Source organism: Lotus japonicus, chromosome 4, assembly GCF_012489685.1.
Source record: "Lotus japonicus ecotype B-129 chromosome 4, LjGifu_v1.2".
Taxonomy (NCBI): Eukaryota; Viridiplantae; Streptophyta; class Magnoliopsida; order Fabales; family Fabaceae; genus Lotus; species Lotus japonicus.
Genome location: NC_080044.1, coordinates 12,114,730 through 12,175,677, shown reverse-complemented (window position 1 = coordinate 12,175,677; position 60,948 = coordinate 12,114,730). Strand labels below are relative to the sequence as shown.

The window sequence follows — 60,948 nt, the reverse complement described above, 5'->3', positions numbered from 1 at the left end:
TTTGATCCCTTCTTATTTTAAAGCTTTTGATTATGGTACCATGGAAATGGAATTAAGCTCCCTTTCTTTGTTTCCGGATCTGTTTCTGAACATCGAAGGATTTATAAAACAATTACAGCAAGGGTTAAAGGTGTCTCATTGGTCCTAGGTACCAACCAAATTGTCAATAATTGTTCAACAGTTGTGCAAATCCGATAATCATATACACACTCCATAAAACTATGTTTTTCATGCATTAAATCAATGAAATAAGCATACAAACGTGATTAGAAAGCCCAGAAACCTTTAAGTACGGAACTGGAAATTTTCTGCAGATTTCACCGACCTTGTCGCCGGAGAAGACCATTCAGACGGGGGCATATACGACGGCGATAGTCGCCGGAGGAAAGCTCATCACAGTTGTCGATTTGTCTCGTTTCCAGAAGCACGGTGGTTGTTTAATTATCAAGTTTCGAGCTTTGAGTAAGGAGAAAAACGTGTTCAAAGTGATTGATTTTCCGGCAGGTTCGCCGGAAAATGCTTAGGCTCGACGGGACGATGAATTTTTGCCCAGATTGGACGATTTCGTGCCCAGATCCTCCCCAAAAACCCCAGATTCACCCATATTGCACCCAGGGACGCGTTTGAATAGGTATCGGGAAGAATTGAAATGGTTTTTTGTGAAGAACAAAAAGATGAAAGAATAGTTGAGTTAAGAACATATATTTAAATCCTACTCGCGTACATAATGACCATATTTTCTTACTAATCGTTTTAATCCTTTAAATCAAGCACACACGATAATAATAATAATGATAATGATAATAATAATAATATTAGTTGAGAGAAAAATTAGAAAAATTAGATGTTACAATGATAATCACATATGACATAACCGCATATCATTAATTTAGGTACAAATGACTTCGACAAGCAATTAGAAAATACGGGAAAAATAGGTTACTCCAACAAAAGTCCATTTTTTCTAATAGGTTTAGTTACGAGCACTAACAGAGCTTGACCAAAATATATAGGAGGCCAAAGAAATGTTTCTTAACTAAACTAAATAAAAAAGGGTTTATGTTAGATATATAGAGCTGCACCTGCCCATTAAAATGAGGCTAGATCAAGATAATTGAAATTACAAATATTTGTAGAATATTTACTATACATTGGTTTATCCATTAAACACCCTTCTTTTTACTTTTAAGGGTTTCCACCCAATGTTCTATCTTTTGTGTCTAATAATTAAATGATGAATTAAACATTTACTCACTACAATGATGTGCTTGTTTGGTTTACAGTTTTTAAGTCCGTTTGAAGCCTTTCGAAAATCTGACCTTTTGAAATCCACCAGTTTGGTAGGCAAATGTGCTGTGGATATGAGGAGTACTTACACCAGCTCGTGACATGTTGTTCATATGCAGAATATCTGAATCATTCATTTTCCTGTGAGCTGCTATCATGCCACACATTTTATCCTCTTCCAAGACATGATTGTGCTCATCAGTAAATAGCTTTGCATACCACCGACCATTTGAAGTATCCACATGTACCCTAAATTTGGCCGTGCACCCGCACCTGAAATCTGCCCTTGATTCACGTTGACGTTTTTCCAAAGTCAAACCTCTATCTTCACGCAAGCCTTCTCTATGACAAACAAAATTGCGTTGTATAAGTAACCCTTCCTTGTTGTGAATCTTTCTGCTTTTCCTCACCGCAAACCCATTTACTCGTCCATACCAATGGTAGAAAAGATACGCCACCTCACTATCCAGAAACTCATAATTCATCAAGTCAAGTGGAACCAATTTTTTGAGATCTATGCCAAGTATATCTTGTAGGGTATCAATCTTCAGTACACCATGAACACCATTAGGCAACGGAACATTCATGTCCTCAACGTGGGCGTTCCCATCTTGTTCACCATCACTGTTCATCTCTTCTCCATAACCATAGTAATGGTCTGACTCGTCTGACGAATCTGAAGCAGTGTATGGTGACTCATACAAATCTGGATGGTCAAACTCTTCACTTCCAGCTGAAAAATTGGAGTATGCATCTTCTCCAATATAATCTGACCCATACTGTGTCCCATCATCATTCGTTGTACTCCCATCATTGACCTGTTCATTAATATCGTAGATTGGTTCAATAATCATCAAGTTTACATTCAGTCTTTATCACTCAATACACAACATCAACTTAACAAACCTGAATTGAACGTTCTTCATGACTCACTTCCATTCCTCCTTCAATGGCCTTTTCAATACCACTCCCTATTAGGCAACAAAATTAATGGCATCAGCAGAGTCCCAGAAAAATAAACAGCACCAGTTCACATGCAGTATGAGCTTCTTCTAATACCTAGTAAATCTAATGGGAATCTTTAATTGGACTACAACAGGGTTAATGTAAGAGGGGATTGTAATGCTATATATAAATTACGAACATGCACATAGATATTTAAAACACAAATATAACCCTAAACATGGAAACACATACTGAACAAGACAATAACTTATAATAATAAATGCAAAAAAATGTCATAAGGGACTCTTATACACTGGTACAGCATCAGCCCGATTCATTTCATTAACGTCTTAACAACATCTATAAATGTTCATCCCTATCAATTTCTAAACTCTGCTGCGATTGGGGATTTCAGATTGGGGGTTTTCATGGTTATGACTTTGATCATGAATAAGAGTTCAGGTTGCTTAATCTACAAAAAGATACAGCACAAAGACACAAAATCTTGCCTGGCCTGGGGTTTGGGGAATGAAATGAAAACTATGCAAATCAACATCATATTAGGGCTTTTGCTAAACATCATTAACTTCAAATTGCAATCAAAGTACCAGGCATAACTAAACAAGTACATACCCAGATTTATCCTTCCACGCGATTACAGGGTATTTCCTCCAGTTCGACGGCCGCACCCACCACGCCACCGAAGGTGTCTCTCGCCGACGAAGACTCCAACAACGCCGTCGTTAACCCCTGAGACAAACTTATCACGATGGAACTATGGAGCTTTTCCACGATCAACAACAAACACCTCCACGATCCACCTGGGATTTTTGTTTCGTCAGAGCTGAGAGGGTTTTGAACAATGTTTTATTGTTTTATGTCAGTACAGTTTTGAGAATGAATATGACCGAAAATTATAATAATGGGGATACATTCACACAAGGACACCTAATCAGACTAGGAGGGACTGATCTGCAAAATTAGTGCTTTATGACCGGTCAACCCACTTTCTAAACCTACAATAAGGGGTCAAGTCAAACTGCACCACCGTGGGTCAGTTATAAAACATCCCACGGTAGGCGCAGCCCTCTTTTACTCTTGTTTTTCACACTTTAAGATTGCGGTGGGCTATGTCCTTAACTATAGATTTGGTTTTAGAAAGGTGTGTTTTGAGACAAACTATTTGCAATTATTTAACTTTTCACAAATCCACGGCTAGTAAACCTTACCTCTATTTTGTTGTTCGAGATTGTTGTGACCTTACTTTTGGTTTTGGTTTTATTGATTTTTCTTTTGTTTGTAGGTGGTCAATTGTGTCATAAATGTTAGAAGTCTCGCATTGGTTAGAGATAGAGCATAGATAGCCTTTATAAGAGTAGTGCAAACCTCAACTCTTGAATTAGTTTTTGTGGTTGAGTATAGGCCTCCCAATTTTTAATAGTAAATTTACTAGTATGGAAGGCTTTCTCTTGATTTAATTTCAACTTTGGTTCACGGTAACGTATTTGGTACTTCGGATCAAACTATATACATTATAAGATAGTGAGTGTCAGTGTCACCAAATTAATAAACAAAAAGCTTCTGGAATTGCCCCTTGTTTCGTCGGGGTGTATTTGTCATGGCCTAGGCAGACTTGAAGTCTTCAATTAAGTCTCATTTTGTATTAATTTAACCCTCTACTATTGTCATAACATTGACAGCAGAGTCAGAAAATGGTGCCACTTAAATTCCTTTAAAAAAATGTCCACTATGTTTTGAATCTGTTTCCAAAATGGTTGCTCTTGTCAAGGGATTATTCTTCCAAGCCACTATACATAATTTCTTATTTATTTTCATGTAACTTCAATGTGTGGTTTGATAGGTGGTGATTTGGGGGTATATATGAAGGATGTTCAGTTCACACTACTTTCCCCTCCTTTCATCGTGTTGATGTCATGACTCACGACTTAGCCAATTTCGTTCCCATTTCTGAATTTTTGGTAGAGGCTTGTGTATGAGTTGGGTTCAGTGGTGACCTAATAGAGTTTCTTTGAAGCTCTTACTTGAGTTCCAATTGATGTTCCAATCACTTGCTTGGCAATTGCAATTTCCTTTTATCTTAAGTTCTTTAACTTTATGAATTAAAAATGATAATATGATATCCTTGTCTGTCTTGTCTTCTTCGCGTGCATCTTGTCTTATTCATTCCCGTTAGAACAACAACATGAATACATAACAGAGTAGAAAGAAACACACAAAAGCTTTGGTCACGCAGTTCGGCCAAATTGCCTACGTCGGCGACTATAGTGCAGTTATAGTTCCGTTTATTGATTTGTTTTGAATACAATAATTAGGATTTCCGTGTTACAAGCATATATAGGGATACTAATGATCCAGTTTACTATGTATGGGCAGCTCCACGGATCACGACCCATTGCCCACTTGACACTGCCTATGAGTCATACTCAACAATTCATGTTTGGATTCCCATTAAACTCTACATTGATTCATCTTGAGGTCAACGTGTCAAGTTCGAGCTTCTTCCTTAATGCTGTGAAATACATGAAATCAGAAATCATATTTATGTTTGCTCTAACATCATACTAATCATACTCTTCATATCCTCTTTCGGCACTTCTTTTTGCCCTACACATATACAGTTGACCAGACGTGTTTCTACTTTTTAATATTTTACTTTTTACTTCTGACTTTATTTCAGTTTTTTTTTTAATTTGTTGATAAAAGAACGTTCATTCAAGTTGCTAATATGGCCCGAAAGACTTCTAGAGATATCTCCCCGCATTTGGAAGTCTCCACCTTTATTGCTTAGTTATGTTTCTTTTAGTCTTCCACTAGTAATAAATTTTTTTTTTATAAAAATGGATGTGTTGCTATTATCAGCTAGATTCTATATGAGGAACACAATTGATGGACAATGAAACTTGAATGCTATGATATAGCAGCCATCAAGGAAAAGTTTAAAAGAATGCAGCCAGATTTTGATGCCCTGTTATGCTAAAGCCAAGGAAGTCAGGGCCAAAACATAAAAGCGCCCCTTTCCAACTTTCCACACGGTGTTAACTTTCTTGGGGTTTCATATGAACTTTGTGTGATAGACACAATTCTATCTCATGTATTTCATGGAAAATCTGCTCATGAACTTTCACCTTTTAATTAGATAATAATTAATTACAGCGTGTTCGAATGCTGGTTAAATCTCCTATATTCCACTTCTCTTATCTTTACCCTTAATCTTGTCAAGTTTGAACTTTGGAAGTCATAAAATGTATTTGTAGCAAAGAAATTCAAAACATAAGATTGTGTTCAATAAGTAAGCAAACTTTAGAAGTCATAAAATATTCAAATATATATTAACGAAAAACAACCACAACAAAGGGGAAAATCTAAGCAAAAATGAAATCTTTACAAAGAGTTGTTATTGCGTTTCCATCCCAAAGTTATTACTACCTAAGCTCTCCAAAAGTAACATCTTAAATTGAAGCAATCTCCATTAACAAGCTTGATAGTTAGAAACCAAAGGTGAATAAACCAAAGAGTTTATATCCTCCCAACCAGTGCTTTGATCAGTTGAAGTCATGCTAGAACTACCATTTGCCACATCCATAGACTAAATTCCACATAAAAACTGCATCATTGATCCATCTATTTCTGGCGAGTTTACACATCCCACCAAGTCATTACTCAAATCATTGGATAAATTCCCAAATTCTTGAAATGTGTTTGCAGGGAAATATGTGGTAATGGGACCACTGTTTATCATGTTCATTGTGGATGGAATGTCACATGATGAGGACTGTGAACTCATCATGTTAGTGTATGGTTGTTGAAGATCATAGGAAAATTTAACTCCTCCTAGTTTGGTTAACAAGCTTTTCAAGGATGATACTTGATTGTTGTTGAGATCATAGTCTTGAATATTCGAAACATTATTATAATTTGCCAAGGACTGCTCTCTAGGCCAATAGGGATTTTGGCTTATAACTTCCCAATTTTCACTTTCTCTCTTGATCTCTTGATTCATGCTGCAAACTTGGTGAGCTTGAGCCTGTAATTGCTCCTTCCTCTGATTGCCTAGGAGCTTCTTCTTCAACTTGGTGTTCCAATAGTTCTTTATATCATTATCCGTGCGACCGGGTAATTGCGCTGCCATAATAGACCACCTGCATATGTATTTATTTGGAGCTATATAATAAATTTTAAGCTTGAGCTCTTAAAATAAGAAGACAAGGGTTAAAGAAAATTACCTGCTTCCGATATTAACATAGAGGCTGCAAATTATGTTGTCTTCTTCTTCTGAGAAACCCCCATGTTTAAGGTTTGGGCGAAGATAATTCAGCCATCTAAGACGACAGCTTTTCCCACACCTTTTCAAGCCTACAAGTACCATAGTTAGCATATTTGGATCGACTTTTCTTTTCTCTGAATTAATTCAATACATAAATTACTCATAGAAGTTTGTCACTAAGTTGATATTAGTATTTATAATCAATTGGAGAAAATTTTCGCTAAGTGATGTGCACAACAAACAAATTGTTGATGAATATACATGGACCTTACCAATCCTACTTGTATAGATAACATGTTTGGATCAACTTCTTTTTTCTCATAATCAATTCTAACATGAATATGAACAGTACCTATTCTTTGAGGCAGGGCTATCCAATTGCCACCGGTGCCGTGGTGGTCGATATATGTTTTGAGTTTGGCATCTTCTTCAGGCGACCATGGACCTTTCTTGACGCTGGACTTGTCACAGCAAGGAGCCCTCCCCATGTTTGTGAAATGCCTGTCTATTGCTCTAATTTTCAACTTTTCAAGTAAATCCAATGTCTATCATAAGTTGATGAGAATATGATGCATGCCGATGATATTAATAGTGGTTAGGGGAGAGAGAGGGGGCAGAGAGAAGTAGATTGCCTTGAGAAGCAAAGGGAGAACACTTTGGGATGAGTAGGAAAAAGTTTGTCCAATTTTATTTTAAAAAATGTTCTATTCATACCAAAAGAGAGATAAATGAAAGATATGATTTTCTTTTATTTTTTTATAGGTAAATGTTAGTTGTTAGTAATGTTAGTAAATTAATTTCTCATGAGGGTTCGAACCCTGGATCCTGGACCCTTCATCCCACCCAACCCTTATGTCCCCTAACTCTTACCACTTGAGCTAACCTTCGGGGACAAATGAAAGATATAATGAGTTATGTGATAGAAGATCAAGAGAGAGATAAAAAAAGAAAATGGGTGGAAATAATATGGAAGAGAAAATAAAGTTTGAATGGATCATAATTACTACTCTTTTCTTTTATGTCTTTTTAATAGATTTTTTATATACTCACAAGCCTATTTTTCTCTTTAATTACTATTAGAATTAGGGAGGTCTAGCTCAACCTGAAAACAAGCACAAAAGTTGAAGTTGGATCTACCCTTTTTATAAACATTTGTTTGGTTAAATCTCTAGCCAATGTGGGACTTCTAACACACCCCTCACGCCCAAAGCTGGGCATCTGGAGCGTGAAATGAACATCAACGGGTGACCCAAATATGAGAGGTCTCTACAACAAATGGATGTTTTGATACATTCATTAAATGAATGAACCTAAAAAGTGTTTTTTGCTTATATATGTGACCGGAGGGTGTAGTTTCTAATGAAATCCTAGCACACTCATTATCTTTTTTTCAAGGACTGTTAACATGATTCTGTTAGGTGCCCACTAGGGTGGGTAAGTTATATATTGGTCCACCGGTGGACTAGGCTTAAAAACCGTTAGATTTAAGAATCTAAGAATATTCTTTATTTAAATGGCTAGGATATGATGGATGATAATAGGGTGAACGTGTAAATAGACCCCTCTTCTTCTTCCCCCTTCAAACATAGCATTTATAATAAAGCTCGAGGCTGTTTGAATTTTCACTATCATGGGCTTAAAAAGCAGACAGAGATTGTGTAACAAACAAAAGTTTCCTAATTTTTAATCTAGGGAAAGAAATGGGCATTGTGGTAGTCCATCATCTCTTTTCTCCTCGCCCGTAGTCTTTCTTAGAATACTAAATTAACAATTCACCTATTTTTCAAGGAGAAAAAAGTAGAAAGAAGAATTTAGGGATCCATTTTCTTCTTAATTTTTGCATGACCAATCGTAGATCCAGTCATCCAGGTATTGGTTTTGAAAGCAAGAGTCTTTTTGACATGCCTCTCCTATCTTCTAATATTCAAACAATTAAAGCAAAAAAGTTTCTAGAACATCTTGCATATGGTTAAAGCCTTTGAAGGCCTTAATTTCTGTGTAAATTGTAGACCATTATTATATCACTCTTAACTTTAATCAACAATCACGTACATCAACTCTAAATTAAAGAGACGACTTTGTCAACAATCTTAAAATGACGAAGATTGTTATGAAGGAGGACTAAGCAAAAGTGAAGGCTGGCTTCTATAGCAACAAAACTGGAAATGCTGATCCATATATGCCAACATGCATGACAACAGGCTAGTCAGTGTCAGCGACATAATGAGCAGAATAAGGTTTGCTTTTTCTTTTCTCAAAAAAAAAAGGTTTGCTTTAGTTGACTTCAACCTCTACAAGTATAGTCTTGGTTACTTTAGTAGTGGTGTGAAGCTTTGAAATGAACATGGAGGATACAAGTCAAAAAGTGAAGGATAGGACAAATTAAGTTCCCCATATCGCATTTTGGAGTACAAATGAAAACGTGAGCTAACCAAAATTCTATCCACATTGATGGTGGCATTCTCACAAACGCAATGAAAAAATATATTATGGCAAAATGATATTTATCTGTCTTTTTAATTCCCTTATTATAAAATCTCTTCACACCATTTTCTTTGGCACTGAAGTTATTTCTTGTCATAATTACTCTTCCTAAACTCATATTCTATACCAACAAAGTGTTGGTTTGTTGATAGACAAATTAGATTATCATCCTATGATTGATGACGCAAGTTAAATTGCAGCTGTTAAAAACAACTAATAACCCGTATGTCTATTAGTCGCCGAGTGAATCTTGAATAATAGAATTATTCTGGATACTTAGTTTTAATTAATGATTATAAGTTATAACTTCTGAATAGATCTCATTTTTCACAATAAGCAAGCATTCTTACCAAGTGCCATCCCTATTGTAAATAGGGGACACGTATGTAGGATAACCTTTTGTTTCCAAGAACAATAGAAATAAATCATCATATAAAATTTAATGATCATATAAATATTTAAATAAATCAAGTAACGATGTTATGTTTATAATTTTCAATATCTATAATCATTAATCAAAGATAAAGATTTACTACTCGCTCACAAGATAAAATGATTTAGTATGACTAAGAATATCTAAATCTCTAAGTAAAAAAAGACATGTTTAAGACTATGTAAAAAAAAGACATGTTTAAGATATTATTTCATTAAACTTGGTCGATTAATTTTTCATGACCTTAAAAGGTATAAACTCTTGTCAGCAACTTCTTAAAAAATTCAACCTTCATCAGCAAAGCATTGACACAATACAATGCAAAGTAAGAACCAGCCAGAACATTTACAAGAGCTTCAGACAATAAAATCACTAATAATGGCTACGCCATGACATTCCGCGCTCAATCAAAGACTCAAATCTGGAGAGTTTCAAAGCAACAAACAAAACCATGCCAGAAAAACTCGCTCAATCAGAAAAACCAACCTACTGTATTTAAAATTTTCTTCTTTTTTTTCTTAATTCTTTTTAGGAAGCCATAATATTCTGATTTTACGAACTATTGATATCAACAGTCTAACTCACCCTAATTATAGTTTGCAACTGCATCCATAAAGTGTGTGCAGCTACACACAGCTGAGACATCCCCAAGTTATGTATCTCTATCTCTACATACACACCCAGCTCCAAGTCACCAACAAATGAGGAGCCCTCCTTTTGCTTCCTGCATGGCAAGAAGATAATGAATCCAATTTCAAAATAAGATATAATCTGAAGTGAAGATAAAAGGAGATAGTTGAGAGGAAGTACAGCCAGGCATGTATTGGTAATTGAAGCAGAACATCACACACTCCTAATATATACTTAAGTCATAACCACACTAATTTCTCATCCAACATCAGCAGTTCCTGTAAGTCAAACAACGTGCATAAAAAAAAATAACTTAGCAAAATTTATGCAGACCAAGAAACAAAATGAAACAGTGTAAATTGAAAAGACTTGGCCTGCAGAAAAAACCACTGTAAATAGAACTAAAATTGATTGTGAATACCTATCAGTGTCCAGAAAAATGTTCATTGCTTTCTTTGCATATTTCCTCTGTCTTCTCCAATATACTGGAACCCGAAGGTAAAATATCTTCTGGTTTAGTTTTAGAATTTGATTGATCAATTTTTTTTCCATTAAGATTGTGACCCACACCCAATGCAGAACTCTGCAAATTATCTTTTGGTTCTTGACTGGGGATAATGTGAGTATCAACTCTCTCTGAAGTCACTTCTGATACATGAATAACCTTATCAACCATTACTACACGAGTTTCTTCAGTGTTCCCTTGCGTTTGATTTGACGACATTAACACCTGCTGGACTTCTGATACATCTGATTGGTTTGAAATAACACTGAAAAAAAAAAATCGATTAGTAACTTCATCAATACATACTGAATCTAGACTACCTATGAATATAGCTAACAATATGCTACAAAAATTAGTTCACACGAAAAAGGTTGTACCAGAAGGTAGTGCCCTGATCTAAAGGATTTTCGGCTTGTTTTTCAGCTCTTGGTTTCTTATTCTGTCCCAGATCTACAAGTGGGTTGTCAACTTTATTGGTCAAGTTCGCCCTGCCTCTTTTCCCCCTGCCCAAATGGCGTCCATCTGACAATGAGAGGGAAGTTTTCCCATTGACATCTTTAGTCGCAGACTCATACTCACTTGTTCTGATGGCATCTTCACCTCGAGATGGTACTTCAACTATCACTTTCGGTTCTCCGGAAGAATATCCCATTTGCTGTCCTTTGCTAAAGCTACTAAGTGGGTTGTCATTTTCCATGTGCTTTTTCCCACCATTGCTAACATTACCTGTATCAGACACTATAGGTGAATCCTCTTTCCTGATAAGTGGCTTCTCAGGAGAATTTCTGAAAATTAATTCACTGCATCGTTTTATCCAAGAGAATCGAACAGGACTAGGAGGTGAAAGACCTGATGACCTCTCCACATATGGAGTATTATCAACATCTATTTCCTTATGAGAATTTAGCCGACCACCTTGTGTAAGAGTCTGATGCTTCAGGTTTTTCCTTGCAGAGATTATTTGTTGCTTAGACTCCATATCAGATCTAACCATTTCAGCAATAGCAATGTCATCAGAGACAATTTTCAAATCCTCTAGCTTCTTCAATTCTTCGGTCTGAGCAAAAATTTGAATTCTATCAGCATGCAATAATTCTCTCTGTTTTTGAAGTTTATCCCTTTGAACCTCAAGTTCCTTAATACAATCAGTTAGTTCAGCCCATTCTCTATTTCTCCGTTCACGATCCAAATTGATCTCAGTCCTCTCAGTTTCAAGCCTTTTCATCTCAAAGGAAACATGTTCCAACTCTTGTGCTGCTTTCTCCTTAAGAGCATTAATATTCTGGAATTCCCTGTTCTTTTCTTCCTCGAAAGTCTTTTCTCTTTCCTTCAAATATCTTTCCACTTCTTCACGTCTCTTTTCAATAAGGTTATTAAGCTCTTGTTTTTGCATCTCAATATCCTGCAAAAAATCTGCACGCTCTTGCTGCATCTTGCCATACCACTCAGCATGTTCCTGTGCCATCTTGTTCATGAACTTTTCTCGTTCACTGGCAAGCAACCCCAAGTCATGGGTGTACTGATTACGCAAACTCTCTTTCTCTTCCCTTAGCTGGTCACGCTCATTCTTAATAAAAGTGGAAACTTCTTTCCTTTCCTTTGCTATGAATTCTGCTTCTTTCTGCAGCTCTTCTTTTTTTTCATCAAGAAGCTCCCACTCAGCTTCAAACTTTGCCTTCTCAGCTTTCAGTTTATCTGCCTCAGCCAAAAGCTCCAACTTCTGAGATCTTACAAGGTCAATCTCTTCCTTCAGTTTCACTTCAAAAATTGACAAGTCACCTGTTTCACTTTTCATTTCCTCCAATCTCTCTTTTGCATGATCAACTTGTCTTGTTTTATTTTCCAAAGATGCCATTGACATCTGTAGATCTTGCTTTGCTTGTTCTATATCATCTTTCTCCTTTTGCAAAATGGTTCTATTTAACTCAAACTCCTTCTCAGCAGCTCTCAGGTTTTGATCTTTTTCTTGAAGGGCACTAGATTGGTCCACCAGATCCTTCTCCTTCTCGCTCAGTGACCTTGTGAGAACTTCCAACTCATGCTCCCTTTCCTGGATTTGGTCCTCCCTCTGTTTAAGATCAACTTCCTTTAATTCCCATGTCCGTCTCTTTGTCTCAATTTCACTTTCAACCACTTTGCGCTTCATTTGCAGCTCAACTTCCAAATCATGTTTTCTAGCTCTCAATATAGCTTCTTGATCAGCTGTAACTTTCTGAGTTTCATCCTACAATTTCCACCAAACAAAATTAAGAGATTAATAACAGAGAAAAAAAACTTATTTAAAATGAAAAACAAACAATAGCGAGAGAACATACAGATTCTCTATTTGCAAGCTTCACTTGAAATTCAACCAACTCTTTCTCTTTCTTGTTGAGCTCCATTTGTAGTTTATTGAGTGCCTGTTTTCAGACAACACAAATCCACATGTGAACAAGGCAGAGATAGTAAATTCTTAATATGAGTTTCAGCTTGATCCAACTAAGAAATTTCAAATATGAACCTCTTCTCGTTGTAATAGGGTGGCCTCTAATAGTTTTAGGCTGGTTTTTTCGTCATGGAATGCTTCATGTTCCTTTTCAATTTTCACTTTCATGTCCTCCAACTCCTTTTGAAGACGATTTAGTTCCTGAGACTTACTAAAAAGGTGATCCTCTCTTTGGTTGAGCAAGGCTTGTGATTCAAGTAAGCTTTCTTGTTCCTTCTGCAAACTCTTTTGCCTTTCAGAGAGGGATTGCCTCTCAAGACTAATCTCCTTATCTTTTTCATCACAACTATGAGAGAGAGGAAAAAATAGAGAGATCAACAAACTTTCAGAAAAAAACTATGAAGCTATCAAATATTTATTATCATCGATTCATTACAGATAGATTTAGACCTCCTCCAGTTTATGGAACTTGAAAATAAGTACGAAAATTAAATGTTCAGCTAATGTGTTCCTAATTGCTAAGAGGAGGTATATTATTAACTGTTAGCCCCACCATGCATTTTCTAGCAAAATATACTTACATAAAAAAATGTCTAAGTATATTAAGTAGAAGAGTTCAGCCTGGAATCTGAATTTAAAAACTGGATGTTCAAATTTCTCTATCCAAAGGCTTTTCAGAACCTCATCTTTAACAATAACATCTTTGACTAAGAAATGCTTGGGACTCCCAATGCAAACATCTCTGAACAGCCTAATCTGTGCCTAGTGCCTACATGCTCAAGATCATATAAATTCACATTAACAATCATAGTAAAATTAGAGTAATGTTACTTACACACCTCTCTTTTGAGGTGGAAGAGGTGGAATGATGAGAGAGATAGAAAGAAAAAGAAAAGTAAGAGAGAGAAAGTATGAGATGTGATAGATGGTAAGAGGAGAGAGATAGAAACAAAAAGAGGTGGAAATGAAGTGTTTTAAAAATGAGGTGTGTATATATCATTACTCGTAAAATTAACATACTCAGACTTGAAAGATATCATTTGCCTCCTGAGGTTATCTTCACGTGCTTCAACATCATGAAGCTTCCTTTCTGCAATGTTGTTGTATCTGGTAGCCTCAGCTTGCAAAGATTCCGCAGCACGCAACTTGGCTTCAGCATCTGTAAATTTTTCCTGTGCTTCACCAATCAATCGGTGAGCTTCAGCAAACTTACTCTCAGCTGCAACTTTTGTTTCAGCACATTCAGTACGCATCTCATGCATGGCCTTCTCGAGCTGCAAAAGAAACAAAAAAAAATACCCTCTAAAAGTTTGAGTAAAACAAACATTTGCATGGAAAAAGCTAGCTTATATGGTTTTGCAAAGAGAGGGAGGATTATTAAACAAGCTTACACTTGCTATGCATGCATCTTTCACACCGATTGTCTTCTTTAAAGTTTCTTCCCGTTTCCTTGATTCAGTTAATGCAGATTTATTCATGGCAGAATTGTGTTTGTGCAGTAACTCAGATGAATCAGTCAAGGTCTTAACTTCATCATACTTGGAAGCCAATTCCTTTCTCTCCAAAATGAGAAGGCCCATGTGGTGCTGGAGATCATATATCTACGTAAATATAAAGGTCAGACACAAAGTGAAAAAAGACAGGAACAATGTTTTACAGGCAATAACAACAAAAAATGGCTATACAGTATCCTATAACAAGGAGACACCCCATAAATATTTTATAGAGTAATCACTTGAAAATGTAATTCAGTTTATGGGGGATAAGGGTTGGCATGAGTCATAAGTGATAACAAACTATTTTCGAGTACTAGGAAAGATAGCATGAACTCACTTTCCTCAATTGCATTTGTAAGTGAGTAGAAAAAATAATGGCAAAACTGTTCAAGTGACAAGGAATACATTGCAACTGAAAAGAAGAAAGCAATCAAAACAGAATAATTAACATTGTATCTTGTAAGATATGCACCAGGACGAACAACCACTGAAGGAAAAAATGGAAATATCAAGAGTAATATTAGTAGATGACCAAAACCAACTTCAATATATATAGGTACATGCAACGAGAGAAATCTCAATCTAGATATTACTAGTTCCCCAGATGAATTACTTGATTATACAAATACAAGTTAAAAAGTTACTTCATCACAAACCGTCCCCGAAGGTTAGCTTAAGTGGTAAGAGCTAGGGGACATAAGGGTTGGGTGGGATGAAGGGTCCAGGGTTCGAACCTTGAGGAGGACTAAATTACTAACAACTAACATTTGCCTATCAAAAAAAAAAAAACTGCATCACAAACCATCTCTAAGACCTTTGACATAATTACCGGCTCAAATAACTAGGAACCTTCCAAACTCTTACGCTACAAAGGACAAACTGTAAGTGTTCAAAATTTAAACTTGTTGGTCTTTTGATCGGGTATCCTTACAGACATACCAATGTGACTAATTCCTTGGACTGGAATTGGTTAGTATGTGAATTCCTTTTTCAACAACATTGAAGCTAAAGTTCACAGTCCACTACCACTCACAACCAACCACTGGTTGTCTGAAGTTTAAATTATCCCCGCAGCAACGTCAATTTATGATAATTAAATCGAAACATAAAACACACTAATTCAAAGCATTCTATAAAAGGCCAAAGGGCTCTCTACATTCATCCACAGGCTCCCATCAACACTCCAAATTCGAAAACAACGAATTCCGCCTCCTATCCAATCACCACACAACCAGGTCCTAATCCCTATAAGGAACGCGACACGCGATCTATCCAGTATCCACAAACACCTAAACCCATAATTAACAAACAAACAGGCAAGTTCAAGTTCAAGTTCAAGTTCAGTCCATATAAATCAATATCATACATTGATTGACAACAACCAATCTCAAAACCTTATTAATAAACATCAATCACTTCATCTATCAAAACAATGCCAAAATCAAAAACCAAGAAAATCGATTGATTCGAATTGAATTTCACTCGATCTTACCTCAGCTTCAAGCTTAGCGATGTAAGCAACAAGCGCAGCCTTATCTTTCTGCTTAATGGAAACCTCGTCGAAGCCAGCGTCTCTGAGACGCTTCCAGATCTGTTCGTCGGAGAGAGGGCTTTTCAAAACCCTAGAGCCGGGTGTAATGGATAGCGGCTTCGATGAAGAGCTTGGAGTCGAAATCTCCATCTCCGATTTCAAACCAGATTCACACTCAAACTCGCTTTCTCGTTCTCTCACTCTATATCAATCTGCTTCTCGGAATCGCTTCTTCTTCCACCGTGTTTGGATTTTCTGGTAAACTGTGGTAATGGTTTTTTGTTGTTCTTGTTTGACAGAGCTGAAAGAAAGAAAAGCACTTTACTTTTCTAATCACACACTGTATAAAGCTCACACTGCTTTTTTTCTTTCTCTCGAATCTTGGGGACCGACGTACCGGTCTATTGGATATTAGACGACGTCGTTTTCATTTCTTTGTAACAGAAAAAATTAAATAAAACGGCGTCGTTTTGACCTTTTCTTTTTGGAATTTGTGAGTGTTTGTTTTTTCAGCTTTGAAATCTTACTGGCGCGTCTGTTACTTTGAGACAACAAAGGAAAGACAGGATATATGTATTTAATTTGTTATCTTTTGGAGAATAAGTTTCTGATTGAATTAAATATCAATTCAATTGTGATTGCTATGGTGGACAAATTTTACATATGACAATTTAATATGATTGTCTTGTGAATTCAAAATCCTGTTGAATAGGTGCTTGTCGCAGTGGTAAGAAATGATCATTTGAGTTCCTATTTGACAGTTGATTTTTAGAAGATGTACTTAGTGAGATATTTGACTTTCACCACACTCAGGAAAATTAATTTAATAATAAAAAAATGCTAATTAGTTTTTTTGGTACATTGAAAAGAATTCATATATTTAATATCCTAAATAAATTATTATGCAATTATTGGGCTTTATATGGTGGACCAATTTTGGAATGGTCAACTAGTGATTCACCGTTAATAGTCGTTAATTTAGGATCGTCAGCCACGTTAAAAACAAAAAGGATCATCAGTTAACAAACTACTATATCTACGACTATTAATAGTTGATCACTTTAAAATTGGTTCACCGTATAATATTCCAATTTTCCAGTAATTATGCTTTTTAACTACTATGTGATAACATCTCAAATAAGCTGCAATGTGATAAGTGATAACATCTCAAATAAGTTGCAATGTGATAAGTGATAACATCTCAAATAAGTTACATTGTAATGTCCTTTTTTTTTCTTAACAAGATTTTCTTTCGGTGACAACATTGTAATTATAATGTCTTTTGGTAAACAAGAAGAAATATACATATTATTTAAATTTTGGTGATCGTCATGGGTCATCTTTTGACCATGGATAGTAAAACAATATAAATAAGCATATAAGTAGTCACTTAATTAAATTTATAAAAATAGGAGTCGCATGTCCATAATAGAGGCTCAGTGAATGCTTTCATCACCTTCTTTTTTGGTCACACCTTCCATCACCTTATCTTTCCAGCCCATTTAAAAACAAAAAACAAAAAATGTGGCCCTCTTTCCAACCCCCTCTTTTCGAAAGTTTCTCAGGATGAGTTACTTTTCTGTTTTAATTCTTTTTAATTGGTATCTATACAAATTATAGCTTAACTGTCAAACAAGGATATGGATTCTCTAAGTCTACGGTTAGAAAGATTACTGCAGGAGGAGCAGTTGCATTTTCCACCCGTGGATCACACTTGCTCATTTACTTTATCAACATTTTATTTAACTACAATTAATATTTAATGGCCAAGATTCATGCTGTTGAAAAAACAACCGTAGAGGATCTTATTCCATCAATCAAATGTTTGTACTTGTTACTTGATGTGTCAACTTGGTGGAATTACCACATTAATGTAAAAGAAAAATGTCCTATTTAATGTTGGAATCAACAGAAAATTTTGAAAAGGGCTTTTAAGAGTGACAGGAGGCCCCCTAATTGAGCTTTTGCTTCAACCAGCCACTTGAACATCTAACTGTCCTAACTGTGGAACTCTATGCAGGGCAACTGTGTCTTGAGTTCCTCACCTAACTCGCCTTGGAAGTCAGGGGGCTAATGTTCATGCACATGAATTAGGATTCTCTCATGTTACATGAAAATGATAACCTAAACATTGAGTTTATATATCACATGTTTATCTGCACTATCATGAACATTAGATAAAACGGTTCCTCTCGTACCAAACAAACAAGTTTTGTTGAGCTATACAAAGTTACAAACAGTGGGAAAGCATGTAGCAAGTCAAAAAAAAAGAAAATCTACATTATATATCGAATACAGCTTTACTTTTTCTGTAGTAGTCACTGATCCAACCTTGTATTAGCTTGATCTCAGTGGCTCTCTGCTCTACCAACCAATCAGGATCATTTCCCGTTGAAGCACGTAAATCTATGTGGTGAGCACCTAAGGAACGAATAAGAAAAGAACAAATTCACTTGAAAGTTTTATAAGGAAGTTAGAGGAAATTACATTCAATAAACCAAAGCAGATGTAGCTTATAGCAATGCAACGTATATGAATGGGCGAATAGTTGATTTAACATAGGATCCATACAGCAGCAGAACACTAACAAATTCAAAATAATCAAATGCATTACCTTCTTTAGTAACAAGAGAAACAATACTTTCAGATATATTCTGCAGAACACTGCAACGGAAACAATTTGAATATCAGAATCTGGCATCAACTGTCTAGAACTATCACTTGCTGTTAACATATAAAACATCATAGCAAAGATATTTGAAGAATAAGTAATATATCACCTGCCCCCACTCCATGGATCCAATAGACCATTTGAGAAGATTATATTGCTTCCGAATTTCTTCAAGGTGGCAAGGATGTTCTTCAAAACAAGAAGTCCAGACACAAAATAACAAGTTGAGAAAGCATATCAGAATACAACTTTTTTTGGGCACATGAATATATCCTTTAATTAAGCATCCTTCATTCAATCTATCTTCTTTTTTTTCATTTTTCATTTTCTGCAAGAGTAACTAGGAAAGACAAGATTATAGAGTAACAATGCTGCAGAAATTCCATATTATAGCATATTACTAGATAACTTCAACAGATGAAGCTAAACTATAGCAGTAATTTTTCTACATTTTTTACCCAATTTACTAGGTCACCCAAATCGAAACAGTCTATAGCATTATACTTGTTCCTAATTTATTCACTCTAATATTCCTTCAGGTCATATTGATTAACCAATCGCCAACCCCTTCACAACTAGAAAAATAAGTAGCCACCTTTGGAATTTTGCTTTTCCCTACACCCCTAATATAGATTATTCACATGTAAAAATAATGTCTCGCACTTTTACTAGAAGAATGGTACATTGATTGGGTTCATCAAACATGTAAAATTGACCAAAGTATGGAAATGGAAGTCAGGTTTAACTGTAATTGTTCCCTTACATGCCCGCCAAATTCTGTAGTAATCCATTTTGGCCTTGGCTCCACTCCAAAACTCTTGATGCAATCCTCTAGGTAGGAAGTGTAGTTGTACTCATATGGTGGAAACATGCTGGACTCCTGGCTGCTAGACATTGGCATAACCATTTCAGTGCAAGCCTACGCCATGGATAAGTTAAGATGGAAAAGATCATGATTAATATGGTAACATAATTTTCAGCATTTTTCACATTATTGGGCATCAATAGTAATCCATCAACTAAGGAAAATGAAAGGGAGAAACAACATTTAACTCAAGTCAACCTGCCAGTTCCAGCCACTCAAGCCGTGTGGATCATCATCCAGTTCAAAACATTTAGCTTCTCCTGTATAATTGTAGTAGACATTCACTCCTTCATATATGCGCTCCAGGATACTAGTCCCTGCAGGACCCTGATCAATCCTTCTGCAAACCTATAAAAGAATACATATAATCATATTGATTAGCATAGGAAAACAGGATCCTTCCTGGGAATAAACTAACTCCTTTGTCCTAGCTACAAGAACGAAAATGTTCCTTGAAACATACACTAGTTAGTAATTACCTGGTAGAATCACAAAATTCAGTTAAAGAAATTTGAAGATTGGAATCATATAGGATAGGCATCTGAAGGACTGAATTAGGAGAGGGGGGAAAAGTCACCACATAAACAAGTTTGTATACGCGATAAAATAGGATATCTCATTTAATATCATGAAATTAAACTAACCTCCTTGATGGGGTTACCAGGTAAAGTCATAAAAAAGTCAGAAGGACAAGTTTGTATGCGTGATAAAATAGGATATCTCATTTAATATCATGAAATAAAACTAACCTCCTTGATGGGGTGTCCTGGTAAAGTCATCAAAAATTCAGAAGGATAAGGGTAGTTCACCATTGCCAAATAACTATATGCAGACTCCAACCAGCCAAATAGATCGTCAGTGCTTTTTAATTTCCTTCAATTAGTTTAACTAAATCAACACAACAGAAAGAATAAAAATATCGGTACCACAGTTCAGAATCATGTAATGCAGAAATAGACACATATTTCTTTGAAAAACCTTACTGGCATTGCTTGAAAGTTTTAGTCAGATGCTCAAGGCCATCATTTGTTTGACCCTTGGATGATATCTCATCCCAAGACTGTTTTATATAGGTAAAGCAAGTGGAACTTTCACGCTATTGGACAAAGAGGAGAGTAAAATCATTAGTGCACTAATTATCGCATGGATAAATATCAGAACAATGAGCAAAGACAGTTCTACATTCTGACTGACTAACTTTGAAATCATTGGAAACAATGTCGTAGAAAGTTTCAGGGGGCACAATGTTTTCAAATTGAAGAATTGGAGCCGAAGAAGCTAGTGCCCCAATAGCAATGTGAGGATACTTGAGTCTCATCCATGCTGCTAACACTGTTTTAGATGAACCACATCATCATTTCATCAAAAGAAACAAACCCACATCAATATATCAATAACCGGGACTTTGATCACATAAGAGACAGACAACCTTATGAGTTGCAAATATTTTCTCCCTTGGCACCGACACCTAACGAGTTGTCGAACATTGATTTTTCGATGATAAATATTTGCGAGCAATGCTTTATCCTCCTACAAATCCTCCTACCACTACATAAAGAATATATTAAGTGAAAATTAAGTTCATTTAATACTTTCTCCATTCAGTATGGAGGAGAATTTGTAGGAAGACCTAACATTACTCAAAGTTTATAAAAGTCCAACAATCACTTGCAAGGAGAAATAATCTAAGATTGAACATTCATCAAGAAACTGTATACTCTCCTTATAAAATTCATCAGGCCCCCTCTAAAAACTTCTCACAGAAACAATTAGAAAATGTCAAAAACCACTATAGCATGTTTGGGTCTTTTCCCCCTGTATATTAAACTTCTTATAACATATTCAATAGTATAATACATCCTGAAAACAAAACAAAACAAAACAAAACAACTAGAGTTTGTTACTTACTTCCACCATATGATCCTCCAAACAACACAACTGGGCAATCAATGGCTGAAAAATTCTGCTTCAGATCAATGAGCAGAACAGAAAAATCAGCAAGCGCTTGCTCAGCCGTAAGATAAGACAAAGTAGAAGCATTCTTATACGCCTCCTCTCTGCTCCCATAAGGCACAGACTCACCATAATATCGATGCTGCCAAACCCACATGTAAAAACCAGTTATCATCACACACTCACAAATTCACAATCAAAATTGACACACAAAATGTTCGAACTCACTTCAGGAAAAACAACCATGGCACCGAACTGAGGCGCGATTTCCCATACAAACCCGGTGTTTTGGGCGAACCAAGTGATATCACCTTCGTTCCCGCAGTAGAAGAAAATGGGCCCCGATGATCGGTCCCAGTGGTCGGTGTTGATGAGGTATCTCTGAGGGAACGGTGGCAGCTCGGAGAAGCTGAAGTGGTCGAGGCGTTGTTGGAAGTATCTGGTTTCGTAGTGGAGATCGAGCTGAGAGTGGTGGGTTGAAGAAGCTGCGAATTTCTCGAAGAATCGTGGGGTAGTAGCGGCATGCTTCAGCGCTGATGGTTGCGGTGTAGAACAGAGGAGAATGACGGCGACGGTGGAGAGGACAAGGGTGGTGAACCGGTGGTGTTCTGCCATATTTGGCAACTGGTTGTGACACTGGCTTTGTCGGATTGGCTGTTACTGTTATTTCTGGTGGGGTGGTTTTTTGTTTTTCTTTTAAATTAAATGGTCAGCACAGGCTAATTGGACTTTGGTTTGGGCCTTTCTGCTACATTTGAGTCCAGTAAGGCCGAAAACTGTGTGACTTATGGTAAGGAAAGGTAAAAAATCAATACTCATTCATAATGACTTTATTCTGTAATGCTAGTGTTGAGGTAGTTCCCGCGGCGGCTCTCATTCCAAGCCACACGATAGTAGCGTCGATTACAGTATGTGGACGGGAGTCGGAATGCTAGTGTGGGACGTATGAGTTGCCCTTCGGTGGCTCGTGATAGGGTTGGTACCTGGATTGGCAGCGTGTCTGTTAACTTTGGCCTAGGGAACGCGTACGCGGCTGAGTTACATGCGGTTGAAATTGGATTGCAGTTAGTTTGGGACCTTGGTTACCGAGATATCTTGTGTCTGTAGGATTGTGCTAATGTGGTGAAGGTATTCCAGCTGGATGTGGAAGTTTTTAATTACTGGGTCAGGGATATTATTGCGAGAATTAAAGCAAGCTTTGATGGCAACAAGGTGGAGGGACTAAAACCAACTATTTTGCAAACACTAGTTAAATGACGTTGCAATGCCACATGAGCTTCTCGGAGCTCCGGCGTTGACCCAAACGACCGGAGGACTAAAACCAGGCGAGGAACTAAAGTCATATTTGGGTTAAAGGTTGGGGACCGAAAACTTAATGAAGCCAAAGAAAAATAGCTATAGGTCAACTTTTTATTTTTTTTGAAAGATATAGGTCAACCTATTATCACGTTTGCTTTATGTTTGGAATCAAGACATATGCCTATGCCGTTTGACATGCGAATTTACGGCCTCCCAAAATTATTCCCTTAATGAAATCCACGACTTCAGGATTCCCTTGGGAAGGGAATATATAAATATATTCTTTTGTACAATTTGCATGCGCTGCAACAAGGGCACACAAAAACCCTCCAATCATCATATAAAGGTCTTATGCGCCCTATAAACCCAAACAACCCCTAGTTTTACAAAAGGCTTAATTGCAGTTTTGCTCCCTTATCTTTCACCTAAGTGCGATTTGGCTCCCTCATGTTTAAAACGAGCGATTTTACTCCCTCAAATTCTAGTTTGTGAAAATTGGCTCCCTCCGTCTATTTGCCGTCAAATTTCAGACGGAATTTGCTTGTTGCACCACCAAGGATGACGTGGCTTTGCTAATTGCACCACACAAAATGACACATCAGTAAATGAATATTTTTTAAATACTAATCATTCTTTTATCATCTTCATCCCCATCGGGCTATCACCTGCATCCTCCTTCTTCCATCATCTTAAACAAAACCTAGAAAATCAAACCAATACCGAGAAAATCTTGGTTTAATCCTTTAAACAAAACTGAAACAAATTGAGTTTGCTAAACAAGTCATATTATATTATTATCCTTTGTGATTTAGTCACTAACTTCCAGTCGAAAAACACAATACCAAATTTTTTGTTATGCCACGAGCAAATTTGGGAAGTTGAAGCAGAGAAGTGAAGAGACGAAGAGCTTGGTTTTCAGATACGGGAAAAACTTGGGTTTTAAAACCTGAGAACAAAACCTTAATCTGACTCACTTCTCACCCAACCTCATCTTCAGATCCATCATCAGCCACCTCAATTCTCACCACCTCCACTCCCTTCTCAGCCCCAATTTTCTTCTCCTTCTTCTTACCTCTCCTTAAACCAGAACCCCAGCCACCATTAAATCCAACACCTAGACCTGAAATCCCCACCCCCTAAACGAAAACCACCACCCACAAATTCAATCGACCTGGAGATTAAAAAGATGAAGAGAAAGACCTCACACTCAAAGACCCATTCAACACACCACCACCTTTCTCATAGCCATCACCTTTCTCAATAAAGCCACCATCTTTCTTCTTTGATTTGAGTCACGGTGGGTTTGGGGCTTATGAAAATGAGTTTCACGACAGATGTGACAGTTACGGGAGGGCAACTACTGGTTTTTCAGATCTAGGTTTTCACAATTTTGGAAAAATCTGGGTTTTCAGATTTGGGTTGAATCTCTAGGTTGGAAGAAGTAGAAGAAAAGGAGGAATGTGACAGAGGAGGAAGAGAAAACAGAGTTGAAGATGAACGAAGGGGAGAGGAGATTTGGGTTTAATTATTATTATTATTTAATTGTTTGTTTTATTTATTTAGTGAAGTGGCATCCAAGTGTTCAATATGTGAGAACCATGTCATTTAATGAACGCCACGTCAACCAACTCCGTCAAACTTTAAACGGCTAACTAACAGAAAGAGTTGATTTTCACAAATTGTAAGATAAGGGAGCAAAATCGCTCGTTTTAAACATAAGGGAGCTAAATCACACATAGGTGAAAAATGAGGGAGTAAAACTGCAATTAAGCCTTTACAAAAATATTCTCATGTAATGTCAAAATCTTAAAAGCATTTCAAAATTAATTAAAAGAGAATAATTGGATGCTTTGATTCTATGTATGCATGGTAAGTGCAAAGTGCAAACGATGTATCCGGAAGAAAATTATTGAAGAAAAATGTGGAATCAGTTATGAAAGTTTTAGCTTAATTAGCTTTAAGATTAAATATTCTTTTCACTTATGGCGAACAAGTTCTCCACATCTGCACAGTCCAATTTAGTTTGAAAAATTCATAGATTCTAATATCCAATTAAATCACATGGTAACAATGCTTCAGAGTACTCTTGCATGTCGAGACATCAAAACATCACAAACTTAACATGTTTTGGCTTGGAAGAAGCTTTGAAAATTCATCGTGTTGCCTGGATGTAAAGAGCTCGCTATTGGAGGATATTATTGTCTCCTTAACAAGTGAATAGATTTGCCTAATAAAAGATATTGAACTACAAGTATTGTGAGTTTAATACCGGTTTGAATTAATGTCGCTACTGCTAAAACGATCAAATAATAATTTGTTGTTTAATTTCCAATAACTAGAAATAAGCGAAAGCGATAAAAACAAAGAGACTTATATGAGAAAGAAGTACTCAGGGTGTAACTTCATCAATTTATAATTATCCCTTTAATAATTCCAATTGACCTATGAAGTATGAACTCTTTCATTCATCTACAAACGATGGTTTTCCTAGATTTCTACTTGTTAATGTCTTAACTAAGCATAACATCAAATTCAACCGTTGGCATTAATGTCTTAGTTCAAATTCAATTGAAGAATAATCGTTCTTAACCCCAAGCCAACAAGACCAAGCGTTACCCTTATGTATAAAGCGTAGAAAAACTTGATCAATCCCTTCCCCAAATTCTTATTCCAAACCAATGAAGTCAGAATCTCACAATCGAATTGAGAATTTTCTCGAATCAATAATCCCGCCTCATATTTCTGTATGTATAGGAGATGGTGAGCAATTTGGGGTGAAGACAAACCTACTATCTCAGTGCCACAAGGGTTCCTTCCTTACTTTCCCTATTTGTCTGCACCTTTGACATTGATCCTCAATGATGGCAGTGTAGAAAATAGGGAGTCATCATGGTCACTGATGGCCATGTCGCGATCGACGTCATTGAAGGAGCAGAGGCCCCAACATTTAACATAAGCCTCTCTTTTGTCATTGTAATGTTTTTTGGTCTGTCAAAAAAAAAATTGCAATGTCTTTTGGTAAACAAGAAGAAATATACATAGAGAAAAATGATGATGCACCGACGGTTGACGGTGTAAAAAAACTTGAAATCCTTGAAATCTGATTGGTTGACGGTGTAAAACAACTTTACACCGTCGGTGCATAGAAATTAAACTCATATGCATATTATTTAAATTTTGGTGGTCGTCATGGGTCATCATCTTTTGACCATGGATAGTAAAATAATATAAATAAGCATATAAGTAGTCACTTAGTTAAATTTATAAAAATAGGAGTCGCATGTCCATAATAGAGGCTGAGTGGATGCTTTCATCACCTTCTTTTTTGGTCACACCTTCCATCACCTTATCTTTCCAACCCATCTCAACAAAAAAAAAAACAAAAACAAAAAATGTGGCCCTCTTTCCAACCCCCTCTTTTTGAATGTTTCTCAGGATGAGTTAGAATGGGGTAGGTCCAGGAATGCTACCCTTGAGTGGCTTAAGGTGAGGGTGTTAGAGAAGATTGAAGGGTGGAAAGAAAAACTTTTAAATCAAGCCGGGAAAGCGGTTCTTATCAAGGCATTTCTGCAAGCGATCCCCGGTTATGCTTTGTCCATTATAAGGCTCCCAAAAAACTTCTGCAGCCTCCTCTGCTCTAATATTGCAAGATTTTGGTGGAGGGGACCACTGAAAGAGAGGCATCCATTGGAGGGATTGGAATTACATTTCCAAAGCCAAGGGAAGAGGAGGGCTAGGGTTCAAAGATTTTAACTTAATGAATACTTCCCTTCTTGCTAAACAAGCTTGGAGGGCATACAAACAACCTGAGGCTTTCTGGGTCCAAATACTAAAGGGGCTTTACTTTCCCAATGCTGACTTTCTTCAGGCTACAAAGAAAAGAGGTGCTTCATGGGGCTGGCAGAGCCTTCTCCAAGGCAAGGACCTCCTAACTAAGGCAGGGCATTGGCAACTAGGAGATGGAAGTCGAGTTAAAGTTTGGAAAGACAGTTGGGCCCCAACTCATCCCCTTCAACCTCCACAGGAAGCTGACCCCAACTTGACAGTAAGGGATCTTATCCTTCCACATCAAAGAGAATAGGATTTGAGGAAAGTTTTCAGCATCCTGCCAATTACACATGCCCAACAAGTGGAGAAAGTCCCTCTCAGCTTATTCCAGGTTGATGATTCGCTTTGTTGGCCATATTCTAAAGAAGGAACATACCCGGTTAAAACATGCTACCAAGTGGCTCATGCTCTTGCCCATCCAATCAACGAAGCAGAGGAGCAGGATGCCTGCTGGAAGATCATTTGGAATTTAGATGTTCAGGAGAAAATCAAATTTTTCCTGTGGAAATGCTGCCAAGGTGCCCTCCCTGTCAAAGCTAATTTGTTTCATAAACGAATTGCCCATGACCCTATTTGCCCCCTATGCCTTCAGGACAGGGAAGACATCATACACACACTTCTGGAATGCTCCTAGGCCAGAGCAGTTTGGCTGGCATCTTCCCTTCAAGTAGATTTTTATGCTGCTAGACCTGAGTCTTTCATGGTGTGGTTCTCTCAAATGATTAACAGACTGAAGGCTCAACCAGAAGGCTTTGAGGAAGGAATGTTCACCTTGGCCCATTTCCTTTGGGGTATCTGGAAAGACAGGAACTTTTATCACTTTGAGTGAAAGCCACCAGACCCAACAAACACAATCATTAAAATCAAAGTGGCTTGTTCAGAGAGACACCACGAGGTACCTTGCCGTTATGGGAATGCAGCCCAGAGGAGCAACACGACACACAAATACCAGATAAAGTGGAATCTCCCTCCCCCGGGCACTGTTAAGCTTAATGTGGACGCTACCTTTTTTAAAGAATCAGGGAAAGGGGCTATAACAGTGGTTATCACAGACAACACCGGATCCTTACTCTTGACCCACTCGAGGAACATTGTTGCTCAATCGCCCCTGATGGCTGTGAGGGAAGCTCTTCTGATGGCGGGTAACCTGGAGATCCCCAGAATCCTTTGTGGTCTCTGATAACCAGACGTTGATCACCCTGATCCGAGAGCATCGTGAGGATTGGAACATAGTAGTTGTCCTCAGAGATATCCAGAGGATGCGATCCCAATTTCGTGTGTGTGGCTTCCTCTGGACAGCAAGACAAGGGAACCTTGATGCTCATAGTGCAGCCAGAAATCGCTACAATCAACCAAGCTAATTCGATTTCAGGAGTGGCACTTGTGATGCTATGTTTTTGCTTTCATGCCGTTACATTCGATGTTGCTTTGTGTTTGACGATTTCCATGTATGTTGTTTATTGGATAGTCTTGGTTGCCCTCTTGATCGGCCCGCTTGGTGTTTGTAACCCAAGCTTTTATTCTATGACTTGTACTGCCTTTGGGCCCTTCAATTTTATGGAAGTATGATCCATTGACCAAAACAAAAACAAAAAAGTTATTTTTCTGTTTTAATTCTTTTTAATTGGTATCTAAACAAATTATAGCTTAACTATCAAACAAGGATATGGATTCTCGGAGTTCAAAAAAAAAAAAGGATATGGATTCCACCCTTGGATCACACTTACTCATTTACTTTATCAACATTTTATTTAACTAAAATTAATATTTAATGGCCAAGATTCATGCAGTTGAAAAAACAACCGTAGAGGATCTTATTCTATCAATCAAATGTTTGTACTTGATGTGTCAACTTGGTGGAATTCAACCACATTAATATAGAAGAAAAATGCCCTATTTAATGTTGGAATCAACAGAAAATTTTGAAAAGGCTTTTAAGAGTGAGAGGAGGCCCCCTAATTGAGCTTTTGCTTCAACCAGCCACTTGAACATCTAACTGCCCTAACTGTGGAACTATAGGCAGGGCAATTGTGTCTTGAGTTCTTCACCTAACTCGCCTTGGAACTCAGGGGGAGGGGGTTAATGTTCATGTAAATGAATTAGGATTATCTCACGTCACATGATGATCATGTTAAGTGAAACATTGTGTCTATATATAACATGTCTATTTGCGCTATCCTGAACCATGAGATAAAACGCTTCCTCTCATAGCAAACAAGTTTTGTTGAGCTATACAAACAGTGCAGAATCATGTACTGAATACTGATCAGTCAAAGAAAGAAAACCCACATTACATATCAAATACAGATTTATTTTTTCGGGAGTAGTCACTGATCCAACCTTGTATTAGCTTGATCTCAGTCGCTCTCTGCTCTACCAACCAATCGGGATCATTTCCAGTTGAAGCACGTAAATCTATGTGGTGAGCACCTAGGAACGAATAAGAAAAAAATGAATTCACTTGAAAGTTAGATAAGGAAGTTAGAGGAAATTACATTCAATAAACCGAAACAGATGTAGCTTATAGCAATGTAACGTACAGGGAAATTATAAAAAATTTAGACAAGAAAATAGACTCATTGAAAGTAGAATATGAATGGGCGAATAGTTGCTTTAACATAGGATCCATACAGCAGCAGAACACTAACAAATTCAAAATAATCAAATGCATTACCTTCTTTAGTAACAAGAGAAACAATACTTTCAGATATATTCTGCAGAACACTGCAACGGAAATAATTTGAATATCAGAATCTGACATCAACTGTCTAGAATTATCACTTGCTGTTAACATATTAAACATCATAGCAAAGATATTTGAAGAATAAGTAATATATCACCTGCCCCCACTCCATGGATCCAATAGGCCATTTGAGAAGATTATATTGCTTCCGAATTTCTTCAAGGTGGCAAGGATGTTCTTCAAAACAAGAAGTCCAGACACAAAATAACGGGTTGAAACAGCATATCAGAATACAACTTTTCTTTGGGCACATGAATATAGCCCTTTAATTAAGCATGCTTCATTCAATCTATCTTTTTTTTTTTCATTTTCTGCAAGAAGAGTAACTAGAAAAGACAAGATTATAGAGCAACAATGCTGCAGAAATTCCATATTATAGCATATTACTAGATAACTTCAACAGATGAAGCTAAAATATAGCAGTAATTTTTCTACATTTTTTACCCAATTTACTAGGTCACCCAAATGGAAACAGTCTATAGCATTATACTTTTTCCTAATTTATTCACTCAAATATTCCTTCAGGTCATATTGATTAACCAATCGCCAACGCCTTCACAACTAGAAAAAGAAGTAGCCACCTTTGCCCTTTTGCTTTTCCCTACACCCCTAATATAGATTATTGACATGTAAAAACAATATGTTTCGCACTTTTACTAGAAGAATGGTACTTTGATTGGGTTCATCAAACATGTAAAATTGACCAAAATGGAAATGGAAGTCAGGTTTAACTGTAATTGTTCCCTTACATGCCCGCCAAATTCTGTAGTAATCCATTTTGGCCTTGGCTCCACTCCAAAACTCTTGACGCAATCCTCTTGGTAGGAAGAGTAGTTGTACTCATATGGTGGAAACATGCTGGACTCCTGGCTGCTAGACATTGGCATAACCATTTCAGTGCAAGCCTACACCATGGATAAGTTGAGATGGAAAAGATCATGATTAGTATGGTAACATAATTTTCAGCGGTTTTCACATTATTGGGCATCAATAGTAATCCATCAACTAAGGAAAATGAAAGGGAGAAACAACATTTAACTCAAGTCAACCTGCCAGTTCCAGCCACTCATGCCGTGTGGATCATCATCCAGTTCAAAACATTTAGCTTCTCCTGTATAATTGTAGTAGACATTCACTCCTTCATATATGCGCTCCAGGATACTAGTCCCTGCAGGACCCTGATCAACCCTTCTGCAGAGCTATAAAAGAATACATATAATCATATTGATTAGCATAGAAAAACAGGATCCTTCCTGGGAACAAACTAACTCCTTTGTCCTAGCTACAAGATGAAAATGTTCCTTGAAACATACACTAGTTACTCAATTGCCTGGTAGAATCACAAAATTCAGTTAAAGAAATTTGAAGATTGGAATCATATAGGATTAGCATCAGAAGGACTGAATTAGGAGAGGGGAAAAAAGTCACCGCATATACAAGTTTGTATGCGTGATAAAATAGGATATCTCATTTTAATATCAGGAAATAAAACTAACCTCCTTGATGGGGTGTCCAGGTAAAGTCATCAAAAAGTCAGAAGGATAAGGGTAGTTCACCATTGCCAAATAACTATATGCAGACTCCAACCAGCCAAATAGATCGTCAGAGCTTTTTAATTTCCTTCAATTAGTTTAACTAAATCAAGACAACAGAAGGAATAAAAATGCCATATTGGTCAATAAAAATCAGGACACATATTTCTTAGAAAAATGCCTTACTGGCATAACTTGAAAGTTTTAGTCAGATGCTCAAGGCCATCATTTGTTTGACCCTTGGATGCTATCTCATCCCATGACTGTTTTATATAGGTAAAGCAAGTGGAACTTTCACGCTATTGGACAAAGAGTAGAGTAAATCGTTAGTGCACCAATTATAGCATCAGAACAATGAGCAAGACAGGTCTCCATTCTGACTAACTTTAAAATCATTGGAAACAATGTCGTAGAAAGTTTCCGGAGGCACAATGTTTTCAAATTGAAGAATTGGAGCCGAAGAAGCAAGTGCCCCAATAGCAATGTGAGGATACTTGAGTCTCATCCATGCTGCTAACACTGTTTTAGATGAACCACATCACCATTTCATCAAAAGAAACAAACCCACATCAACATATCAATAACCAGGACTTTGATCACATAAGAGACAGACAACCTTATGAGTTGCAAAAGTTTTCTCCCTTGGCACCGGCACCTCACGAGTTGTCGAACATTGATTTTTCCATGATAAATATTTACGAGCAATGCTTTATCCTCCTACAAATCCTCCTACCACTACATAAAGAATATATTAAGTGAAAATTAAGTTCATTTAATACTTTCTCCATTCAGTATGGAGGAGAATTTGTAGGAAGACCTAACATTACTCAAAGTTTATAAAAGTCCAACAATCACTTGCAAGGAGAAATAATCTAAGATTGAACATTCATCAAGAAACTGTATACTCTCCTTATAAAATTCATCAGGCCCCCTCTAAAAACTTCTCACAGAAACAATTAGAAAATATCAAAAACCACTATAGCATGTTTGGGTCTTTTCCCCCGGTATATTAAACTTCTTATAACATATTCAATAGTATAATACATCCTGAAAACAAAACAAAACAAAACAAATGAACTAGAGTTTGTTACTTACTTCCACCATATGATCCTCCAAACAACACAACAGGGCAATCAATGGCTGAAAAATTCTGCTTCAGATCAATGAGCAGAACAGAAAAATCAGCAAGCGCTTGCTCAGCCGTGAGATAAGATAAAGTGGTAGCATTCTTATACGCCTCCTCTCTACTTCCATAAGGCACAGACTCACCATAATATCGATGCTATCACACCCACAAGAAAAAACCAGTTATCATCACACACTCACAAATTCACAATCTAAACTGACACACAAAATGTTCGAACTCACTTCAGGAAAAACAACCATGGCACCGAACTGAGGCGCGATTTCCCATACAAACCCGGTGTTTTGGGCGAACCAAGTGATATCACCTTCGTTGCCGCAGTAGGACAAGGGTGGTGAACCGGTGGTGTTCTGCCATATTTGGCAACTGGTTGTGACACTGGCTTTGTCGGATTGGCTGTTACTGTTATTTCTGGTGGGGTGGTTTTTTGTTTTTCTTTTAAATTAAATGGTCAGCACAGGCTAATTGGACTTTGGTTTGGGCCTTTCTGCTACATTTGAGTCCAGTAAGGCCGAAAACTGTGTGACTTATGGTAAGGAAAGGTAAAAAATCAATAAGGTAGTTCCCGCAGCGGCTCTCATTCCAAGCCACACGATAGTAGCGTCGATTACCGTATGTGGACGGGAGTCGGAATGCTAGTGTGGGACGTATGAGTTGCCCTGTGGTGGCTCGTGATAGGGTTGGTACCTGGATTGGCGGCGTGTCCGTTAACTTTGGCCTAGGGAACGCGTACGCGGCTGAGTTACATGCGGTTGAAATTGGATTGCAGTTAGTTACCGAGATATCTTGTGTCTGTCGGATTGTGCTGATGTGGTGAAGGTATTCCAACTGGATGTGGAAGTTTTTAATTACTGGGTCAGGGATATTATTGTGAGAATTAAAGCAAGCTTTGATGGCAACAAGGTGGAGGGACTAAAACCAACTATTTTGCAAACACTAGTTAAATGACGTTGTAATGCCCAGATGAGTTTCCCGGAGTTCCGATGTTGACCCAAACGGCCGGGGGACTAAAACCAGGCGAGGAACTAAAGCCATATTTGGGTCAAAAGTTGGGGCCCGAAAACTTAATGAAGCCAAAGAAAAATAGCTATAGGTCAACTTTTTTTTTTTTTTTTGAAAGATATAGGTCAACCTATTATCACGTTTGCTTTATGTTTGGAATCAAGACATATGCGGATATGCCTATGCCGTTTGACATGCGAATTTACGGCCTCCCAAAATTATTCCCTTAATGAAATCCACGACTTCAGGATTCCCTTGGGATGGGAATATATAAATATATTCTTTTGTACAATTTGCATGCGCTGCAATAAGGGCACACAAAAACCCTCCAATCATCACATAAAGGTCTTATGCGCCCTATAAACCCAAACAACCCTAGTTTTACAAAAATATTCTCATGTAATGTCAAAATCTTAAAAGCATTTCAAAATTAATTAAAAGAATATAATTGGATGCTTTGATTCTATGTATGCATGGTAAGTGCAAAGTGCAAACGATGTATCCGGAAGAAAATTATTGAAGAAAAATGTGGAATCAGTTCTGAAAGTTTTAGCTTAATTAGCTTTAAGATTAAATATTCTTTTCACTTATGGCGAACAAGTTCTCCACATCTGCACAGTCCAATTTAGTTTGAAAAATTCATAGATTCTAATATCCAATTAAATAACATGGTAACAATGCTTCAGAGTACTCTTGCATGTCGAGACATCAAAACATCACAAACTTAACATGTTTTGGCTTGGAAGAAGCTTTGAAAATTCATCGTGTTGCCTGGATGTAAAGAGCTCGCTATTGGAGGATATTATTGTCTCCTTAACAAGTGAATAGCTAGATTTGCCTAATAAAAGATATTGAACTACAAGTATTGTGAGTTTAATACCGGTTTGAATTAATGTCGCTACTGCTAAAACGATCAAATAATAATTTGTTGTTTAATTTTCAATAACTAGAAATAAGCGAAAGCGATAAAAACAAAAAGACTTATATGAGAAAGAAGTACTCGGGGTGTAACTTCATCAATTTATAATTATCCCTTTAATAATTCCAATTGACCTATGAAGTATGAACTCTTTCATTCATCTACGAACGATGGTTTTCCTAGATTTCTACTTGTTAATGTCTTAACTAAGCATAACATCAAATTCAACCGTTGGCATTAATGTCTTAGTTCAAATTCAATTGAAGAATAATCGTTCTTAACCCCAAGCCAACAAGACCAAGCGTTACCCTTATGTATAAAGCGTAGAAAAACTTGATCAATCCCTTCCCCAAATTCTTATTCCAAACCAATGAAGTCAGAATCTCACAATCGAATTGAGAATTTTCTCGAATGAATAATCCTGCCTCATATTTCTGTATGTATAGGAGATGGTGAGCAATTTGAGGTGAAGACAAACCTACTATCTCAGTGCCACAAGGGTTCCTTCCTTACTTTCCCTATTTGTCTGCACCTTTAATTTGTCATTGATCCTCAATGATGGAGTGTAGAAAATAGGGAGTCATCATGGTCACTGATGGCCATGTTGCGATCGACGTCGTTGAAGGAGCAGAGGCCCCAACATTTAACATAAGCCTCTCTTTTTCAAAATTATAGAATCCCTAATTAGCCAAATCAATGTCCATTTTTGGGATAGGTTTATCATATGATTAATTGATTATATATCAACTCAATATATATATATATATATATATATATATATATATATTGTATCTTCGTTTATGAATGAATAAAATCAAACATGATTTCACATATATCAAAATATAAATAGAGAAGATAGAAAATTTATCAGATTAAGTTTAATATGGATGGAAAAAAAAATAGAACTTTGACACTTTGACTTTGAGGTAAATCCAAATTCCTTCACTCTCAGCCCTTGACACTCACACAGCTTCATGTGAAGTCACCATAGTGGAGGGTGACATGGCTCCCAATGCTTGAACGCAAGCATGATGGTTAATCATGTGTGAAATCTCCACCCAGCAAGCAATAGAAAAGTGAGTCAAGTGGGGCAAGCTATAGAGCCTCTTCTTTATTCACAGTCGGTGCATTTTGGTGGATCGATGCTCCCTCCGTCGTTCACGACTTTGAAATATCAAACAAGATACATGATTAGTAGTTCTATGACTAGGCTTTTCTTGTCCTTTCCTGGAATGATTCTCAGTTTCTATATTGCTAATGAAGCCAGCCACTCTCTTTCGTAAACCAAGAATCATGATTTCATGAATTAGTCAGGTAGGTGCAGATAACGGCAATTATTTGCACTTTTTGGCTTCAGCTTTATATATAACTTTTAATACATTTTAATGGTTTGTCTGAATGATTTATAAGAAAGTTAGAATTAAATAACTCATCGTCAAATCACATATCACTCACAAAGAAAGCTCGCGATGCCCCGCTTAAGAGGACACCCTAATTATCACATTTGTCTTTGATAAGTCAAAAGATTGTATTAAAAGGGAATACAAGGCATACCCCAACCCTTAACACAAGAGAGAAGAAAAAAACCACAAAAAGTAAATAAGAAAAGGAACAGGGCAAAATATATATATCCAGTCAAAACAATGGGTCAACAAAGAACACCAAAAACACATAAACAACCAAATTAAAAGCAAAAGAGACCCTAATATTTTCCAATATTCATTGATCAATTAAGACCTTTCTTACCTTGAAATCACATACCTTAAGTATCACCACCATGGGTCCCCATTGTGAGGTTGTATGACTCTCTCAAAGTCTCTTGGGGAAGGGGGTGATGGTTTGAGAATGTTCGCCATGCACACTTGCCGCAGTACTTCGGATTGGGGTTCACTAAGACCAGAGAATTCTTGCATTGGTGCGGTTGGCCTTGGTCAAGAGCAGTCACCTGTGAATCCTGGGTGCTGTGTGTGGGCATAAGTTGGTCCCGTGTTGTGCCTTTGGGGTTCAGGTGTCCTCCTTTTGCCGTGTGATAGGGTTTTGGATGGCGTCACAGTTGATCCTTTGGAAATATTTCCAGTATCGACCTCCTCCTCACATATGAAAGGTGATCCCCTCTCTCTTATGTCCTTCATGGATGAGGTCAGGTTTGACTAGATCCCTATTTAAAGGGCCGACTTTGAGTACATTGGAAAGATACGATGCGTAGAGGGAGGGGTCTTGTTTGGTGGCGCGAGCATTTATGACGTTGAACCTCTGGCATATATACCTAAAAAAATTCTTCGCCGCTTTTCCTTATCTCAAACAGAGTTGCATGGGGCATTTGTCTCCTTAATTTTTTGGGTAGCGAAGTGTTTTGGGAACTTGTTTGCTAGGTCCCCAAAACTCCCAATCAATGGTCTTGTCAGAAGGTTCATGAATCATGTCAAAGTCGACTTGGTCAATATACTAGGGAATTTCTTGCATTTTAGGGAATCACTCGTTCTATTGATCATTACCTAGGCCTTGAAGGTTGTTAAGTGTTCCTTTGGGTCGATGACACCAGAGTAGGTAGGGGTGTGCAAGCCCCGTACTTTATAGGGTTTGTTCGGGTTTAAACAACTGGCCCGATCAATATTCAAAGTCGGGTGAAATTCAAGCACGACCCGTCCCACAAACACTCCTAATATCAATTGAGATTTTTAATTTACGTAATTTGCATGAAGATGTACATACTCTTCTCTTCTATATAGTTCTATGCAGTGTTTTCATTTAGTTTATCTTTTCTTTTTCTTTTGAATTTTTGGTATATAGATGATAACACCATGAACTATTGAATTAACATTAAGATTCAGTAGAATTATGGGATATAATACTTTTTTTCATACATTCCTTGTCACGCAATGAAGAATTAGTAGTATAAAATAAACATTTAATGTTTCTACTAAAATGAAATATTTCAAATTTCAAGAGTAATATATCAGATAAAATAATTTTCCTTAAGATTCTTAGTACTATTTGGGCCAACCAAAACCCATCTTATATTGACCCGGTACTAGTTAGACCCAACGGGTTGCTTTGGATTTAGGGACGAGTTAGGGTCTATAAATTGACCCTTTAAATATATTGGGTTGGGTGAGGGATAACCAAAGAGCATGTTGTCGCATGTTGTCACAATTGGGAATCTTCCCCCGGTGTTTTTGTTCCCTCCTTACTTTGAGCCATGGAGGTGTGTTATAACTGGATGGGAATTCAAGGTGTGTTATCGAAGGAAGGCATGCTCCATTTTCTTCAGCATGCGATTCCTTGGAAAGGGAAAAAAGTGAACAGATGGTGGAAAGCTGTATGGTTTGCAACTATTTGGAGTATATGGCTATGTAGGAATGCTGTCATCTTCAAGTCAGGGATCACTGATATTGAGGAATTATGCAGCTTAATAAAATGGAGGGCATGGACTTGGCTTAGAGCGAGAGTTCCTTCTTTTAAAGTATCTCATTATGAGTGGGACAAGGATCCAATCTATTGTTTGTCCATGGGAGCTGCTGCGTGACTTGAGGACCATTACATTATGCAACTGGTAGTATGTGGAGAAGGAAGGTTCTAGGCTAAATTTCTCTTACATGGAGGGAATATGGGATCTAATTGTTTCAGGGTCTGTTAGGAATATTTTTCTGTAACTTTTCTTCTACCTCTTGTGCGTCTTCACTCTTTGCTTCTTCTCTATTCCTTGCTTCTTGTATTATGGGTTGGAGTACCCCTTGTACTCCCTTATAATGCATGTCTTTTTCTTCTCAAAAAAAAAAAAACTTTGAGCCATGGAGGTGATTTGAGCTTTCATGATCGCATCATGCTCCTTCAGTTCGTTCTTTAAGGCCGTTAATGCTCCCATTGCTTCGTCGTTATGGGGTGTCGTCATAGATTATTGTAAAGGTGAGTTTGGGGAATGGGTGACCGAGAACACTTTACTGGGCCACCACGATGAGCCCTAGATGTTCCCTCCAAATTTTGGGACTAGGTCGAAGATTATTGAAGTTTTTAGCCTTTGGACCCAAAATTCGTAGTGAGTAAAGATATCCTAAGTGTTTGACCAAATTAAAGCTTTGTTATAAAGACTCACTTTGTATGTTGGGTTCTTGAGGGTTTAATTTCTTGTGGTGTCATGTCACATTGGTGATTTTATTTAAGTGTCATAATTGGATTACTAAATGAGGCGGCGCCATTAATTCGGCTGGGGGTTACGATTATTGGAGGAGGGGTTATGGTATGCGTCTAACTCTCACTCTCCTTTTTTGGTGAGGGAAGGGATGCAGATCAAGCCTAAACTGGGTATGAGATCACCAAACGTAGAGCATTCACAGTCTCCCAAGTTCTAAACGTTGAACTTAAAGTGTGACCCATCCCTTAAATTAGGGTTTGAAGTCACCAAATTCAAATGGTACAATTATAATTACTTATGGCTAACTAATATCTAAGTACTTAACAAATAAGGTAGAGATCCTACACGGCTACACTATTGACTATCTAAATAAGGAAGATATATTTTATGTTTATGTCGTTGTTTTTTTTTTTGAGAAACAAAATATGATATATATATATATATATATATAATAAAGAAAGCTGGGAAAAGAACCAGCATCAGCAAAGATAGAGTACTTCAGCTTCATAAGCCCACCCGTGACCCATATTGATTGAGAAGAAGCCAAGAACCATGCTTCTGTAGTCACATAGAACACCCCCTACACCACTAGGGCCCGGATTACCTTGAGACGCTCCATCGACGTTGAACTTGAGAATACCTCTGCTAGGGGGTGTCCACCCTTTTAATCTTTGTTTGGGTATCAGTTTCTTGAAGGATAACATGCAGAAGTCCCTGTGGAATTGGTCGAAATTGTAGGGGCATTCCTTCCAAACTGCTTTGATCCACCAAAAAATTGTCATGAGATGGAGGTCCCAAACCTCTTGAGAAGAAGCTAATTTGCCCTTGAAAACAGATTGCTTCCTCTCTAACCATAGAGACCAAACTAACGCATACAGGATGAGATTCCAAAGCATAGGATCAGAAGCTACAACAATTGAACTCCATTCTTGGGCAAGATCAGATAAGGACTTGGGAATAGTCCAGGATGTTCCTTCCCTCACTATTATTGCGTTCCATAAACCCCATGCAAAGGAACAGTGAAGAAATAGATGATTTGTAGATTCAATTTCCCTTGAGCACATGGCACAAATACCATTATCATTGAAAGTAACACCTCTGGAAGCCAGGTTTTGTTTGGAGGCCAATTTGTCATTACATGCTTGCCAAAAAAAGAGTCCCACCTTTGGAGGCAAGATTTTTCTAAGGGCTGCTGGGGAGTGCCATTTTACTTCCTCAAAAGCTTTTTTCTCAACCCAAGCGCAAAGACCTTTAACCGTGAATTTACCAGAAGTATCGAAAGCCCAAAAGAGAGTGTCGGGTGAATGGGAGGCGGGAAAGTGAGTATTTATCATGTCCAGCAGGGTTTTATATGTTGCTTCTTCCCAAACAAAGAGAGGTCTTCTAAAAGACAAGTCCCAAGACCATTTTCCGTGATGAAATAGTCCCACTTCTTCAACTATGGTCATTTTATTCAAGCTTACAACAAACAGACGAGGAAATTTAGAACACAAAGGTTCAAAGTCAGCCCATGGATCAAGCCAAAACCTGGTATTTTTTCCATTCCCCACTCCAATAACGAGACCTTTCTCCAACCCTTTTGCTAGTAGTGTGTCTTCACTAATTGTGTTTACAATATCTTGCATGTAGGTGGACCAATTTCTCCCCTCTAATATTGCATGATGGAATAAAATCAAATTATCATCAAGATGATATTTAACAGTGAGCACTCTTCTCCACAAACTGTTTCTCTCAATTCCAAACCTCCATGCCCATTTCAATAGTAAAGCTTTGTTCCTCCAAGCTATGAATCCCAACCCGAGGCCACCACTCTCTTGAGATTGACAAATCATCGTCCATGGAATCCATGCAATTTTCCTCCCATTATCATCTTTCCCCCACAAGAAAGCTCTTAAGATCTTCTCTATTTCAGCAATAACACCAATGGGGGCCTTGAAAACAGCCATGAGATAAAGTGGAATGGAGCACAATGTTGCTTTCATCAAAGTTAGTCTCCCACTCAATGAAATGTATTTAGAATTCCAGTTTCTTCTTTTCATCCTTAGATTGATTAGCATAGGTTCCCAAAAGGAGATTCTACGGGGGTTTTCCCCTAAGGGTGCCCTGAGGTAGATAATGGGTAAATTCCCAACGCTCCATCCGTAGGTAGATGCCAAATTATGAACATCTGAATCAGCTATGTTGATACCAATAAGAGTATATTTTGAAAAATTAAGCTTCAATCTGGAGGCGAATAAAAAAGCTCAAAAGAGTAATGCATAATAAGTCCAATTGCCCCTCCTCATTTTCACAAAATAGGAGTGTGTCATCCGCAAATTGGAGATGATTCAAAGCAAGTTCCGGGTCAATTCTAACACCGCTAAATTTGAACTCCCCTAACAGTTGGTTCAACATACACGACAACCCATTGACACAAATGTTAAAGAAAAGAGGGGATAGTGGGTCACCTTGTCTAAGCCCTTTTTGCATCTCAAAGAAAGATGTTGGGGAGTCATTGACCAAGATTGCTAGAGCCGCGGAGGAAATGCAATTTCTCATCCAATTTATCCATTTGTTGCCAAATCCCATCTCCATAAGAAGATCCAATAGGAAGCCCCATTCGATGTTGTCATATGCTTTCGCAAAATCAAGTTTTAGTAAGAAACCTCCCCCTTGTCTTCGTCTAAGACAATCGATTATTTCATTGGCAATGAGAATGCAATCTGCAATTTGCCTCCCTTGTGTGAAAGCATATTAATTTTCCGTGATGGCTACCGGCATAACCTTTTGGAGTCTAGCAGCTAAAACTTTGGAAATCAACTTATCGGCGCTACCAATGAGGCTAATAGGTCTGAAATCAGCCACTGTCTCGGGGCAATTGTGTTTAGGGATTAAGCAAATGAAAGTAGCGTTCAAACCTTTGACTAGTTTGCCGGAGTCATGGAAATCATTGAAGAAACGGATAACCTCCCCTTTAACAATTGGCCAAAAATGTTTGAAGAAGCTTAGATTAAAACCATCGGGCCCAGGTGCCTTATTCCCATCGCATGTTTTCAGAATCTCCCATATTTCTGTTTCAGAAAAATTGACCTCAAAAGCTGCCCTCTCACGATCCTTTAGCTTGTATAGGTTTCTGCATTTGATCATGGGTCTACATCTATCTTCCCTGGTAAAGAATTCTTTAAAGTGTTCAAAAATAGCCTCTTTAATTCGAGCTGCATCTTCTGTAGGTTCACCATTCACCACTAATTTTTGAATTTATTGAATATGTCGTTGTTACCTAAAAAAAACTATAAAGAATTATTTCACGCAACTAATTATAAATTTACTCTAAAGTTTACTTGGATATATCATGCTCATACTCATGAAGCATCATCCACTTCATTTAACCAAAAACTATTTATCAAGTTGATTTTGTCTTGGTCAGTAATGACAATCCATCACCCTATGTGCGATTTTGCTTTCTTGAGTGATATTATTGAAGGCGGTCATGTGTCGTGGCTGAGTGGAGTAGACCCTGAAGTAGAGTGTAGATGCTGAGTAGGTCACGGTTTCCTTGAGTAGGACATTTTGTACGCACTATGATGCAAGATAATAACTGCTCCTGAAAATATGAAAAATAGTTTAGGGGTGAGATGAGAAATGAAAAAAACATAAATTTTCATTCACATTAGGAGAAAATAGTGATATGAGAAGAAGAGAAAAATCTGATAGATGATATGATTGAATGATAATAAAAGTGGATGAAAATAAAGTAGGTGTGAATTAATTATAATTCAATAAAAATTGTTGGTTGAAACTCAAGATATACCAACCCTGAGCTGTGGTGCGATGGTGCTTACCTCGCTTCCTAACTATGAAGTTGTTGGTTCAATTCTCGTCATTTATGACTAGCCGTTTATTGTTTCGTGGGAGCAATTATTGCGAAAAAGATTAATCACAACTGACAACGGTTGATGATAAATACTATGGTTAAAAAAATCTTCAAATATACTACTACACTCAACATTTTTTTGTGTTTTAACGTACAATAGTTCAAAAGCGTAGTCCTAGACATGAAAAATATTTTCTATATGCTTTACGCAATAGGTTTCAATGATCTCATGTTCCGCGTTGTCTATTTCATTTGGTAAAAGTTTCTCATACTAGTTATATAGTAACACTTTGAGAAAATATAACATATATTGTGTAATTAAATATAATAATTATTTCATAGTATTAGATATGAAACACTTATTTAATATTGTAAAAAAATATGTCATTTAAAACGAAATCTGTGAACTTATTCTTAATGTATTTTTAAACAACATTTACGTGTTGCTTAAATCAGTGTACTATATATCAAAAGAAAATAAAAAGTTGTAGTCGTGAGATATATAAGAATAAAAGATAAAAAAATATGACAAATGACTGTACGTAATAGAAAAAAGTGATATAATAGAACAACATGAAATGTGAAGAATAGCTCAAATGATAAGAGTTAGGGACATAAGGGTTGAGTAAGATAAATGATGAAGGGTCTCAGGTTTAAATCTGAAGATAAGATTAATTTACTAACATTTCTAACAACTTATATTGACCTCTGAAAAAATAAAGAGAGCACCCAACACGAAGAAAGCAGATTGGTCGGGTGGCCTGAAAGGCAAGGCAGTAACAAACAAACATCATCAAAAGCTTATCTCAATTTATCCCCCTTCTATCTATATATCACACCAACTTGTATGTGGAATCAAATGCATCAATACCAAATCATTGGTGGGGTCCATGTGTCTCATCCCCACGTGTCTACCTTCCCACCAATTATCTCATTTTTTAATCAATTTTAATATATATAAATATATATATATTTATCAAATTAAAGCAATTATTCATTATCATTTGTTTTAATAGGAGATGACATGATAACCACCACCACTGAATTGTGTTTCATCTTTGTTGTGTGAATGTGATATGGAATCAGATATTGCTTAGTGAATTGATTCAATCCAGCAACACTCTGATCATTAATTAGTATATATATGTCACATGAATATTGTGATTATATACAATCATCGTATAAAGTGAAAATTGGGAGAATATATAATACCTCATATGGGCATATAATATTCATGAAATCATGATCATTTCCGGGTATTAAAAGCCTTAATTTTAGTTCCTTCTTCACTGTGTCAAAGTCAAATTCCATCATCCACTTTAGGTACCAGAACAAGACAAAACACTATATATAGTAGTTGCTCTTTTCTTTGTTGTATTCAGCCACTCAATGACAAATGCACTGGATAATCCTCTTCTAAAGTATATGGTATATGACATCTGAACTTCTTTTTGTTATTCATGACGTTATGGTTGTATTTTAATAATGCAGAATATATTTTTATATCCCTGCAAACAAATTAACACGCGTGTGTAGACTGTAAAGTATTCTCTATAATCTTCTTAAATATTTTCCAGGAGTCATTCATACCCAACAATGGCGTAATAATTAAAGAAGTTGATATTCAAAAATGCACGCGTGGGATACAGTATTATTTGCACCGAACACAAAAGGGGGAAACACGAACCGTGTTTCTCTTCTCTTTTTGACCTTGTGATCGATCAAATTAGATACATAAAACAAATCTATGATGAATTCCATTAAACAAATTATTGAAAAGAAGCGTGACCTTAGTGTCCTTTCATACTGCTTAATTAATACTTCCATTGATGTATGTAATAAGTCCCGAATGGTGACTCGGGTTATTTGTCGGTTTGGCATGATGAGCACAACTATATATTTAATTAATTGTGAGAAGCTAAGTAAAAATGTTATTTTTTTTTTCAATATCGGAGAACAGTAAAAATGTTACTAGTAATAGTTAACTAATTTGTCGACTTTTTGGTAAATTTTCTGAAAATTCGAGTCTTATCTAAGCATGACAATTAACTTTGAAGTATTCGTATGAACCCAACCTGAGTTGATTAGCTATATAGGAATGCCAATGAGATGGTAAGAGTTGGGTTTTACCTGGCTGCACCTACCGTGGGTGCTTTTCAAAATGAACCACGGTGGTGCAGTTATTATTCCACACTTAAATTACCAAATTGATCAGAGGTATTTCTTCCATATCCCAAAGCTTTTCTCCAAGCTTCTTCCATCTCTGTTTCTCGTCAAGTACCTCAAGTGGACTTATGAGACAAATTGGTATAATGATACAATGTTGCTTGTCCAGTGGTGCAGAGGACAAATTTTACACTAATTTGGCATTTCTATCCTTGAAGTTCATAATAATTAATTTGATTGAAATAAACAATGTTGAACTCTATGATTTTATATTTTTTCTCAAAAAAATCGTTTTGGTTGGCTTATAGTATAGGAACGTAGGTTCTTGAATCTGGATTCTGGAACCTGGACATGAAGAAACCCAATTAAAAGATCCAACTTTCGGAGAGGCGAGTTTGATCCTAGAGAGAGATTGGTTTCCGGAGACGGCAGTTAGAGACTTAGAGCTGTAAGGCAAGGAGAAGGGTGTGATAAAGAGAAGGCTTCAGGTGGTTGCTTCGTCGTTTGTGGTGGCGACGGTGGTCGGCGATGTAGATGGAGGAACTGGAACAGGGCATGGATGGGAGAATGAACAGTAAAACCGACAACTTAGTATGGGTAGACTGATAGGGGGTGTTTTTGTAAAACCAACAAATGATTTTATAAATGTTAACTAATCTCATTCATGAATTTAAAAAAAGATTAAATCGAACGGTGAAAAATTAACTGAACCACGACTGACCCACGCTAGGCAAAACCGTTTTACCTTCTCTAAATTCCCCTGAATTCGAACTCAAGGATCGAGGTTGAAAAAATGAACCTTGTCTCGTACTTGTCGGATTTTGGGTTTCCCTGACTTAAATTCAAACTCACGTCCGTCCTCAACCATGACCCAATACTTGAGTCATTTTCCTTTTGCTAAATAATCATCTTTTATGTCATTTTATCATATTTTTTTGAATTTATTAATTAAGTATAAGGGTTAGAAGAGTAAAAAAGAAATGAGTTAGGACAAATTTTGTGAAAACCATAATTTTAAGTATTTTAGGGCTCGTTTGGTATACCGTTGTTTACACTGATTTTTGGTAAACAAATATCCTCTTAGTTCGACTAAAGGAAGTTTAGATTCAGGGTCCTTTTGGGAAAACGTCTTGCCAAAGTGTTGTGTGTGAGTGAGCGTTTTTCGACAACAATGAACAATTCAAAAGAAACTGGATTTCATTCAATAAGGATCAATTACATGAAGATCAAAGTGTGACAAAGTGACAAAGAAACTGCAAGAAATGTAAATTTCGACCAGAAATTAAACGACAGAACTGGTGAATCCCATGAAATTAACAAATAACATGACGAGCTTAAACGTAGTAAAGATAAACATGTGGTTCTGCAACATACTCATTTATCATCACGTCTTGCTCTTCGAGTCTCATTGATGCGGACATTAGAGCTTTTTAGTGAGTTTTTCAGAGTTGAGTTGGGAACCTCCCTTATGACTTGAATTCTCCCATTTATAGAGCATGTTCTTGGCGGTTTTTCCTTCTTCTTGGATGGGTTAGTGGGTCTAATCCCTTTTCACCACGATCTGCAGTTGGTTCCGGAAGTTCTTTGTGCAGTGGTGGTGGTCATGGGCTTCAACTGCTTTAACCGCTTCCTAGCCACGTGTCTCACCAACGTGGTAAGGATCTGGCTTGGCCAATGCTGCACATGTTAAACGTGCCCCTGTTTTGTAGCAATGGCTCTTATTGTCGAATTCGACTGCTCCTTTAACTTGGTGCATTTTTCCTTTCCCTTCTTTAGTCTAAATTCGACCACCTCATGTGCTTTGGGCCGAATGCGTTTTTTCTTTCTTGGGCCAAAATATTGGGCCAACAGATGCCCCCCAAAAATGTTGATTCTCGACTACCAGACCTTGGAGGAATCAAGCATTTTTTGCTCGTGCATTTCGATGGAGCTTGACGGCTGTTCGCGACTTTTCACTTTCTGATTTCAAGTCCCATCAGAGATCCTATCGCTTGACTTTTGCTCCAATCAGAAACTTTGGCGTCTGACTTCGTCTGTCGTCTGCCGTCTCTATTCTAGGGTAATCATGACCCCTTTCTAGCCTTTATGTTAGGGTTTGCGGTTATATAATAAAATAACCGTTGGATTTCAAAAAAAAAATTTATGCACCATCCTATAATGCAGCTTCACGTCCGACTCTTCATTTGCCTATAAATACGCCATTGTTGGCCCTCTGCAAGCTTTACCATTTTTCAAACACTCAAGCTTTTGCCTGATTCTGCTTGTGATCATCTTCAGTCGTTTGGTTTCTGCTTTCCTGGTGCACTTTCTGAACATTTCTATGGCTTTCGGTTCTGACAATGTCATTCCTTTGGCCGCTGCGTGTGAGATGAATGAGGCCAAACACATTCCCATTCCAGACCCGCCGTACGAAGTGGAGAAACGGGCTATCTGAAAATCCCAGGTATTTATTCCTATTTCTGTAAATGGCAATCTACGTGCCATTTTAGGCCCTTTGAAGAAGGCGAAGAAGGGCAGGCCTAACAGTCTTCCTGAGGGTTACGAGCAGTTTCACCCCAGTGTTCTTAGGGATGAGCTTATTCTTGCATTTCGACCCTTTTACCGCTTGCCCTTTCTGAAAGATCCCAAAAGGACTTTTAGGTCTGCGCCTCCTAACCCAACTGCTGGTGAAGGAGCCTATCTGAAATGGCTCGACAAGGTGGAGGCCAGTAAGTCTGGGCATTGGAAAGTCACTGGAATTTTCGACCTCATTCAGTTGTCGAGGTCGCCGATTTCTTACAATCCTGCTATGCTTTTAAGTTCTCTTTTCTTTTGGGAGCGGTCCACCAATAGCTTTCATGTCCCCTTTGGGATGCTTTCTCCCACTCTCCTTGATGTTGCTGCCATTACTGGCCTTTGGGTGGTGGGTGATGATTACCATTCCTCTGCTGCCCCCACCAATCATATCTCCATTCCGACGGATAACATCGCTTTTAGTAAGTTTATTAAAGATCACTATGTCGAGAATGGTGAAGTTTCCGATGCTGAGCATGTCGCGTTTCTGCTGTATTGGCTTTCTGCCTATATGTTCTGCACCAAATCCTTGAGGATTCCGGCTAAACTTCTTCCTTTGGCCAATCTGTTACATGAGGGTCGAATTATCGCCATGGCCAGGCTTGTACTTGGCAATCTTTACCAAATGATCAATGAAGCGATAACCGACATTCGAGATCCCAAGGTTGCGTCATTGAATGCAGCTGGTCCTTTCTGGCTCCTTCAACTTTGGATGAATGCGGTTTTCGAATCGTTTCTTCCAGCCAAGAACCCTCCTCCTGTGTTGTCGAACACGAGGGTTGATGCTTTCAGGCTTGAAGCCCTTACTCCCCCTTATGACGCCTCCACGTTTGAAGTTGATTTTAAGAAGTATTTCACCATGTTCTTCGAGCTGAAACGTTTTCGCTCGGGCTTTGCACCGTATCACAAGCCTTCCTATGGCCCTCGGTGGCTAAGGAACTCTTATCCCAGCCTTCCTGGCTCAGAGAACCTCTCTCAGCATCAAATCGAACTTTGGCAGACTATATTATCTCCCAGGGTGTTGACTGTCAACTTTGCCAGTAATGATTTCACTCTGTGTGGTTACAATCCTCAGCTTGTGGCTCGACAATTTGGGCTGAGCCAAGATTTTCCCAATACCTTGTTCGACAAATCCCTCGTCCTTTATCCTGGTACCATTACCAAACGCAGTGCCTTCGACACTACCATTAGCTACTACAACGAGGAGGAGCTGCTTGGCCTTAGCCCTTTCAATTTTACCCCATCTTTTTACGTCACCCAGGCGTTTAAGGCGTGGTGGTCTGCTTATTGGCATGATATTTCGACGCCGATCGAAGATTGCTTCCAGCGTATAACGAGTATTTTTCTTTTGCAGAAGCTGGCTCCAAAGAAGACCAAAGGTATGCATACATCTGAGATCAACGCTTTTCAACAATTCTTCGGTGTAGTATACTTTCCGGGTCCTCGACTCCAGGAAACTGTTGCCAAAGCAGCCCAAGTTCTAAGGCGAATGTGGGAAGCTAAAGCCAAGAAAACTCGATTGAGCATTCCCTCTGATGAGGATGGTCTTTCTTTTATTGTTCGAAAAAAAGGCTTTAGGTTCCCACCGTTGCCTACTTGTAAGTATGCTTTGGCCTTTCCAATGGTGCTTCCTAAGTGGGTTGATCATGTAAGTATCAAATTTTTTTACCATAGTGCACTGCCCCCTCGGAAGCGGGTGACCTGGACCAAGCTTTACCTATGGAATTTCCCTCTCCATGTGCCGGTCGAAATCTTCAACCACATATCGATAAGAACGCTTATTGGTCAAGGTAATCATTTCGACCTGGCATCTTTGCGATACTTATGGCATAATTTTCCTTTGTTTTTCTTTTGTAGCTGAGCCGATTCCGCGACAGACCCCTCAAGCTTCTCCTCGGGTGACTTCTGCTACTATTGAAGTCAAGGATAATGATGATGATGTTACTCTGGCTGATAAGCTCAAGATGCCTAAGGTAATACTGAGACCTGTGAAGCTTTGACCTTTATTCGATGTGTATATCTTTGTGATCATTTACCTTTTGTTTCAGAGTCGAAAACGAGGGGCCACCCCTACCACTTCTGCAAGCCAAAAAAGGGCTAAAGGTGCTGGCGAACTTACTGTGGGAAATCCTTCCCCGGCTAAGTCAGCTAGCCAACGTGAGGAAATGCAGCAAGGTGGTGATCAAGGCGTTGATTAGCAAGCTTCTAGCCCTCTTCTTCAAGGCACTACGCCGATTCCTGTCGAGATGGCTCCCGCCAAGAAGACCTCCAGGAAAAAGTCTAGTCGTAAGTCTGGCAGCTCCTTTTCCCAGCATTCCAAGAGTTCGACCAGTTCCAGTCCTCTCAAAGAATATGGTCCTAAGGTAAATCATTATGATTCACACCTTGTCTCAATTTGCTTTTTTTTCTTCCCTCTCAATCGTTTTTACTTTTAATCTTCAGAGGGTTGGCATGTCTAAAATGGATGTATCTCGAGCCACGTGGTTTACTCCTAAACCCCCACCAGTTGTCTTGTCTAGCTCTTTGAGCAGTTTAGAATCCTCGAGCTCGAGTTTGGACTCTAATGAGTCAGACCCTGTGTGGGACAAGTTGACATTCTATTTTAACTCGAAGCCAATTTCTTGGTAACATCCTGGTTGTGAACCCTATTATACTAAAGAATGTCGAGATAACCTTTCTAATTTTCCTCCGCAGGAAATGCAGAACATGCCTTCCCCTGCTCGTGAAGAAAATGTACCACATGATGAGGTGCAGGGTAGTGAGGGTCAAGTGCCTCCAATCATTCAGCCTGACCAAGTGATTGGTGTGATGCCCCCACCCAAGGCTGATGTTCTGGCCTCAACTCATTCTGAACCTTCTCTTCGACAGCTTCAAACTTCTCCCCAACAGCCTCAACCTTCTCCTCAGCAATTTCAACAAGGTGCCAAGGTCGCTTTGCTTTCTCCTCATGCTAAGGGAGGTTCAACTTCTTCTTAGACGGCTGCCTCTTCCCATACTTCTAGTGATAGGCTTAGTGCTCTTTTAGTCGAGGATCCTCTTTCCATCTTTCAGAGCTTCTTTGATGGCACTTTGGATCTCGAGTCTCCGCCACGCCAAGCTGAAACTACTGAAACTGCTCAGTCTGGCGGAGTGGTTAATGATAGCCAGATTGAAGAAGCTTTTGGCAAGTTGAAAGGGCTGGTTTTTTATGAAGGCTTCATCGACGGGGTTCGAGCTAACCCTCGATTAGGCCAGGAGGTTAAAGAGCTGCTTGCCTTCCTATTGGGCCAACGACTTGACCAAATGCGGGCAGATGCTCTCGTCGAGCTTCAGACTCTCTTGGTCGATATCTTGGCCACTCTTGACAAAGTCATTGCGGTGGAACAACTTATTGAGACTAAAAAGGCACAAGTGGCTTCCAACACCAATGACCTATTGCTTGCGAAGGACGAAATTCTCAAGCTGACTGCTAGGAAAACTCTTATAGCAGCTGAGTTGTCAAGTGTTGATGCTCGACTGGATGAGCTTCAAAGGGAGGTAGCCAGGCTCGAGAAGCAGAGGGCGATGTTGGTTGATGAAGGCCCAGCTGTGAATTCCCGGCTGAATACTCTAGCTGCCGAGTGCACGAATGTGATGTTATCGACATCTCAACTTTCTAAGGAGGTTGTAGCGGAGCAGCGTGTGAAGCAAAGCTTGGATTCTAGGATTGCTGCTACCGGGGTTCAGCTTGAAGCCTTCAAGTCGAGGATTTAGGTTTCATAATTGTTGTTTATTGTAGTGGCCATGGATCTATTGTGGCCTTTGTTGCCAATCTTGTAACAATCATTCATGTAACTCTATTTGACTTCTAATCAATGAATGAATTTGTATTGGCGATACTTGACATGCTTTATTTTTCGATTTGCATTTTATTGTCGATTCAACCTTTGTTACATTACTTCCTGCATTGTACTTCTGAGTTTCACACCATTTAACTTGGCATTTAATCTAACCTTTCATCTTCTAAGTTTCCTTGGAAACCACGGTAATTTATAACGCATTTTATCACGTTCTTGTTCAACGACTTAAGAACTTCCTCCACTTGCGGTGGTGGCCGACGTGGTTTGCCGTGTTTGGCTGACGCTTTGGTAACTGCATGCTTGCATTAATGCGGCTGTTTGTTACATCCCTATTATAAATGGAGCAGTTTTTTACTCGTCTTTCACCAGCAACTCCTCTTCCTTCCCTTCTCATCTTCTTCCTGCAATCTAAGAACCTTTCACCCTTAACCATGGATAGCAGAATCATTCTTCGTCGTATCAGGGACTTGGCTTTCCAGGATGACCTTTTCCATAACCTGTATGACTCCTCTGCTGGCCTTGATGAGCTTTTAGGGCTCATTGATCAACTACTTCATAGGCCAATCATCGTGCGCGTTAGAATTCCTCTTCAGGAATTCCAGGGGTTTCTCTTGGAAGCCAAGCCTCTGTTCGAAGAGTTCCGGGAGCTTTCAATAATGGTGTTCTTTCAGAAACACCAAATAGATGAGTGGAGGGAGAAATTCGATTTTCTCCAGGCCTCTTTGGATCAAAAAGATCCGGAAGGTCTTGTTCGATTAGCCGTCGAGATATCTCTGCAGCCTCCCTTGAAGACCTGGTTGCTCGTCAAAAGAAGGCTCGACTTGAGGGCCAGATGGTGGCGCTGGTGGATCGATTAGCACCCATGCAAGCCAGATATGACGGATACAAAGCCATTTTTCCTTTTTAGGCTTCTAGTTTTATTTGTATTTTGCCGTTCCTGTAATGTTCATTCTCAATTAATGAATGCGATTTGGCAATGTCGACGCTTGTTTTTATTCAATTTTGATTTCATGCAATATTGGCTTATATGCTTTTAAATACTTGCCATTTATCGTAACACATTGACGCTGATTGCTCATTTCCTTAATCACGTAAGCATTATTGGGTAACGTTTTCTCGATTGTAAATGGCCCTTCCCAGTTGGGGGTCCATTTCCCGTAGGCTCTATCCTCTTTATCCATTGGGAGGATAACTTTCCACACGTAATCACCTGTAACAAAAGATCGATCTTTAACCTTTTTGTTGTATGCTTTAGCTATGCGATCCTTTTGCCTCATTAAAACGTCTAATGCCGAGATCCTTTCTTCGTCGAGGTTAACCAATTCATCTAACATCATATTCCAGTAAACTTCACTTGGGATTTCCTCTTGTCTTTGAATTCGACACGACTGCAAATATACTTCCGCGGGCAGTACGGCTTCTTGGCCATAGGCCAGTCGAAAAGGCGTTGTTCCTGTCACTTCCCTTGGTGAATTCCTGTAAGCCCACAGGACTTGGCTTAAAGACTCATGTCAGTTTTTTTGGTTTCCGACCCACATATGTTTTGATTAGGCTTATTAGGATTTTATTGGCCGCCTCTACTTGGCCATTTGCCTGAGCGTAGTAAGGGGTCGAGGTTAAGAGTTTGATCCCCTAGGATTCTGTAAAAGCTGCCACTTTGCGTCCCACAAACATTGTGCCTTGGTCCGTCGTAATTGACTCCGGTAATCCAAACCGATACACAATATGGTTTTGTATAAACTCGATCACCGTTTCTTGTATCACGTTTTGTAGTGGAATGGCTTCGACCCATTTAGTGAAATAGTCGATTGCCACAATGATATATCTGTGCTGCCTTGATGAGGGTGGGTGGATCTCGCCAATTAAGTCTATTGCCCATCCCCTAAAAGGCCATGGCTTGATAATGGAGTGCAATTCGCTAGCTGGCACATGTTGGATTCCTGAATGTTTCTGACACTCTTGGCAACCTTTTGCGTATTCGATGCAATCTTTCATGATAGTTGGCCAGCCCATCCCCTAAAAGGCCATGGCTTGATAATGGAGTGCAATTCGCTAGCTGGCACATGTTGGATTCCTGAATGTTTCTGACACTCTTGGCAACCTTTTGCGTATTCGATGCAATCTTTCATGATAGTTGACCAGTACAATCCTTGCCTGAATAGAATCCACTTCATCTTTGCCCCTGCTTGGTGAGCACCGCACAGTCCATCGTGAGCAGCTGATACAGCTATGAATGCGTCATCTTCGCTTAGACATTTCAATAATGTGCCATCAACGTTCTTTTTGAACAATTCATTACCTAAGATAGTGTAGCTTAAAGCCCTATACTTGACTTTTCTATCAGTTGCCCCCACTGGATTCTGCAAGTACTCGACAATTGGCTTTCTCCAATCATTGGGGGTTAGGTTATCGATAACCATGATGTCGAGGTCGGAAGGGCTTAGCTTTTCTTTGATCTTAATCAACTCTTTCAGTTTCAGTTTATCTATCATGTACCCGGAAGCAATTTGCGCCAATTCGTTGGCTTCTTGGTTGTCTATCCTAGGAACATGACCTATTCCAACATCGTTGAATTTAGCCAACAAATTATTCGCTTTTACATAATATCTGGCTAGATTTTCGCTAACACATTTGTATTCCTTGGTGAGTTGTTTTATCACCAACTCAGAATCTCCTTTTACGACAACATTCTTTGCCCCCAGAGCTAACAAGGTCTCGAGGCCTGATATCAGTGCCTCATACTCAACTTCATTGTTCGAGCAATTATCCTTGATCCTAAATTTGAACTTAGTGGGGATGCCTTGCGGGGACATGATGAACATCCCAATCCAGGTTCCATTTTTATGGCTGGAACCGTCGAAATATAACTTCCAAGGTTGTATGCCCACGTAAGTTACGATTTCTTTAGGCAAAGTATGATCCACTAAGAAATTAGCAACTGCTTGCCCTTTAATTTCTTTTAATGGGGCATAAGTTAGTGAATATTCGGTTAGGGCCAAAGCCCATTTACCAATTCGACTATGCAAGATTGGTTTGGATAACATGTGCTTTATTATATCATAATGAGAAAAAACCATTACATCGATTGGCTTTATATAATATTTCAGCTTTACACAAGACAAGTACAAGCATAAACACAATTTCTCGATCATTGTGTATCGAGTTTCTGCACCATTTAACACCCTACTCAAGTAAAATATGGCTCTTTCGTTGCCATCTTCATCTTCTTGAGCCAGCATGCTTCCAATGGTTTCATCTGTGGCAGAGATATACAGCTTCATTGGCTTCCCCCTGATGGGTGGCACCATTACGAGTGAGTTGGACAGGTACTCTTTGAGTTCATCGAATGCCTTTTGGTGCTCTGCTTCCCAGCGGAACACATCTTCCTTCTTTAGTCGAAGAAGCGAGGAAAATGACTTGGTCTTCTCACTAAGGTTGGTAATGAATCTCCTCAGGAAGTTAATCTTCCCCAGTAACGATTGTAGTTGCTTCTTGCTGGTCGGTGGACTTGTGTCGAGAATGGCTTTAGCTTTGTTTTTGTTGATCTCGATGCCCTTTTTATGCACCACAAAACCCAAAAAATCACCTGCAATAACACCAAAGACACATTTAAGAGGGTTCATCTTTAAGCCATATTTCCTCATCCTCTCAAAGGATTTCCTCAGATGGGATAAATGGTCATCCCTTGATGGGGATTTCACCACAATATCATCAATGTAAACCTGCATGAAAGTTTCAATAAAATCATGAAAAATGGTATTCATTACCCTTTGGTAGGTCGCACCAGCGTTTTTCAACCCAAATGGCATGACCACCCACTCATATGTCCCCAAGGCACCAGGACATCGAAAAGCTGTCTTCGACACATCTTCTTCTGCTATGAAGATTTGGTTGTAGCCTGAATATCCATCTAACAAGCTTAAGTATTCGTGACCAGCCGCTGAATCCACCATCATCTCAGCAATAGGCATGTGATATTCATCTTTTGGAGTGGTAGCATTAAGGTCTCGAAAGTCAATGCAAACTCTCATTTTTCCATTTATCTTGATCACTGGGACTACTTTGGCTAACCAATCCACATATCGAGCTGTTCTGATAAATTTGCACCTGAGAAGCCTTTCGATTTCTTCCTTGATTTTTACCAACACATCTGGATGGAATCTCCTAGGTAATTGCTTGACTGGTTTCTTGTCTTCTTTGATGGGTAACTGCAATTCCACCAGTTCGCGACTAAGTCATGGCATTTCCTCATAATCCCAAGCGAAACAGTCTTTGAATTCTTTGAGTAGTTTCACCATCCTATCCTTTAACTCTGGGTCAATAAGAGCACTGATGTATGTTGGCTTCTTCTCTGAGCCATCTCCCAAGTCCACTTCTTCCAGAGGGTCATGTGCTTCCATTTTCTTGGAAACATCGATCACCGGTTTCTCGAAACCCAATGGGCTATCATCACAGATGCAATCTAGCCTTAAATTTGGAGGTCTTCGAATTCTTCGACGCTCTGCTCGCCTTCTTCCTGGCACGTGTTATCCTTATCTGTTGTTGCCTCGTCCTGAAGTGTCATCTCGACAGGCAGGATTGAGACATTGGCTTCGTCACTAGCCATTTCTTTGGCCATTCTCACGGCCTCTAAAGCCGTTTTTACTTTATTTTCGGCTGCGTAAGCCGAAATTCGAGCCATGCTCGAATTAATCATTTTTACCACTGTTTTGCCACTCATTAGTGGGTGGCACAGTGATGAAGAAAAGGATGCCACTAATGAGTGGCAAAACAGTGGTAAAAATGATTAATTCGAGCATGGCTCGAATTTCGGCTTACGCATCAGGTTTGCAAGCTTCATTGAGGTTTAGCCCCCGGATAGGATCCAACGTCACTGAGTACTCTAAGTATGGATTGAAATATTGATTGACCACTGTGTCCAAAGGAGCAATTGTGGCTAAGCTCTTCTCAAAATTCTTTTTACCAACGTAGCATGTCTCTGCTAAATAGTAGCTTTGGTCTGCTTGTACATTTTCGACGACCCCATCAGACTTCCAAATGGATATACGTTGGTGCAAAGTCGAGGGTACTGCCCCCACGCCATGAATCCATTCTCTTCCCAGCAGCAAATTGTAATTAGCCTTTGAAGGGACCACAATGAACAATGTGGAACGGGCCACCGTTCCTACGGTTATATTCAGCATGATTGCCCCCAGGGAAGAACGTGTCTTTCCTTTATAATCAGAAAGTACCATATCATGTGGGATTAGGTCTGCTTCAGTTTTACCCAACTTTTTGAGCATAAACCCAGGCATCAGGTTGATTGCAGCTCCTTCGTCGACAAGGACTTTATTAACTCCTTTCTCCTCGACTTTGGCCCAAACAAATAATGGTTTCAAATGGCTCTTCATCTGCTTAGTTGGCCTCTGGAAAATAGCCCTCTCATCCTCGACAGATCCTCTCTGCATCACATAATAACACAAAGGGTTGTCATCTGGTTCTTCCTCGACATAGTAATCTTCTTCGCTTTCTGTAACCTCTGAGATTCTGTCGAATTCAGCAGGTAAGATAGACACTATGCAGATGATGTTGAGGTCTTCTCCATCACTGTCATCGAAATCTTCGAGCATGTCTTCATCCTCATCTTCAACAGCATCTTTCCCCTTTTCCTTGGCCGAGTTTGGTGGCACAGTATTTCCTTGTTTAATGGCGTGGTCCAGCTGATTGATAATCGACGCCACACTAGGTTCATTGCGAGGGTTATCTTCTGGCTTTATGTCCCAAAGTGAACGGAACTTGTCATCTCTTTCCCTTTCTGCTTTCCTTTTCCTTAGGAAACGTCTGAACTGAGTTCGGGTCATTTGTTCAGGAGTATAGTAGTTCCCAGAGCCATAGGAGTAGCTTCGCGACACACGAGAATTGTTGATGTAAGAGGATCCCTGGCCCAAGTCGATTTTCTGCCACTTTTGGTGTTGTTTTGGCCTTGGAGGCGCTGGCCTGAACCATTGGTTTTTTGGTAACCCAGCATCAGGGACGTAAGTCTTGTCTTTACTTCTCGACTTCTGGTCTTTATGACCATCGAGTTCCTGGCCTCTCTCAACCCACTCCTCGTGGGGATATTTCAGCCTTCTAGACACAGACACTTTGTTCTGATAATGTCTTTTCATTTCAGAATCTTGGTAGGCTTTGGTTGCAGACTTGTCGAAGACGGCGCTGCATCGAGGGCACAACATGACTTCTTTCTCGCCATCCTTGCTCCGGGACAAAAACTCAACATGAGTTTCTCCGGCCTTGGGGTAAACCTCCTCTAAGCTCACCTCTTTCTCGACCTCTGGTTCTTCGACAGCAATGTTTTCCTCCTGTGCCTCCCCAAGTGTCAGGCCCAGATCTAGCTTTTCAGAAATGTCGACCATGCCAATGTAGAAAGGTTCCACATAGTTGGCCTCAGCTACCTGCAACGGATCAGAGTCAATCTTCATTTGGCCTTTGGCTTTTTCATCATACTTGAGTCTTCCTGAATCCAACGCCCCCTGCACAAGATCCCTGAAACGAACACACTGTGAGGTCCAATGACAAAAAAAGTTGTGATATTTGCAATATTTCTTCCCTTTCCTTTGCTCAGGAGAAGGAAGCTTTTGGTCTTTAGGGGCCATAAGCAAACCATCAGACACAAGTATAGCATAAATTGCATCACATTTGGTCACATCAAAAGTATAAGTTTTCACAGCAAGAGTCGTGTTCTTGGGGTTTTCTTCCTCAAGTTTGTTTTCATATGGTTTCAATGCTTTACAAACATAAGGATTGCCTGGCTGGAGTTCAGCCAGATTGACATCATTTATGTCGACGTCTGTAGGGACTTCTCGATAAACATATGGACTTTGACACACTGGATCAGCGTCTACGTACGCTACTTTTTCCTTCTTTGGCCACTTAGTACTCTTGGCCTTTTCTTCAGACTTTTCAGCCCTTAGTAACTCGATGTGCCACACTCTGTCTGCTAGCAGGGACATATCTCGAATATATTGAGTATCGATTTTCTTTCTAATAGAATACTCTAGACCACCAACGGCTAAGACAACTAGCTCATGTTCAGGGACATGAGTGAAACATCGAGATTTAAGCATCCTAAACCTGTTTAGATAATCATCAATGGGCTCTGCTGGCTTTCTTTTGACACTAGCCAAATCTTTCAAACTCACCTTGCACTCTCCCCTAAAGAATTGTTCATGGAAAATTCTTTCAAATTGGGCCCATGTATGGACTGACCTTGGGGCGAGGGTGGTGAACCAGGTAAATGCATTCTTAGTTAAAGAACTCGGGAAGTACTTCATTTTTAAATTTTCATTGATGGCTAAGTCCCCTGCCTCGATTTGGTACCTGGCTATTTGTTCTACAGTAGACTCTCCTGAATCCCAGAGAACTTAGTGAATTTGGGGACCTTCCAGCCTCGAGGAAGTTCTGATTCGAGAACTTCTTCTGTAAAGGCCGACACAAAATGGGTTCTATTCGTGAAACCCACGTTGAAGCCATGTTGGTTCAACAATTTTTCCACTACAGCGGCAACATTTTGTTGCCCCCCAGCGTTCTGGTGTCGAGTTCTTTCTAACACACCATCAGCGTGTTCTTCCCTGTTTACCATATACACATTTTGCAATGGTGGTTGCACTGCCTCATTTCCCCTAAACAAAGGGTTTGCCCCCATATCTTGGTGTTGTGGCGCTTGATAGTGCACAGGAGCGGGGACATGGTTAGGCAATGGGATTTGATTAACCCCTGGTGCCGGTTGAATTTCGACTGGTGCCCCCAGGGCTGTAGCCAAACGATCCATCTGACGTGCCAAATGCTGATTATTGGCATTATTATTTTGGAGTACGGGGTTAATTATTTCACCTATCTGGCGAGATAGCATGTTAACCATTTCATGGTTACTATCATCTACTTGCTGCCTAATGGCTTGAAGTGAACCAGAGTTCATACCTGTAGACAAATAAATTTGTGAACTGGACCCAGGAATAGGGCCAGGAGGACTAACTCGACTCCCTAAGTTTAGCATTGTCCCATTTGCCCCAAAGGGGGGTATGCTAAATGGGGAAACGTTCTCAGGGAACGTCGAATACGTGCCTTGTATGCCCTGCATTGCAGATGTAGGCATGCCATAAGGCATGTCTCCTCTTGTAACCGTTGGAACAATTTGTGCCTGCACTGATGTAGATACAGGCATTTCTGCAACTGCAGAAATTGTCAAGTTCTGGGTTGGCATAGCGGTGCCAGGCCCCATCCCAGTAGACATTTCTTCATTATTGTTACCACTACTTCCCATGGGGCTGCCCTGATTGCCCACGTTAGACCCTTGGGGGGAGGTTCTTCCTCAATTGCTTGCCATACTTACGGTCTTACCACTTCTCAGGTGCATATAAAACGTAAATCACAAGCAAAGCAAGTAACAAATACCAGGTAGCATGCAATAAAATAGACCAAACACACAAACGCTTCTGTAAAACTTAGTTTTCACAAAAACGGTCCCACTGGGTTTGCCAATTTGTTTACACTGATTTTTGGTAAACAAATATCCTCTTAGTTCGACTAAAGGAAGTTTAGATTCAGGGTCCTTTTGGGAAAACGTCTTGCCAAAGTGTTGTGTGTGAGTGGGCGTTTTTCGACAACAATGAACAATTCAAAAGAAACTGGATTTCATTCAATAAGGATCAATTACATGAAGATCAAAGTGTGACAAAGTGACAAAGAAACTGCAAGGAATGTAAATTTCGACCAGAAATTAAACGACAGAACTGGTGAATCCCAGGAAATTAACAAATAACATGACGAGCTTAAACGTAGTAAAGATAAACATGTGGTTCTGCAACATACTCCTTCATCATCACGTCTTGCTCTTCGAGTCTCATTGATGCGGACATTAGAGCTTTTTAGTGAGTTTTTCAGAGTTGAGTTGGGAACCTCCCTTCTGACTTGAATTCTCCCATTTATAGAGCATGTTCTTGACAGTTTTTCCTTCTTCTTGGATGGGTTAGTGGATCTAATCCCTTTTCACCACGATCTGCAGTTGGTTCCGAAAGTTCTTTGTGCAGTGGTGGTGGTCGTGGGCTTCAACTGCTTTAACCGCTTCCTAGCCACGTGTCTCACCAACGTGGTGAGGATTTGGCTTGGTCAATGCTGCACATGTTAAACGTGCCCCTGTTTTGTAGCAATGACTCTTATTGTCCAATTCGACTGCTCCTTTAACTTGGTGCATTTTTCCTTTCCCTTCTTTAGTCTAAATTCGACCACCTCATGTGCTTTGGGCCGAATGCGTTTTTTCTTTCTTGGGCCAAAATATTGGGCCAACAACCGTATTAGGCATGATAGTATAAGCTTATACAATACATTATGAGTTTATCCATTGTTTGGTGATCACATTGTATTGCATAAGCTTATACATCAATCTCCTCTTATACATCAAAATGATGAATTATTTAAGAGTAAAATACATTCCCCTCCCTTGAGGTTTGCCAAAATGACACTCAGCCCCATTCTTAACCAAAATCTACACTCCACCCCACTCAATCTAACAAGTTAACTACATGTTAAAATATGCTAACAGAATATTCTCTTTAATTCCAAACTAATAAATTTAAATATTTAAATAATAATAAAATTTAAAAATTCCGTTTATTACTTTTTATTTCAAGAAGTTAAGATATTTACAATTAAATATTTTCACAATGTTGTATAGGAATATCAATAACATTTAAGTTTACAAATATAAATTTAGACTAAACAAATACTTCTATTTTTCTTTTAACTTATTTTCATGATTAATTGTACTAACAAAAGTTCATGATTAATTAGATGATATTTATTCCAATGAAAAGCCCAAAAACAAATTTATGATTGTTCTAGTCACCTTCTCAATTAGTATATTATTAGCTTCATAGATTGGTTGCACTTGCAACATGAAATATTATCTTAGCAAATAAAATGTGAAATGCAACAAATAACAGATGATTATTACGTGAGGTGCTTGGTCTACTAGAATAACTGAATGAGGTATAGTTTCATATCTCAAAAAAATGGATTTAAATTCTTAGTTATCTCAATCACATGATGTTGTATGTCCTCCAATGATAGCTCAAGTGGTAAGAGCTTTGGGATATATAAGTTGGGTATGGGCAGTTACAATTTATCTTTTCAATGTACCAATATAAAATTAAAATATAATTCATATATCTTGAAATTATATAATTCAAGATGAATTTTATGAAGAAAAAAGTCATATAATATTATAAATTATATTGTGAGAATATTTGTAACTTTTGTCAACATATAATACAGTAAATAGTTTCAAATAGATTATTATAAAAATATTAATCGTAAATTTCTTAAACTTTTTAAATAAAAATAATAATAAAAGATTTTTTTATTATTTAAAAATTTAAATCTATTAGTTTGGAATTAAAGAGAATATTCCGTGAG

General features: G+C 38.5%; 4 protein-coding genes across 5 annotated transcripts; all 4 read right to left on the bottom strand.

Annotated features, from left to right (window-relative positions):
* Window positions 1-5,552: 5,552 nt before the first annotated feature.
* Window positions 5,553-8,101, bottom strand: LOC130709864 (transcription factor RAX3-like). The gene is made up of 3 exons (XM_057558994.1): window positions 6,870-8,101; window positions 6,477-6,606; window positions 5,553-6,392 (listed from the first exon to the last, which is right to left on the bottom strand). The coding sequence occupies exons 1-3, from the start codon at window positions 7,003-7,005 to the stop codon at window positions 5,840-5,842; spliced, it is 819 nt and encodes a 272-aa protein (XP_057414977.1). The 5' UTR covers window positions 7,006-8,101; the 3' UTR covers window positions 5,553-5,839.
* Window positions 8,102-9,629: 1,528 nt separating this feature from the next.
* LOC130709863 (protein CROWDED NUCLEI 4) lies at window positions 9,630-16,380 on the bottom strand. 2 transcript variants are annotated; one of them, XR_009010213.1, is made up of 9 exons: window positions 15,983-16,380; window positions 14,386-14,595; window positions 14,015-14,268; window positions 13,070-13,340; window positions 12,885-12,968; window positions 10,947-12,793; window positions 10,486-10,834; window positions 10,245-10,342; window positions 9,630-10,158 (listed from the first exon to the last, which is right to left on the bottom strand). XR_009010213.1 is itself a non-coding variant. In XM_057558993.1 (8 exons), the coding sequence occupies exons 1-7, from the start codon at window positions 16,169-16,171 to the stop codon at window positions 10,489-10,491; spliced, it is 3,201 nt and encodes a 1,066-aa protein (XP_057414976.1). In that variant the 5' UTR covers window positions 16,172-16,380; the 3' UTR covers window positions 9,630-10,342; window positions 10,486-10,488. The 2 variants fall into 2 exon arrangements, 1 of the variants encoding a protein (XP_057414976.1); XM_057558993.1 differs by having other exon boundaries at window positions 9,630-10,342.
* A 1,814-nt stretch (window positions 16,381-18,194) lies between these two features.
* Window positions 18,195-22,189, bottom strand: LOC130714510 (uncharacterized). Its single transcript, XM_057564408.1, has 10 exons — window positions 21,739-22,189; window positions 21,466-21,652; window positions 20,756-20,889; window positions 20,541-20,653; window positions 20,307-20,430; window positions 19,756-19,905; window positions 19,456-19,611; window positions 18,802-18,881; window positions 18,636-18,685; window positions 18,195-18,442 (listed from the first exon to the last, which is right to left on the bottom strand). Exons 1-10 carry the CDS (start codon window positions 22,123-22,125, stop codon window positions 18,303-18,305), a joined length of 1,521 nt encoding a protein of 506 aa, XP_057420391.1. The 5' UTR covers window positions 22,126-22,189; the 3' UTR covers window positions 18,195-18,302.
* Window positions 22,190-28,736: 6,547 nt separating this feature from the next.
* LOC130712304 (uncharacterized) lies at window positions 28,737-32,493 on the bottom strand (the record flags this gene model as incomplete). The annotated part of the gene is made up of 10 exons (XM_057562143.1): window positions 28,737-29,067; window positions 29,312-29,361; window positions 29,478-29,557; window positions 30,130-30,285; window positions 30,430-30,579; window positions 30,877-31,000; window positions 31,099-31,211; window positions 31,298-31,431; window positions 32,008-32,194; window positions 32,281-32,493. Coding segments are annotated over 10 exons (1,347 nt in total), but the record flags the coding sequence as incomplete, so codon positions are not given.
* Between the last annotated feature and the right edge of the window lie 28,455 nt (window positions 32,494-60,948).

Bases quoted from the DNA above. Each gene is read 5' to 3' on its own strand.
- LOC130714510 (XM_057564408.1), bottom strand. From the start codon at position 22,125: ATGGCAGAACACCACCGGTTCACCACCCTTGTCCTCTCCACCGTCGCC. The intron at 20,890-21,465 runs GTAAGTAACAAA...CATCTAAAACAG, and splicing joins TGGAGGATCATATGGTGGAA to TGTTAGCAGCATGGATGAGA. The intron at 20,431-20,540 runs GTAAGGTTTTTC...AACTAATTGAAG, and splicing joins AAAACTTTCAAGCAATGCCA to GAAATTAAAAAGCACTGACG.
- LOC130709864 (XM_057558994.1), bottom strand. From the start codon at position 7,005: ATGGGGAGGGCTCCTTGCTGTGACAAGTCCAGCGTCAAGAAAGGTCCA. The intron at 6,607-6,869 runs GTACTGTTCATA...TGGTACTTGTAG, and splicing joins AGCCCTGCCTCAAAGAATAG to GCTTGAAAAGGTGTGGGAAA. The intron at 6,393-6,476 runs GTAATTTTCTTT...ATACATATGCAG, and splicing joins TATGTTAATATCGGAAGCAG to GTGGTCTATTATGGCAGCGC.
- LOC130709863 (XM_057558993.1), bottom strand. From the start codon at position 16,171: ATGGAGATTTCGACTCCAAGCTCTTCATCGAAGCCGCTATCCATTACA. The intron at 12,969-13,069 runs GTTCATATTTGA...GTCTGAAAACAG, and splicing joins CCCTATTACAACGAGAAGAG to GCACTCAATAAACTACAAAT. The intron at 10,835-10,946 runs GTACAACCTTTT...TTTTTTTTTCAG, and splicing joins GATCAGGGCACTACCTTCTG to TGTTATTTCAAACCAATCAG.